Source organism: Mobula hypostoma, chromosome 17 (assembly GCF_963921235.1).
Source record: "Mobula hypostoma chromosome 17, sMobHyp1.1, whole genome shotgun sequence".
Classification (NCBI taxonomy): domain Eukaryota; kingdom Metazoa; phylum Chordata; class Chondrichthyes; order Myliobatiformes; family Myliobatidae; genus Mobula; species Mobula hypostoma.
Window position 1 is genome coordinate 53,447,533 of NC_086113.1, and position 72,089 is coordinate 53,519,621.

The following is a 72,089-nucleotide window of genomic DNA, read 5'->3' on the forward strand; positions in this document are numbered from 1 at the left end:
CTAATATGTCTCAGCCTGTTATAAATTTTTTAAAAAACTAAAAACCTACAAAATTATTTTTATTTTATTGAGATACGGCATGGAATAGGCCCTCCTGGCCCTTAGAGTCACACTGCCTAGCAATCCCCTGATTTAATCTGAGCCTAATCACAGGACAATTTATGATGTCTAAATAACCTACCAACTAGTACATCTTTGGACAGTGAGAGGAAACCAGAGCACCCAGAGGAAACCCACACAGTCACATGGAGAAGGTATGAACTCCTTACAAATGGTGATGGGAATTGAACCTGGGTCACCTGTACTGTAAAGCATTGTGCTAACCATTACACTACCGTTTGAAATCAGCTGTGGCTCATGCATTTGTCTCTATGGTAAACAAACTTGTCACCCTGAGAAAGACCACTTTTTTTCTTCCATTCTTATGCACGTTACTTTCACCTGGAAGTTCTCAAAAGCCATTGCAAATTTATGCCTATCAGTTTCGACTATCTATACCAGCGAATGTGCTGAAAAAACTTCTTGTTTTCCAATCCACATTGACTTCGAATCTCAGGTTTCTAAATATTCTTTATAGCAGACATCAGCATTTTCCCTACTCTGAAAGTTATGCTTATCTGTCTGTTTTTCCTTGTTTTCTCTCTGCATCACCCATTCTCCATGCAGCTTTCACTTAGCTGGATTTGGTAATCATTCTCCATTTCTGGTTATGCAAGTTGTTGACCCTTTAGGCAGGGAGGGCCTGGTCAGGGAGAATGGAGAAGAAATAGTTGCAAGTGGATTTGTCTGAAAACTGTTATGGGAGGCAACGCTGAGGGAGTGGCAATAAATAAATTGAAGAAACTTAGCAAAGGCAGAAAGGTAAAGAATTTGAAGGCAATGGAAATACAGAAACTTCTCTGGTTGAGTGATATGATATGGAGGCAGCTGGAGGTACAAAAACAGAAGTTATCATTGGACGTAGGCTTAGAGAGGAATGGTTGAGTATTTTAAATGGATGGCATGGAAGGAGATGAGAAACTTGAAGAAAAGTACTTTCACCTTAGCAAATGCTAATTGACAAAGTAGGGCTCAACAGGGGGATATGAATCAAATGGGTCACAGTCATTGATGATGCTAATGTGAGAAGCCATGCTGCACCTTGCGTTACCCAGGGCATTTCCAACAACATTTTGCAAACTAATTTTAGTTCATTCTGGCAATTGTGCATGATGCCTTTCCTCATTATCAGCATAACAGCCAGATTTAACAGGGTTTGAATTTTGTTGTCTATGTACATAATAAACTTTAGTTCCCAGCAGGCAATGAGGGCTGTTCACCCCAGAACCAGAAATGTTCATGAGCTGGTCACACACGCGCCTGTTGAACAGTGTTGAGAATAAAATGTGCTGGTGTTTACCCAAGCCAGGTTTGTCATTATTTAAGAACAAACATAATATGAACCCAGTGGACATCACAATTAACTGAAATCTCAGCCACAACTGCAGCTTCATTTTCACCTAACTCAGGAGAGAGCATTGCCTGACCAACTTTCTGGGTAGCGAACTTGGTTCCAAAAATCATAGGCTAATAATATTGTTGCCAACCTTGACAGATGGTTGGCTGTATTCACTGAGGTGCCTTTCTTAGAACCAACGATGGACAACAGTGGTTTGTGATCAGTAAGGGGGGGGGGGGTGAAGCATCTGTTATAAAGCATCTTGTGGAATTTCTTCACAGTAAAGGTGATTTCTAAGGTCCTTTCTGCTGCAGTCAGTGATCTGGCTGTGTGCATGACACCTTTTTCAGAACCATCAGGGAAGACATGAGGATATGACAATGCCCACTCTGTAGTTGGGTGCATTTCTCATGGTGACGATTGTCAGCCCTACGTTGAAATGAGTCAAGTGAAGGTTGGATGACAGAATATTCTTCACCTGATCAAAAGCTTCTTGACATTGCTTGGACCATTTTCATGTGGCACCCATGTTGAGCAGAACATTCAGTGGTTACTGATGCCTGTGTATTGCTGCAAGAAATACTGAATAATGAGTAATCATACTAAAAAGTGCTGACATCTGTTGGTGAAGGCATTTTGAAAATAGTGGTGATGTTTTTGGAACCCGAGTGATGACGGTGCTCATCTACCATGACTCCCAGACTGAAGGGCTCAAGAAACTACACTTATCTGCCTGACATCATAATCCAAAGTCTTGTAGTTTGTTCAAAACCTGGTCCAGGTGTTGGCTGACTTGTGCCCATCACAACGTTGTCCTTGAGGTAAGCAGCAACACCATCAATGCAACTCAGCATGGTGCCTATAACATGCTGAAAAATTGAAGGAGCTGCCTTCACACTGAAAGACAGATGGAGGAAGGAAAACAACCCCTTGTGTTGTAATGGTGAGAAGCTCCTGTGAACTTTCCACCACTTTCTTCCTGGAGGTAGGCTTCAGCAGAGTCCAACTTTGCAAAATAACGGCCACTGTTCAATTTTACAAAAAGATCTGCTGGTACTGGTGATGGGCACAGGTGTGTCTCCAGAGTCACACTGAGACTAGTTGAGAAGTCTGCACACAATCGCACCGTATTGGTTTTCCTGGTAATGACCATAGGAGCTGCCCAACGTGAGTAGTTCACAGCTTTGGTCACACCTGCTTGTTGCAGGTGTTCAAGCTCTTGCTCCAGGATTGGCAACACTGCGTATAGATCATAGAATAGTACAGCACAGTACAGGCCCTTCGGCCCACAATGTTGTGCTGACCCTTAACCCCTGCCTCTCATATAACCCCCCCCCCCCACCAGTATGGTACGGGTCTTTTGGGACAGAAGACTGGCTTTGCGTCTGGAAAGAGATGGAGTTTTGCTTGCAGTTTGTATGGCATCGACTGGCATGATTTGAACAGCCAATGTCTTCATACAGACCTCATCCAGAGGGATGCTTCAGAGATCAAGCTTGTCTGTTCAGTCAGTTCCAAGGATATTCAGATCTGGCTGGCCTGTTAGGTAACACACACCATTGACTTGATTACCGTTCAGCTTCACCAGGCAGTGCAGTTTGCTAATCAGCTGGAGGGTTCTACCCGATGTACTGACGAGATGATTTGACTGGCGAGGTCCCAAATTCCCACTACGTGTGATTGGAAATAATGGTGATGTCCAACGCTGTGTCAAGTTGTAGCTTGACCACTGATCGCTGATAAATACGTTGACGAACCATCTCCTGGGAGTGAAGTCCGCTTTGAACGTGACAATAAAATTCCTTGGGTATTTTTATTGGCTTTTGAAACTTCTTGACCTTGTGTTCCACTGGCTTTGAAAACCGGGAAGGACGGCAAAAGCCTTCGTGACCATTGTGATGGAATTTGCTGTAAATGTGTTTATTGTATTGGCAGTTTCTTGCATAATGCCACGCACCACAGTTCCAACAAGCTGTATTCGGCCACTTGGTGACCTGCTGAGTCTTGACATCTGGACCATTGGACACCGCATTGAGCTTGGTCAATTCGACCGGCTTGGAATAATCTTTCAGGCTGATCAAACACTGACGTTCTTGAGTGACAACTTGCAGAGTCATACCAGGGTCTTACTCCAGTCTCGCCAGAAGCTGTTGCAAATATCTGCATCGCCGGGTGTCTGATGCCCGCCAACAGAAAACAGACATTTGAACTGTGATTCAGTCAGGTTATCCAGCTTAAACTTTCCACATTCGCCATAGACGGTACCGGCATAGGTTAAAAAAAAGTCATCGGCGTCTCATTTAACCAGCTTTAGGCTATAGCAGTGAACACTGAAGGAAGATGAATGCTATTCAAAAATGTTTGTTAGCTGTCCGAGAGTTTCATCAAACGATAGGTTTGATCACAGTTCTCGGGCAGAATGAAGTTGAAACAGCGCTCATGTTCAGCGCACCCAATTTTCGGAGCAAAGTGCGTGTTTTCCGGGAGTCACCTTTCCTGACGAAGTCAAACCAGAATACATCTTCACTCTTGAACCATGATTCAAACATAACTCCCGAAGCGGCATCAATCTGAAAGATGGAAATGGACGCAACAACTAAGTCACACGAGTTCTGTTCAGCGCTTGACACCGACATCGATGAACTCACTGACAATTATCCTGCTGGTTAAAGTTTCAATTCACTTCAGCAGCACACCTCAAACTGGGCTCAACTTGGCGCCAATTTTGCTCGCCTATAACTACTGATGAGACCCGAATCCAGACAATAGAGCAAGCTGGAATTCAAAATAACCCTTCATTCGATTAAAAAAAAACACTACACCAGCCTCAAAACTCACACTCCCAGTACAACTGTTCAAATGTTTACCCCAGAGCAATTGAGTCCTCGGTTGGGACAACAACCAGTCAGTGTAGGTCAGCCTGGGATTGGATTTAGCTGGTTGTTTCGGCTCGCCACCGCAGTTTGCTTCTGGTAGACATTTTACCAGATTCTTTAGAGCCATCCCAGGACATGCTCAAGAATTGGGCTGGCCCAGGACACAAGCCAGTGCTTTACCAGATTTGCCTTTGGAAGCAAGAAAAGGGAGGGTCCAAAGGAGTTTCATGAGAATGTATGAGGAGAGTTTGATGGCTCTGGGCCTATTCTTACTGGAGTTTATAAGAATAAAGGGGAGATCTAATTGAAATCTATCAAATATTGAAAGGTCTAGATAGAATGGATGTGGAAAGGATGTGGAAAGGATGTTTCCTATAGTGGGTGGGGGGCGGGGGGAGATCTAGGACCAGAGGGCACACAGTCTCAGAGTAAAAGGATGAGCCTTTGGCACATTGAAGAGGGGAGTTTCTTTAGCCAGAGGGTGGCGGATCTGTGGAATTCATTGCTGCAGATGGCTAGTGTAATATCAAAAACATCCTTCCACACCTCCAATTCGGAGTACACAATGTTGCAGTACAAAGGAATCTTGGTGCCTATGTTTAATGTCACTGTTGTAACTATAATTACAGTTATAATTATATGGTTTTTGTCAGTTTTTCAGTCTTGGTCTGTCTTGTGTTTCTGTGATATCATACTAGAGGAACATCGTATCATTTCTTAATGCATGCATTACTAAATGACAATAAAAGAGGACTGCGTGTCCTCATAATCTAATCTAATCTAATAATCTAAATGCGAAGCTGTGACATGCAGGTGCAGCAGGTAATTAGGAAAGCAATTCCATTCATGTCTTTGGGTTCAAGCATATAGTTTAAATGTCAGTGCCATCCTATAGCTTTCCAAGTTTGTACAGCATTGCAGTCTTTCATTAGTGCTTTCTTCTGAATGCATGCAAGCATCCAAAACAATGCAGGGATATCTGGAGTTACTTCCCTTCTTCTTTCCAGTCAACGTTCATCCATCAACATTATGGATCCTTTCAACATCAGGCACTATGGCATTTGTTTACTTGATGGAAGTTGATAACAGAATTACTAATTAGAGAGGTTCCTAGAGCCAAATCTGGTTGTTCCTGCGGTGGCCCCAATCAACCCCTTAATAAACAGGAAATCATTTAAGTAGAGATTAGAAAGTTTTTTTTTTACTTCCAGATGTGTGCTCACCCAAATGTGTATGATTTTCTATTGAAGAGTCTTAGATTTTACCGAAGTTTCTCTTAAATAAAAAGAGAATTTGCTGGAAACGTTCAATAGGCTATACTATGGAGAATGAGAACAAGAGCAATATTACAGATCGAAGTCTTTTCATTAACTACTTTCTCAAGTTGGGAAGAATTAAGGGTGATCTTATTAAAGAATCTAAGGAGAAATAACAGGGTAAATATTGAGTTGATCCCATCAGTAGGAGAGTCTTGAACAGAGTTACAAGGAAAGTGGTTGGACATTTCAAAATGAAGGGCATATGGGTTTCTTCTTGTAGAGAGCGGCTAATCAGTGGAATTGTCAAACCCAGAAGATGTGGAGGCTCAGGGTCACTGGAGATATTTAAAATAGAGGTAGATATAATTTTGGAAGCTCAGGTAATTGAAGGCTATGAAAGACTAACATAGATGGGGAGTTGAGGCCTGGGACAGATCAGCCATCATCCTATCAAATGCTTCTTTTTTGTTTAGTGAAGTTGTTTAGCTGATCTTGTTAGAGATTGGCAGATGTGATGTGGGCATTGTTGAGTCATGACTGAAAGAAGATCATAGTTGGGAGTTTAACATCCAAGGATACACACTGTATTGAAAAGACAGGCAGGTAGGCAGAGGGGGTGAGGTGGTCCTGTTAATAAAAAATGAAATCAAATCCTTAGAAAGAGGTGACATAAAATTGGAAGGTGTAGAGTTAAGAAAGTAACTCATGACCTTTCAAGAGTCTCTAGATTCTTAAGTAGTTCTGGAGGAATGGAAAATTGCAAATGTCAATCCACTCTTCAGGCAGGACAGGAAGCAGAAGAAAGTATATCATATACTAGTTAGCCTAACTTCAGCAGTTGGGAAGATGTTGGAGTCAAGGTTTCGGGGCACTTGGGGACACACAATGTCAGCATGGTTTCCGTCAGGGGAAACCTTATCTGACAAATCTTTTGGAATTATTTGAGGAGATAATAGGGAGGGTAGACAAAGGAGAGTCAGTGGATGTTGTTTATTTGGATTTTCAGAAAGCTTTTGACAAAGTGCTGCACATGAGGCTGCTTAACAAGATAAGAACCCATGGTATTACAGGAAAGATACTAGCATGGATAGAACATTGGCTGACTGGCAGGAGGCAAAGAGTAGGAATAAAGGGGGCTTTTTTTCTGATTGGCTGCCTATGACTAGTAGCACTCTGCAGGGATTGGTGTTGGAACCGCTTCTTTTCACGTAATATGTCAATGATTTAGACGAAGGAATTGATGGCTTTGTGGCCAGGTTTGTGGACAATACAAAGATAAGTAGAGGGAAAAGCAGTGTTGAGGAAGCAGCGTACCTGCAGAATGGTAGCATTCATTTCGAGAGGGTACAAAAGGAAGGATGGAATACTGAGGCTTTATAAGCCAATGGTCAGACTGCAATTGAAATATTGTGTGCAGATTTGTGCTCCTTATTTAAGAAAATATGTTCTGGCATTGGAGAGGGTCCAGAGGAATATGAGGAATGTTTGATGGCTCTGAGCCTGTACTCACTGGAATTCAGAAGAATGAGAGGTGGCCTTGTTGAAACCTATTGAATATTGAAAGGCATTGATAGAGTGTATGTGGAAAGAATGTTTCCTATAATGGGGAAGTCTGGGACCAGAAGGCACAGCCTCAAAATTGAGGGACATCCATTTAGAACAGACTTGAGGAAAAATGTCTCTAGGTAGAGGGTGGTGAATCTGGAATTCATTGCTATAGATGGCTATGCTGGCCAAGTCATTGGGTATATTTAAGGTAGAGGTTGTTAGGTTCTTGGATTATCAGGGTGTCAAAGGTTACAGGCAGAAGGAAAGAGAATGGGTTGAGCGGGATAATAAATCAACCATGATGGAATGGTTGAATAGCCCAATCCTGCTCCTACTTTGTATCTTATGGTCTAAAGAGTGTGAAGATAAGAATCAACTGATTGTGGTCAGAACTGGAAAAGTAACAAGGGATTGGCTTGAATCCTTTGGTACTAAATTCTTTGAAGAATACTATGTCAGGTCTTTCCAAAGCTATTAGAGGCAATGGAGATAATGGGCACAATGATGCAATAGTGGAGTTCCAAAAGTGTGTAAGCATTGACAATGTGGTTTTTCTTACAACAGTTCCCATTGCTGACTTCTGCACTCATTCAGCAGTCTATAGTGTATTTCTTCCAATTTTTCAAAGGGAAAGGGATAAAAATGATAATTAGAACAACTATTTTCAAAGTTTTATTGAAAATAAATATTTGGAGTTTTGAACATTTTGCTCAATTTGCTCAATTTTCACAACTATTTATGTTTTTTGAGAAATTGTACATGATCCGCACATCCAAAAGCATATTTCTACTGTGTGGAATTTCTCTTGCTAGGATAAAATTGTAGGCTTTTTCTTCCATTTTACTTTTAAAATCCATGTAAATATTCCAATCTTAGACCTTGGATGATTCCAGTTTCAATCTTTCTTCAGTTATTGACATCTTTGATTCTACTTTCTTCCTTTCTTTCATTTCCTTTTTCTCTACTTCTCTCCTTTAGTGACTCTCATATACTTATTCATCACTTTGGCTTGGTAACAAATATTTCAGATAATCATTCAGTAGGAACAGTTCAGTAGGAAGGCCATGAATATTGTGATATAAAATATTTTAAAAATGGTTAAAATAAACTTTATGTATGCTTCTATGTTGATGATATCAGTACATAGAAAGTCATCTGGTATTGTTATTCAGTGGAATTCACTGGAATTATCCATTATTGATATTATTGTCAGTAATTCTACTGGACAGAAAAAATAGTTATTAACAAATATGATAGAAAGAAGTTATGAACTTCATTGTAGTTTCTTCTTCAAATTACTTCTCCCCTCAAACTTTGACACTTAGTAAACAATTTTAAAATCTTAACAATCATTGAAGAACATTACATTGAGAATCAACCATCAAAATGACCCAAGGCTGCTGCTTCACTAACCAACATTAACCTACTAATTTCACTCTCAACTCAATAGTATATGTTCAAGTGTATTCAATCCTTGACCCACTGTTTTCTTTGCTAAGTTATACACACAGAGAACACATCATCATTTATACCATTGTTCATCAATGGTGCCATTTAATAATATTGTGTATACCATTCATGTCCTAGGATGACATATCACTCCTACATTCTGAGATTAAGTGTTCACTTATGCAATTAGTAACATCCTCCACTCATAAACCTCCTTGGTTACTCTCACTAACTAGACTTCATCCATCAATGAGCATTCCTTTGCCAATGGAAAACAACCCAATGGTATACACTGCTGCAACACCTCGTGTATAAAAGAGGCCAAGTATTAAATTTCTGCACGTGGTTATTTCCAACCACTGAAGTCATCATGCCACGCCCATCCAATACACGACACAATGACGTAATCCCTTAATTCTCGCGAGAATTAAATATTGGTGGGGTCTTCAACCCAACAGAGTGACAAGTTGTAACTTTTGGGGATACTTGTTTATTATGCATTATTTATTTTTGGAATAGGTGTTAGCAAATAGTTGTGATTTATTTTAATATATGCAAACCATACTTTATTCCTATTGGTCAATTCAACGATATGCAAATTGTTCAATACGTCACTTCCAGGTGGAATGGAACGCCATTTTGTGAAGAACGTTGCGGTTGTGCAGTCAAATTGTTATTAAAAAAATTTTGGTTTTTTTTACTAAACCTTTATCTGCGTGGCAGAGGAAAGTTCGACGCCATCGGAAGGTTAGTTGGGTGAGGGAAATTGGCGCGCAATAATTTGAGTGAGACGAGCGGGATGAGTGCTTCCATGCACAGCTCTGCCTAGTGGTGAGGGGGCTGAAGTAGCGGCTCAGCATCGCTTCCACTCAACCTCAGTGCACCACCCCTCCCTCCGTTCCCTCCCCCCTCCTCCTCTGCAAAGGCGCTCTCCCTATCCATTTTACACCTTCGTTGACAGCATTCAACAGTCCGGGAATCACCTGCTTTGGGAGAGGTGGTAGTTTTTGCATGGAGGCAACAAGCATCGGCCAACAGGTTGACAGCGCCTGTTGTTACCTGTGCGCGTGCGACTGCAGGGCGCACCTGGGGCGCGCGACCCCCCCCCCACCAGCAATCTCGGCTCGTTACCAGCTTCCATAGACAACACCATAAGGAGACCAATAATAATAATAAATACCTCTTGCAAACTAAACTACCGGCGTGAACTCGCGGTACCAGTAGGATCCAGCAGTTTGGCTCCTGCGAGGTAATACGCGCTTGAAAACTCATTATAAAGTCCCTACCAGTCTCTGGGTGTTCAAGGTGGGTTTTTTTTGGGAAGATTGGGCAAAAGCAAAAATCAGCACATTTAATTAAATGTGGGAAAATGGATGAGAAATAGAAATGTATATTTTAATTACATTGGACTTAGGTGCTCCATTTATTGCAAACAATACGGCTTTTTTTTTGCAACAGTACAGAAGATTTTATAGCAGTCACTTATCCCAGATAACTAGGCAGTGCATACTTTTGAACAAGCAGTGAGTTAGAAAATGTTTACGTATTGTAAACATACAATTGAAGCACATTGCAGGGCGAAGTTGAACAAAATTGGTTGCAAATGTCAGATGCTTATTTTTTTAATGAAATAAACATTAACTCTTACACTAACCCAACCTTGGTGTTTATGGTACTCATGTAAAATTATGCCTTGTTTGTTTAGTTTGCCATAATTTCTAAAACCTTCAAATATATTTGAATTTAAAAAAAAATATTCTAGTCTTGGAAGAAAAAGCTAGACATGAGAACCTCCCGGCAAATGGAGGAGTTGGCTTTGCTACTGGTCCAGACTAGCCACGTGACAGTCACCGTGGTGACAGCAGATTATTAGATTGAGTGGTGTGATTGGAAACTACATTTGTCATTGGTCAGTTGGATGCAACAATTTTTATTGTTTGTTGCAATCATGTGATCACAATGAAGTGCTTCCATTGATATCTTTTCCCTGGGATGCAAAGTTTGTCATGGCAATTGTGTGAAATAGAAACTGACTGTTCACCTCCAGTAATAAAACTTCCAAAAGTATGGCACTGCAGATGCTGCAAACCTGCAAAAAAAGTAAATGCTGGAAATACTTGAGAGTTTGGGCAGTGTTAAGTAGAAAGAGAACAATAGCACATATTTCAGCTGTGAAGTACAAGTTGGAGCTGTGAAACATGAACACCACAATTAAAATCTTGGAAATGTCCAGTATCCGTAGGGAGAGAAAAATGAGAGTATGTTTGTTATACATAACAACATTGACATTTCTGCCTCACCTTTCTTGAAATCCTATTGACTTTCAACTTCATGCCCTTATCCAAGTCCATTTGGACCATCTCATGTTACACTTTCTGGGTAATAAAATATTTACTGAATTTATTTTTGGCCAGATTCGTGACTGTTATTAGTTCCCTGACTCTCGCATAAGTGAAGACATACCTCATCAGCCCCATTGATACAGTTACAGCACAGAATCATCCATTCCTGTTGACTAAAGGAATTTGCGTTACTCCCACTTTTCAACTTTTTGTCTTTAGCAGCTCATGCTTTGGTTTTTCAAGTTCTCATCCAGGTACTCAGAGGGTTCCTGTTTCTGTTAACTTCAGCGATCATTCAGTAAGATAATTACTCAAATTTATATCCATTTAAATCTGTGGTCCCCTTGTATTGATCACTTTGCCAAGGGAAATGATCCTTATTATTTACCCAGGCTTACACACCAATTAAATTTTTTGTTTTGGTGACAGTAATTGCAGCCTAAAAAGAACATTTCTTCATAATTGTTCTTTCTCTAGACCTGCTTAGATCCACGTAAATCTCATGTATAATCCCTATAGTGGTCTTGTAGTCTTCTATAATGTGAGGGACAGTAGAGTGGTGCAGTTCATAGAGCTGCTGCAGCCCAACTCCAGGGACCCCAGTTTGATCTTGACCCCCTGTGCTGTATGTAGAGTTCCTACATTTTCACTGTGACTACTTGAAATTTTTCTGGAGCTCTTGTTTCCTCACACATCCCAAGGGCAGGCAGGTTGATCATGGTAATTTGTAGAATTTGGGAGGAGTTGATGGAAATGGGGGTGGGAGTTGGGGGGGGTAGGAAATGAGATTGCTTTAGGAGCTGCCTTGGACTCTGGGTGGAAATGTTGCAAACAGATATAAATATTATTATAACTATAGCCACTAATGTTTCTTGCAGTTTGGCATCATCACAGTATTCTTCTTGTACACTGTACCTTGGCCAATAAAGAAAAGCATCTCATATACTTAGATCACCTTACCAACCTGCATTGTCACTTTCGGGAATGTACAGACATGCATTCCAAGATCTCTCTTTTTAAATATGTCTTTAATATTCAACCATTTGAGTTTTTTTTGCTTTTTTGGTCTTCACAAATGCATTCATTCTTACTTCTTTTCAATGAATTCTATTTGACACTTCTGCATTCACTTAACCAGTCTGTTGACATTTTCATGTAGTGTAGAACTTTCTTCCTCCTACGGCCACTTGACTATTTCTTGGTATCATCAACAAACTACTTAATAGTTATTTACTTTACATATTAAAATGCATAAAATCCTCAGTGCATACAACCTTGCAGTCACTAAAATTTCCATCTATCATTGGCCTTTGCTTTCTGCCACAGAGCCAACTTTAAACAAATTTGCCTCCCCCCCCCCCTTTTCTCTACAAGCTTTTGCTCTCTAGGTGAAGCAGTCTTGTTGGACTTTGTCAAATGCTAAAAGACACAAATACTATATCAGATGTTTTGCTCTAATTACTCCCCATCCTCTCCTCAAGAAGTCCATTTAAGTTGGTCACACATTGCTTTTCCTGTGCCTGTGCTGATTTATGTGAGCCCTTATTATTTTTTGACTACTTTACCTGCCACCTATATCAACTGACTAGTCTGTTGTTAGTTCACCTTATACTTAAAGAACAGTACACAATCACCAATCTCTCACAGCCATGTCATATTGCTTTTAACCAAGGAGAAAATTGTTGTTAATGTCTATATTGTTTCTTCCTTTTAAGAACCGAGGATGCATTTTATCTAATCCTGGCAGTTTATCCACTTTAAAAGAAACCATATATCGTGATAGGATTCTTCTTTTTACGTTTATAATTTCTAACACTACAATCTGAATCTCAACACCCCTCATCTTTGAAAACTTGAAGTGTCTTTCAAATCCACATCACGCTTTTAGTTTGGTCTCTAACAGAGCCCACTTTCCTTTCTAAATGCCTTTACCTTCACATTTATCAAATAGCTTGGGGTTATCCTTAATGTTATGTGCCATTGTTTTGTTTTATTAGCAATTCCCATTGGCTTTCTGAATACCTTTAAATTTCATGTCTGCATCTTCTATATACTACCTTGAGTTTTGAACCCTTGGTGTCTCTTTGAAATGCACTGTTTTCTGTTTTGCCTGTTCCACAGTTAACAGTTTTCTTGAATTGGCAGCTATCTCTTTTAATGATCTTGTTCAGAACTTTCACTTCATTTGTACATATTAGTTCCTCCTTTTATCCAGTTCAGTAGTTTTCAAACATACTTTAACTTGGTTACCATGCAGTGCCGATCATTTGCAATTATTTATTATTCATGTGACTTCAAAATAGTATCAACTATCAAAAGGAGTATAGTTCATTATAGTGGAAAAATCAGTGTTTAAAACAATTAAGTTCAAAGTAAATGTTAGTATCATATTACACGTATGTCACCACATACAACCCTGAGATTCTGTTTCCTGAGGGCATACTCGGCCTATCTACAGTGGCATGCAAAAATTTGGGCAGCCCTGCTCAAATTTCTGTTACTGTGAATAGCTAAGTGTGTAAAAGATGACCTGATTTCCAAAAGGCATAAAGTTAAAGATGACACATTTCTTTAATATTTTAAGCAAGATTACTTTTTTATTTCCATCTTTTACAGTTTCAAAGTAACAAAAAAAGGAAAATGGCCTGAAGCAAAAGTTTGGGCACCCTGCATGGTCAGTACTTAGTAACACCCCCTTTGGCAAGTATCACAGGTTGTAAACGCTTTCTGTAGCCAGCTAAGAGTCTTTCAATTCTTGTTTGGGGGATTTTCGCCCATTCTTGCTTGCAAAAGGCTTCTAATTCTGAGAGATTCTTGGGCCGTCTTGCATGCACTGCTCTTTTGAGGTCTATCCACAGATTTTTAATGATGTTTAGGTCGGGGGACTGTGAGGGCCATGGCAAAACCTTCAGCTTGCGCCTCTTGCGGTAGTCCATTGTGGATTTTGAGGTGTGTTTAGGATCATTATCCTGTTGTAGAAGCCATTCCTTTTTCCATCTTCAGCTGCTTCTTCTTTCTCTTTCTTTTTTCTACAGACAGTGTGATGTTTGCTTCCAGAATTTGCTGGTATTTAATTGAATTCCTTCTTCCCTCTACCAGTGAAATGTTCCCCATGCCCACTGGCTGCAACACAAGCCCAAAGCATGATCGATCCACCCCTATGCTTAACAGTTGGAGAGGTGTTCTTTTCCTGAAATTCTGCACCCTTTTTTCTCCAAACATACCTTTGCTCATTGCCGCCAAAAAGTTCTATTTTAACTTCATCAATCCACAGGACTTGTTTCCAAAGTGCATCAGGCTTATTTAGATGTTCCTTTGCAAACATCTGACGCTGAATTTTGTGGTGAGGATGCAGGAAAGATTTTCTTCTGATGACTCTTCTATGAATGTCATATTTGTGCAGGTGTTGCTGCACAGTAGAACAGTGCACCTCCACGCCAGAGTCTGCTAAATCTTCCTGAAGTTCTTTTGCAGTCAAACGGGAGTTTTGATTTGCCTTTCTAGCAATCCTACAAGCCATTCTCTGGGAAAGTTTTCTTGGTCTTCCAGACCTTAACTTGACCTCCACCGTTCCTGTTAACTGCCATTTCTTAATTACATTACGAGCTGAGGAAACGGCTACCTGAAAATGCTTTGCTATCTTCTTATAGCCTTCTCCTGCTTTGTGGGCATCATTTATTTTGATTTTCAGAGTGCTAGGCAGCTGCTTAGAGGAGCCCATGGCTGCTGATTGTTGGGACAAGGTTTCTTCTTCTATTTCCGGCAGTTTAGAGGCATTACTGCCCTCCGCAGGATGTACAATTAATTATAATTCTGCTTGCAAATACTGTATATGCTCATTAAATAGCAATGCCGCAGATTGTTTTCCTTCTCAAATTTTGTCATGTGGTTTCCAAATAATTGCATTGCCTCAAATTACATTAATTTCATTTGAATCATTTGTAAAAGTAAAAGCTCCTTGCTTGAGAATATTCATTATCGCATGCTTGACATTTAAAATAGTTGTTTTCCAAGTCTATCTGCTATTTCCAAGTTTTCCTTTTCTTGAATCAAAACCTGTAGTTGTTTATTGAGATCTTGAAATTCTTCCTCAGTTGATTCCATGTTTTCATTTTATAATCCGAATGCAGGTAATTCACTTTGCAACAAATTCCTTTTTCCTTTTGTAACTTTGGAATAAGTTCCTCCATTTTTAATCTGTTTTCCATGTCACTGAATTTTTGACAACAAGCATCTTTTTCAGAAACCGTCTCCTTTAAATGCAGTACCGTTTCGTCCAATCTCCTTCCAACTCAGTTGTTCTTATTGAGTACTTCTGTTTGTTGATGGAGTTCTGCATATTTACCCTGGGTTTCAACCATGTTTCTTGTAACATAAAATCTGAGGTTTTTCCTTAAATTCTGGTACATATTTCGTAAATTCTTGACCATTTGCGATGACTCCTTTCATTCCCTTGTTATATATATATATATATATATATATACACACACACACACACACACACATACAGCCATTAATTTCCCGCCTGTCCTGCCTGTGAACTGTTTGATCCTCCATTCAGTGTACTTTTGACTGTTTCCCACCTAACCCCTGTAATACCAAGATATTTTTCTGCAGACTTGACTATAATTTTAATTTTTTCGGTTCTTTTGTCTGTTTCCGCTGAACAGTTAATTGCATCTACCATAAACAGTACGAAATCCTTCTTACTCATAATTAGTGTCCTTATTTATCATATTACAACCCTCACAGTTCACCGGTTTATTATTCCCTGTATTTGTTTGCTTGATAGCCTTTTTTCCAGCAACTGCTTTCACTGCCTCTACATAACTGATCCCTTGAGCTACTTTTACATATTGTATCTCTGCTTCTTTCTAGCTAATAACGCACCCTCGATAAGCTGCACTGTGTTCCTCACCACAATTGCAGCATTTCAGCCTAGCTCCCACCTCATATTTTCCATATTCATGTTCTGCAGCGCATCTTCCACATCTTTGTTTCCCTCTGCAGACTGCCGCAATTGTGCCCGAATTTCTGACATTTAAAGCATCTTAAAGGTGGTGATATGTATATTCTGACCTCATAACACATATAACCTAAATAAACTTTAGTCAGCGATCTCTCTTCATGAAAGTTGATCATAACCGATAAACTATCACACTTTTTCCCATTTCTTGTAACTTTCAAACATTTGGCCTCAATAATTTTTGCTTCTTTTATGTTCTGTTTAATCTCATCCATAGTAACTTTCGTTGGTATACCCGAAATAACTCCTGTAGTCCACTTTCTATTGTTGGGTATTGAGCATTGTACATTTTTGCTGTCTATTTTATTTAATCTTATCACTTTGCCTTGTTGAGCACTGTCCTGATAAATCACTAATAGCAATCCATTTTGTAAAATCTTTGCTTTTTTGACTTCACCTGCAAGTTTGTTGATTATCTTCATCAAATGAATCAGGTTCCATTCACCAAAAGTCTTCACTCAGTGTTATAATTGCTTTAATCTCATCTTCTTTCTGTTGTTTTGCTATCCTATTTTGTTTGTCCCCTGACTCCTTAGAGTTTGACATCTCATACCTCAGTTTCCTTTCCTCACTCTCTTCATACCATTCCTCTATCTCAAACTCACTTTCACTATCTATCAACCTGTTCATCCTACAGGATATTTTCTTCATCAATTCAGCAATTGCAGCCTCCGTGCTCTGTTCCAACTCCACCAGCCAACTCAAATTTCCAACTCCACATTCTCAGCCCCAGTTCCAACTCAACCAGCACTTCACTTTGGCCATTCCCACAATGACCCTATTCTACTCATCACCATGAATTCTGGGACAAGGTTTGAGAAGTCAGGGTATTTATAAAGCTTTGAAATTTGCATCACCTGGCCTTTCCTAACGATGATTGTGAACAAGCCATAGCCCTAACAAGCTAATTAAGGTTTGAGACCTTGGTAAAAGTTATCTGAGAGCTCAAATCTCTTGGGGTGCCCAAACTTTTGCATGGTGCTCCTTTCCATTTTTTCACTCTAAAATTGTACAAGGCAAAAATAATACACTAATGTTGCTTAAAATGTTGAAAAGAATGTTTCATCTTTAACTTCATGCCTTTTGGAGATCAGTTCATCTTCTACTCACTTAACTATTCACAGTAACAGAAATTTTGACCAGGGGTGCCCAAACTTTTGCATGCCACTGTTTGGAATATTAACTATAAACAGGATAAATGAAAGATCAAGTAAAACATAGAAGACAACAAACTGTGCAAATGCAATTATGAATAAATAGTAATAAATAATGAGAGCATGAAATAACATGATAAAGAGTCCTTAAAGTGAGATTATTTGTTCAACAGATGAGTGTAGTTATCCTCTTCTGTTCAAGAGCTTGATGGTTGAAGAGTAGTGACTGTTCTTGAACCTGGTGGTGTTCTGGAAACTATTAGTCATCCAGCAAATAAGGAATTAATGACTGCTAGTAACATAACCAAGCAATCAGATCTTGCCGTAATGCACGAAGTGAATGGTGCAGATAAGCTGTACTCGTGCCATGTAGCCACTTGGTCAATATTCAAAAAAGGTGAGGTAGCAGTACCAGTTAATCTAAGTATTAACACCTTGGCCATGTTGTCCCATCTTTGATTGGCTCTTGTACAGTTGTGTTTAATATGTTCTCTTTTAATCACCTCAGACTTTTCTTGTCACTTGGTATTGTTTTAGATCTTCCTTAGTCATGTTTTGTTTTTGCACCCTTCTGATATCCTCCCTATAGCACCTCCACTTTTTTAGTGATTCATGTTTCTTTAACCAAGTTCGTTTTGTTTGACCCTTTCTTTAAGGTCTGATGTCCATTCCTCTTGATAGCTTCCATGGTGTCACAGACGAGGAGTTCTCTGATCATTTGCTTTGTTATTCACCAGAACATCTATCCAAACTTGTTTTCGTCTGTGTTTGTGGATGTGGAGGAGATAGCTTTCGGCGAGTAATGTAATCAGCCATATTTTCCAATTCTGTATGTCTACTCTGTTGTCCTGTTTGTTATAATCGTACTCCTGAACCATTTTTTATTTGGTCTTCATTAAAGCTCCTATTCTCTTTTCTTTTGTTCATGATTTGACGTGGTCTCCAACTGCCTTTCATTATTGACAAGAGTGCAAACCTGAACAGGATTCCTGGTGGTTTCGCCTTCAATCAACAGGCCTGAACAGAGTACATTTAGTGAGATTTGGTCACACTTACTTTTCAAAGCAATTTGCTACTTCTGGCTCACCCATAAAAGCAAAGATAACCCACAGCTTTTTTTCTCTTGGATTTTACCGCAATTTATCATCACCGGCCTCTCAGGTCACTGGACTGAATCCATTTACCTTTATTGTGTTCTCTCTTTCTCATTAAGTCAGGCCTTCCAATGCATCTAGGTTTTAATTCATCATCCTGGCACATATCCTTTTGATTATTTTGTTTTCTTCTGTGCTCATGAACTTGTTTTCACCAAGCAGCAGATCACTCAATTTGCTGATGCAGGGTTTCAACTTGAAATGTGAACAATTCACCCACCTTACCTGCAGATGCTGCTCAACCTGCTGAGTTCCTTCAACACATTGTCACTGAACTTGCTTTCCTGGTTACTGTGCTCCCTGATGCTGAAAAATCTCTCTTCCCAAATTGCTATCTCTTCAAAAATCCCACTGTGAGCCCCTTGAAACTGTCAGCCATGTGTGGTTTTTCTTTTTCCCTCCCTTCAGTGCTTTCCAAATCGTTGCTCATTTTTTCTGTAGTCCTATATTTTGAATCTACTGCATCATATTTCATTTTCCCTTACTGAAATGGTTCTAATCACAGCTGAGTATTTATGTGAGCAAGCATCGTTTCTGATGCTTTCTCCAAAGGTGCTGTCTGACCTGCTGAACTTTGTCTTTGCAAATTACAAATCGAACTACTGACTTTGGCATGTTTTCATTATGTGATCCAATGGCTACACATTGCAAGGACCCATATGTGAGGAGGATGCTAAGAGGATGCAGAGTGACTTGGATAGGTTGGGTGAGTGGGCAAATTCATGGCAGATGCAATTTAATGTGGATAAATGTGAAGTTATCCACTTTGGTGGCAAAAATAGGAAAACAGATTATTATCTGAATGGTGGCCAATTAGGAAAAGGGGAGGTGCAACGAGACCTGGGTGTCATTATACACCAGTCATTGAAAGTGGGCATGCAGGTACAGCAGGCGGTGAAAAAGGTGAATGGTATGCTGGCATTTATAACGAGAGGATTCGAGTACAGGAGCAGGGAGGTACTACTGCAGTTGTACAAGGCCTTGGTGAGACCACACCTGGAGTATTGTGTGCAGTTTTGGTCCCCTAATCTGAGGAAAGACATCCTTGCCATAGAGGGAGTACAAAGAAGGTTCACCAGATTGATTCCTGGGATGGCAGGACTTTCATATGAAGAAAGACTGGATGAACTGGGCTTGTACTCGTTGGAATTTAGAAGATTGAGGGGGGATCTGATTGAAACGTATAAAATCCTAAAGGGATTGGACAGGCTAGATGCAGGAAGACTGTTCCCGATGTTGGGGAAGTCCAGAACGAGGGGTCACAGTTTGAGGATAAAGGGGAAGCCTTTTAGGACCGAGATGAGGAAAAACTTCTTCACACAGAGAGTGGTGAATCTGTGGAATTCTCTGCCACAGGAAACAGTTGAGGCCAGTTCATTGGCTATATTTAAGAGGGAGTTAGATATGGTCCTTGTGGCTACGGGGATTAGGGGGTATGGAGGGAAGGCTGGGGCAGGGTTCTGAGTTGGATGATCAGCCATGATCATAATAAATGGCGGTGCAGGCTCGAAGGGCTGAATGGCCTACTCCTGCACCTATTTTCTATGTTTCTATGTTTCTCTATTGGTTATAATGTGCCTTATGTGTCTTTGGGGTATACGCATAGAGGTTGCAGCAAATGGAAGGAATGCAGTTCAGAGGAAACCTGTTGTATATTGCTGGTGAAAGAACTGCTTGTGATGAATGTATAAGTAATACAGAAATTTAGGAGATTTTGATAGTTAGAGATTAATGACACAAAGCATGTTCTGTCATTGTGCCAAAGCAAAAGCACATAATTGGTAATTAGTTTATTATCGCATATACAGAGATACAGTGAAAAGCTTTTGTTTGCATATCACCCATGCAGATTCCATCGGTATTTTCAAAGGAAAACAAACAGAATGCAGGATATAGTGTTACATTTATAGAGAAAGTGTTCTGTGGGTAGACAATAAAGTTCAAGGGGAATGACAGGGGAGATCAAGGGCTCCTCAATGTATAAAAGTCCATTCAAGAGTGATACAACAGCGGAGTAGGAGCTGTCCTTGAGTCTGGAAGTATATATTCTCAAGCTTTTGTATCATCTGCCTGATTGGGGGCGTTGTGGGGGATGAAGAGAAAATGACAGGGCTGTGGTGGAATCTTTGCTTATATTGGCTACTTTCCCAAGGTAGCAGGAAGTATAAACCGAATCATTGAAGGGAAGCTGTTTTTTGTAACGGACTAATTGTGTTCTCAACTCTATTTCTTAAGCTCTTGTGCAGAGCAGTTGTCATATTACACCATGCTGCATCTGTTTAAAAAAAAAAGAGAGAAAATGGGGACATGCTAAATTTTCTTAGCCTGAAAGAGGGTGGAGCATTTTCCCAGGAAAGGAAAACTGCTGGAATCAATGGAATGGATGTTTCTTGAGATCTTGCACCCACCGGGGTACGGATAGTGAATTTGGATTGTGCATATTGGTGAGAGTTGGGGTTAATGTATTGTTGGAGAAATAGTACAGGAAGACATTAGATTGAGAACTTTTGAGGCAGGTGGGACGAATTATTGGAAAGAGAAAATGGGAAAACAGCAGCATCAAAATTGTTATTCAGAAATGAGAATCAACTGGTAATTAGTTACCTTGGGTAGCTTTGAACTGTGTATTGCAATATATTTTGCCTGGTGAGAGGCTGGGTTGGGTTACTCCAGATAGTTGAATAACTTCACACCCATCTTTGTGAAGAATGTTGTTGCTGTGATCAGAAATATTTCTGGTACATATTGTTTTTGGTACTCTGTGATTTGATATAATTGCAAATGAAAATATTTGTCATTAGCAAAATGCAGGGGTTAGATTCCTGAAGGTTGGTACTAAATGTATTATTGTGGTAATTGATTTTCTTTTGTTTGTTCATTCAGAAACAGTAAAGATGTATCAGCTTCCTGTAACCAACTTGGAAACAATTAGAAAATCCAGGAAAAAGGTGAAGATGATCTTGTCTGATATGGGCCTACAATACTGTAAAGAATTGCTGGAGGTATGTGGTAGGGTGTACTTGTAAAAACAAGAAGTCTCATGCCTGTAAAGTTTACAATATAGAAATAAACTAGTAATAATTTAAAATATTTGAATTCAAGTAACTATTCTGAACATATTTTCTCATTTAAAAAAATAACAGGGTTAAGTGAAAGCTTTAATAAACAGGTAATGCAGTGACTAGTAATGGAGTTGATCACCATTTTCTATTTTACTTTGCACTTCAATAAAGAGAAAACAGGCATTAGTTGAGTGGAGTTTATTATATTAGTTTAACTGATGCCCACTTTTTAATCTCAATTTATTCAATTCTCTCAATTTATATCCTCAACTTCTTGTCTCCTCTAAGTGATTAGTAATTGTGTTGATCATCATGTCCCATCCAAGGTTGTAGTCATTATTCCTGGGAAAAAATCTCAAATGGAAGTGTCAACAACCGTGGGACCTGAATAGATGAAGTAATGCATGTGTTTCTGTTTGTGTAAAATCTGACCTCCAAATCCTGTGCAGAAGTAGAATTAGATTTGACTGCAAGAATTGTGATAGAAATAATTTCAGAGCTATTAATGAGTGCCAAACTGTTGCGCTCGCTGATCTGAATATCAAGAGTGTTGATCGGCAAACCTTTTTTCTTAACTAGGTGGCCATTTTGCTGCTGTGTTGCGAATGAAATTGCTTTTCTAGGATTACTTTTTGTTCTTGATATTGAAGTATGCACACTGAAAACTTGCAAGTGATCAAGTGCCAATATTGATTTAATACAGAGAAGGGTCTGGTCTTCCCTACTTGGTAAAATGTATGAGCTTCAACTTAACTGCGATGTTATGTTTCCTGTGCATAGATATTGATATGATTATGGTGGATTGCTAGTCTTCTCAATTTGTGAATAGGTATTTTAGCTTGTGTGTTCAGAGACCTTTTTTTGAGTTATCAACTTAACCTACCGATCTGTTCTACTGTAGTTTGAAGAAGATTCTCTATATAATGTTCATAACCTCTTAATACTTAAATACATTCTTTGTAAATGCCATTGTTAAAATTGAAATGCTTTTATTTTCAGGAATTTAAAAGTTATAATCCAGGGGATTACTATGTGAAAAACACATCATGGACTGACTTTTCAATATGGCACCCAAGTAAAAAGTCAAAGGTAACATTGTGTAAATTGCAGGCTTGCATGCAACCTGTACATTTGATATATTGTCCGTTCAGTACAAATAGGGCGTAAAGTAATTTATTTTATTGATGAAGGTTTCTTAATCTTGCAGTCAGCAAAATTATTTCTTTTGGTTGATACTTCTGTAAATAGTTCTTATGATGGAATAATTGTAGGATGTGCTGCTGTTTAAAATTTACTTTGTGTAATTTAAATCTCTATGGAAGTGGAACTATACTACTACTGTATAGTTTCTTCTTGCATTTGACCTCCCCAAATACTTCATCATACTTGTCACAAATAAACTCCATCTTCCATTTCTTTGCCCATACTTCCATCTGATTTGTATCCTATATCATAGAAACATAGAAAACCTACAGCACAATACAGGCCCTTTGGCCCACAAAGCTGTGATGAACATGTCCTTACCTTAGAAATTACTAGACTTACTCATAGCCGTCTATTTTTCTAAGCTCCATTCCATGCACTCACCACTCTCTGTGTAAAAAAAACTTACCCCAACATCTCGTCTGTACCTACTTCCAAGCACCTTAAAACTGTGCCCTCTCATGCTAGCCATCTCAGCCCTGGGAAAAAGCCTCTGACTATCCACACGATCAATGCCTCTCATTATCTTGTACACCTCTATCAGGCCACCTGTCATCCTTCGTAGCTCCAAGGAGAAAAGGCCGAGTTCACTCAACCTATTCTCATAAGGCATGCTCCCCAATCCAAGCAAGATCCTTGTAAATCTCCTCTGCACCCTTTCTATGGCTTGACACGTGGAATTATGATGTTGTAGCAATTAGTGAAACTGGCTACAGGAGGGGCAGGACTGGCAGCTTAATATTCCAGGGTTCCGATGTTTCAGATGTGATCGAGGCAGAGGAATGAAAGGTGGGGGAGTAGCATTGCTTGTTAGGGAAAATATTACAGCAGTGCTCAGGCAGGACAGATTAGAGGGCTTGTCTACTGAGTCCTTATGGGTGGAGCTGAGAAACAGGAAAGGTATGGCCACATTAGTAGGATTGTATTACAGACCACCCAATAGTCAACGAGACTTGGAAGAGCAAATCTGCAGAGAGGTAGCAGGCAACTGCAGGAAACATAAAGTTGTGGTGGTAGGGGATTTTAATTTTCCATACATTGATTGGGACTCCCATACTGTTAGGGGTCTAGATGGTTTAGAGTTTGTAAAATGTGTTCAGGAAAGTTTTCTAAATCAGTATATAGAGGGACCAACTAAAGGGGATGCAATATTGGATCTCCTGTTAGGAAACGAGTTAGGACAAGTGACAGAAGTCTGTGTAGGGGAGCACTTTGGTTCCAGTGATCATAACACCATTAGTTTCAATTTGATCATGGACAAGGATAGATCTGGTCCTAGGGTTGAGGTTCTGAACTGGAAGAAGGCCAAATTTGAAGAAATGAGAAAGGATCTAAAAAGCATGGATTGGGACAGATTGTTCTCTGGCAAAGATGTGATTGGTAGGTGGGAAGCCTTCAAAGGTGAAATTTTGAGAGTGCAGAGTTTGTATGTTCCTGTCAGGATTAAAGGCAAATTGAATAGGAATAATGAACCTTGGTTCTCAAGGGATATTGCAACTCTGATAAAGAAGAAGAGGGAGTTGTATGAAATGTATAGGAAACAGGGGGCAAATCAGGTGCTTGAGGAGTATAAGAAGTGCAAGAAAATACTTTAAGAAATCAGGAGGGCAAAAAGAAGACATGAGGTTGCCTTGGCAGTCAAAGTGAAGGATAATCCAAAGAGCTTTTACAAGTATATTAAGAGCAAAAGGATTGTAAGGGATAAAATTGGTCCTCTTGAAGATCAGAGTGGTCGGCTTTGTGCGGAACCAAAGGAAATGGGGGAGATCTTAAATAGGTTTTTTGCGTCTGTATTTACTAAGGAAGCTGGCATGAAATCTATGGAATTGAGGGAATCAAGTAGTGAGACCATGGAAACTGTACAGATTGAAAAGGAGGAGATGCTTGCTGTCTTGAGGAAAATTAAAGTGTATAAATCCCCGGGACCTGACAGAGTGTTCCCTCGGACCTTGAAGGAGGCTAGTGTTGAAATTGCGGAGGCCCTGGCAGAAATATTTAAAATGTCACTGTCTACGGGTGAAGTGCCGGAGGATTGGAGAGTGGCTCATGTTGTTCCGTTGTTTAAAAAAGGATCGAAAAGTAATCCGGGAAATTATAGGCCGGTGAGTTTAACGTCAGTAGTAGGTAAGTTATTGGAGGGAGTACTAAGAGACAGAATCTACAAGCATTTGGATAGACAGGGGCTTATTAGGGAGAGTCAACATGGCTTTGTGCGTGGTAGGTCATGTTTGACCAATCTGTTGGAGTTTTTCGAGGAGGTTACCAGGAAAGTGGATGAAGAGAAGGCAGTGGATATTGTCTACATGGACTTCAGTAAGGCCTTTGACAAGGTCCCGCATGGGAGGTTAGTTAGGAAAATTCAGTCGCTAGGTATACATGGAGAGGTGGTAAATTGGATTAGACAGTGGCTCGCTGGAAGAAGCCAGAGAGTGGTGGTAGAGAATTGCTTCTCTGAGTGGAGGCCTGTGACTAGTGGTGTGCCACAGGGATCAGTGCTGGGTCCATTGTTATTTGTCATCTGTATCAATGATCTGGATGATATTGTGGTAAATTGGATCAGCAAGTTTGCTGATGATACAAAGATTGGAGGTGTAGTAGACAGTGAGGAAGGTTTTCAGAGCCTGCAGAGGGACTTAGACCAGCTGGAAAAATGGGCTGAAAAATGGCAGATGGAGTTTAATACTGACAAGTGTGAGGTATTGCATGTTGGAAGGACAAACCAGCGTAGAACATACAGGGTTAATGGTAAGGCACTGAGGAGTGCAGTGGAACAGAGGGATCTGGGAATACAGATACAAAATTCCCTAAAAGTGTCGTCACAGGTAGATAGGGTCGTAAAGAGAGCTTTTGGTACATTGGCCTTTATTAATCAAAGTATTGAGTATAAGAGCTGGAATGTTATGATGAGGTTGTATAAGGCATTGGTGAGGCCGAATCTGGAGTATTGTGTTCAGTTTTGATCACCAAATTAGAGGACGGATATAAACAAGGTTGAAAGAGTGCAGAGAAGGTTTACAAGGATGTTGCCGGGACTTGAGAAACTCAGTTACAGAGAAAGGTTGAATAGGTTAGGACTTTATTCCCTGGAGCGTAGAAGAATGAGGGGAGATTTGATGGAGGTATATAAAATTATGATGGGTATAGATAGAGTGAATGCAAGCAGGCTTTTTCCACTGAGGCAAAGGGAGAAAAAAAACCAGAGGACATGGGTTAAGGGTGAGGGGGGAAAAGTTTAAAGGGAACATTGGGGGGGGGCTTCTTCACACAGAGAGTGGTGGGAGTATGGAATGAGCTGCCAGACGAGGTGGTAAATGCGGGTTCTTTTTTAACATTTAAGAATAAATTGGACAGATACATGGTTGGGAGGTGTATGGAGGGATATGGTCCATCTGCAGGTCAGTGGGACTAGGCAGAAAATGGTTCGGCACAGCCAAGAAGGGCCAAAGGGCCTGTTTCTGTGCTGTAGTTTCTATGGTTTCTATGGCTTCCACATCCTTCCTGCAGTAATGCAACCAGAACTGAGCACAGTACTCTATAAGTGGGGTCTGACCACTTATATAGCTGCAACATTACTGCTCAGTTCTTAAACTCAATCCCACGATTGATGAAGGCCAATGCACTGTATGCCTTCTTAACCACAGAGTCAACCTGCGCAGCTGCTTTGAGTGTCCTATGGACACGGATCCCAAGATCCCTCTGATCCTCCACACTGCCAAGAGTCTGACTATCAACATGATTAATGCCTTTCACCAACCTATATACCTCTATCAGGTCACCTCTCATCCTCTGCCTCTCCAAGGAGAAAAAGCCTCTTCTGCACCCTTTCTATAGTTTCCACATCCTTCCTGGAGTGAGGTGACCAGAACTGAGCACAGTACTCCAAATGGGGTCTGACCAGGATCCTATATAGCTGTAACATTATCTCTTGGCTCTTAAACGCAATCCCACGGTTGATGAAGGCCAATGCACCATACGCCTTCTTTGAGTGCCCTATGGACTCGGACCCCAAGATCCCTCTGATCCTCCACACTGCCGAGAGTCTTACCATTAGTACTATATCCTGTCATCATATTTGACCTACCAAAATGAACCATCTCACACTTATCTGGGTTGAACTCCATCTGCCACTTCTCAGCCCAGTTTTGCATCTTATCAATGTCTCGCTATAACCTCTAACAGCCTTCCACACTATCCACAACACCCCCAACCTTTGTGTCATCAGCAAATTTACTAACCCATCCCTCCACTTCCTCATCTAGGTCATTTATAAAAATCATGAAGAGTAGGGGTCCCAGAACAGATCCCTGAGGCACACCATTGGTCACCGACCTCCATGCAGAATGTGACCTGTCTACAACCACTCTTTGCCTTCTGTGGGCAAGCCAGTTCTGGATCCACAGGACAATGTCCCCATGGATCCCATGCCACCTTACTTTCTCAATAAGCCTTGCATGGGGTACCTTATCAAATGCCTTGCTGAAATCCATATACACTACATCTACTGCTCTACCTTCATCAATTTGTTTAGTCACATCCTCAAAAAATTCAATCAGGCTCGTAAGGCACGACCTACCTTTGACAAAGCCATGCTAACTTCCTAATCATATTATGCCTCTCCAAATGTTCATAAATCCTGCCTCTCAGGATCTTCTCTATCTCTTACCAACCACTGAAGTAAGACTCACTGGTCTATAATTTCCTGGGCTATCTGTACTCCCTTTCTTGAATAAGGGAACAGCATCTGCAACCCTCCAGTCCTCCGGAACCTCTCTCGTCCCCATTGATGATGCAAAGATCATTGCAGAGGCTCAGCAATCTCCTCCCTCGCCTCCCACAGGAGCCTGGGTACATCTCATCTGGTCCCAGTGACATCTCCAACTTGATGGTTTCCAAAAGCTCCAGCACATCATCTTTCTTAATATCTACATGCTCAAGCTTTTCAGTCCACTGTAAGTCATCCCTACAATCGCCAAGATCCTTTTCCGTAGTGAATACTGAAGCAAAGTATTCATTAAATGCCTCTGCTATTTCTTCCAGTTCCATACACACTTTTCCATTGTTATACTTGATTGGTCCTATTCTCTCACGTCTTATCCTCTTGCTCTTAGCATTGTTGTAGAATGCTTTGGGGTTTTCCTTAATCCTGTCTGCCAAGGCCTTCTCATGGCCCCTTCTGGCTCTCCTAATTTCTTTCTTAAGCTCCTTCCTGCTAGCCTTATAATCTTCTAGATCTCTATCATTACCTAGTACTTTTGAACCTTTCTTAAGCTCTTCTTCTTGACTAGATTTACAACAGCCTTTGTACACCACAGTTCCTGTACCCTACCATCCTTTCCCTGTCTCATTGGAACGTACCTATGCAGAATTCCACGCTAATATCCTTTGAACATTTGCCACATTTCTTCGTATGTTTCACTGAGAACATGCGTTTCCAATTTATGTTTCCAAGTTCCTGCCTGATAGCCTCATATTTCCCCTTACTCCAATTAAATGTTTTCCTAACTTGTCTGTTCCTATCCCTCTCCAATGCTATGGTAAAGGAGATAGAATTGTGATCACTATCTCCAAAATGCTCTCCCCTGAGAGATCTGACACCTGACCAGGTTCTAATACCAGCCTCTCCTCTTGTAGGCTTATCTACATACTGTGTCAAGAAACCTTCCTGAGCACACCTAACAAACTCTACCCCATCTAAACCCCTTGTTCTAGGGAGATGCCAATCGATATTTGGGAAATTAAAATCTCCCACCACAACATCCCTGTTATTATTACACCTTTCCAGAATCTGTCTCTCTATCTGCTCCTTGATATCCTTGTTACTATTGGGTGCTGTATAAAAAAAACACCTAGTAGAGTTATTGACCCCTTCCTGTTACTAACTTCCATCCACATAGACTCCATAGACAATCCCTCCATGACTTCCTCCTTTTCTGCAGCCATGACACTGATCAACAGTGTCACGCCCCCACCTCTTTTGCCTCCCTCCCTGTCCTTTCTGAAACATCTAAAGCCTGGTACTTGAAGTAACCATTCCTGCCCCTGAGCCATCCAAGTCTCTGTAATGACCACAACATCATAGGTCCAAGTACTAATCCACTCTCAAAGCTCATCAACTTGGTTCATTTCCTTTGACAACCTTTTTCACTATGCACACCTCCAGCAGTTTTCATCTTATCTGAAAACTTGCTAATCATACTACCAACACTTCCATTAGTCACAGAGTTCCAGTCAAAATAATGCCCTTCTTTTTGACTGTTCGACTTCTTTGCACAAGCCATTTTTGTATCCAACTAATTAATTCACTGTAGATACCATTTGAATTAATCTTCTGAGCCAGCCTACCATCTTCTCAACATCCCCTGCCCAAGCCTCATCAATCATTTACGTCATCACCTCAAAAAGCTCAAATCTTATTTTTGAGACAGGATCTCAGGACCCCAACCTGGGATCCACGGATACTTTGCTTAATGGTATTGGTCCATGGCATAAAAAAGGTTGGGAACCCCTGACTAGCGCATTACCATATTCACTATCTGTAATAAGTCCATGCTTTTCCAAATGCGAGTAAATGCCAATTGAAAGAATCTTCAGTCGTTTCCCCACCAGTGATGGAAGACTCACCAGTCTATAATTTCTTGGACCATGACCCTTATTAAACAAAGTGATAATGGCAGTTCTCCAATCTTCTGGGACCTTGCCAGAGTTCTGAAAAGGCTTGAGCAATCTCCTCCTTTAAATCTCAGTATGCTGGAATTGGGGTCTGGGAACATCCACTTTAATGATTTTCAGGATACCCATCTTCCTCACTATTGACATGTCATCGTAGAATATCTGTGCACCCCTTCCTGCTGTCACCATTATTCATGTCTTTCTCCCAGGTGAATGCTGATGTATTCTTTAAGAATGTCACCCACTTCCTCTGGCTGCATGCATAAATTTCTTCCATTGTTCTTGAGTAGATGTACTCCTTACCCCTTGTCCCTAAAATATACATAAAACGTATTGAGATTCTCCTTAAACCTACTTGCCAAGGAGTTTTCATAGCTGCTTTTAAACTTACTTGTTTAGGTTCTTTTCTGCTAATTTTCAGCCTACAAAATCATACAATTTTAATGGGGGTACTGTGTGTGATTTTGAACAGATTTTTCTGACTGCAATATTGTCTTCTTGAGGGAAATTAAGTATAGGTGATAAACACAGAGCTTGCTGGTGGTCCCCACGCCCCTTGCAGAGTTGTTTTTTTAAAAATATGTATACATGCTTATGATCATAAATTCAGTAATAAAACTTTTGAATTGACTTTATGTACTCTTCCTGCTTCTGTTTGCAAGCTAGAAATCTGAGAAATAGGGCTACCCTCCCATAATCTGGAATTCTTAGTTTTAATGATGTTATAGAAATACATTACCGGAGGTAAAATCTGCTGAATGAGATCCATAGCACTTCTGTTTAACTAGTGTGCCAGTCAATATTTACTCCTAAAATACCATATACAGTGCCTTGAAAATGTATTCAGCCCCCAACCCTTTGCTCACATAAATGGGTATTAGGGATTTTGATCAACTTAACTGAGAATTTTAATTTGTGAATCGCATGTTATTTTTTTCATAGTAGAGCCCCCCCCCCCCCAAAAAAATGGGGAAAATTGTAAAACATGAAAAACTGAAAATTCGAAAACTGAAATGTCAGCAATTTAAAAGTATTCATTCCCCTTCGCTCAGTACTTAGTTAAACCACCTCTTGCCAGTAGTCTTTTTTGGATGTCTCTTTTAGAATTGAACAACGTGACAGAGCAAGATTTGTCCATTCCTCCTTGCAAAATTGCTGAAGCTATGCCAGGTTAATTGGGGAGTGGCAGTGGACAGCAGTCATGAGATCTTGCCAGTGATGTTTGATCGGGTTAAGGTCAGGACTTTGACTGAGCCACTCAAGGACATCAATTTTTCTCATTTGAAGCCACTCCATGGTTGCTCTGGCAGTGTTCTTTGTGTCTTTGTTTTGCTGAAAGACAAATTTCCTCCCCAGTTTAAGCTTTCTGGGAGATACTAGCAGATTTTTATCCAGGATCTCTCTGTATTGAACAGCATCCATCTTCCCATCAATTCTGACCAAATTTCCAATCTCTGATGCTGAAAAGCAGCCCCAATGCATAATGCTACCTCCATCATACTTTACAGTAGGAATGGTGTTACATGGCTGATGTACAGTATTAGATTTACAGTAATATGCCACCTTTAAAAAAAACCATATCCTTAGACCATAAAAACTCTACAAAACATCATGTAGAAGATGCTGTAAAGATGTGGAAGTATGTTTTGTGCTGGATAATCTAAATGGAATTTTTTGGCCTCGATGCTAAGTGGTACATGTGGTGTAAATCTAAAACTGCACATCAGCCAGACAACACCATAAAGTATAGTGCAGGTAGCATCATGCTAAGGGAATGTTTTTCAGCAGCAGGGATTCAAAGTCTGGTCAGGATTGATGGGAAGTTTGAATGCTGCTAAACTTATGGAGATCCTGGATTAAAAACCTGTTGGCCTCTGTCAAGAAAGCTTAGACCGGAGAGGAAGTTTGTCTTTCAGCAGGACAATGACCCAAAGCACACTGCCAGAGCAACCATGGAGTGGCTTCAAATAAAGAAAATTGATGTCCTTGAATGGCTCAGTCAGGGTCCCGACCCTAACCCAATCAAACATCTCTGGCAAGATCTCAAGATTGCTGTCTACCACTGCTGCCAAACTAACCTGGCACAGCTTCAACAAACTTGCAAGAAGGAATGGGCAAATCTTGCTACATCACATTGTACAAAACCAATAGAGATGTATACAAAAAGACACTGGCGGTAATGGTTATGAAAGGTGGTTCAAATTTGTATTGAGCAAAGGAGAATTAATTATTTTTGAACTGCTGACATTTCAGATTTTGAATTTTTAGCTTTTCATGCTTTGCAATTTTCCCTGTTTATGTTTTTTGGGCTCTTCTGTGGGGGTGGGGGAGTGGGGGAGAAAAAGCATATTTAGTTAAATTGAAGGCCCTGTAAAAGTAAACTGCCAGTTCCACTATCAGACCCATTTGCAAGTGAGTTTGTTGCATTTTTAATCTAATAATTCCACTGATAAAGTATCCTTGATGTATAAAATGTTGTGATTTCATGAAATGCTCTGTAAATGTTTTGTTGCCGTTTGATAATGTATGCTTTTTGATTGTAGGCCTATCGAGCAAAACCATATTGCTGTACCCTTTGCGACTTCTCAACAAAATTTAATTCTGCTTACAAGATTCACATGCGATGTTACCATGAGGATGAAATGGATATGGAAACATTGGTCAGCTGTCCTAACTGCACATACATCGCTCATCCTAAACATATAAAGAAGCATACCAAAATATTCCATATTGATACTCAGAAAGTGTCCAACTTTGCTAACCATGGCAACACAGATCAAGGGAGACAGATACAACCCAAAGTTTATCAAGGCAAAATGTCGAATCTAGTCCAGCCAGTTTATTTTTGCAAAATATGTTCTTATAAAGATGTATCCTTGTATGCCATTAAGAAACATGTCCTTTTATCCCATTTTGGCAGTTTAGTAAATACCTATATTGGTCAGGTAGAGGACCAGGTAGAGCTTTCAGTATACAAGTATTTTTGTAAAGGATGCCAAATGAAAATGGTCACCTATGATGCCTTACTGTATCATGTTCTGGACAAACATAAGGAAGTAGAAGGTCCAGTGAAAGCCACAATTGGACATATAACAGAGCTAAGACCCAGGCCAATCATTGCTCCTAAACCTGAAATAAGCAAGACTTCTCTGCCAGTGCCTCTCAATATCAATTCAGTAGTGTCATCATGTAGTATCAAACTAGCTGGACAAATGCTTTCTTGTGTGAAGACTGCTGTTTCTGCACCCAACATTAGACCAATTGGTCCTGTGCCCTCATGTGTGACAACCGCTGTTTCAGCAACAAATTTTAAACCAGCTCTTCCAGTAATTTCCAATGTGCGGTCACCTATAACAGCACCTGTACAACAGCCGCTTAATGTATTAGCACTTCCACAGAATTTTAGTCCAGTGACTTTGGGATCATTGAGACCAGCAATGAATGCTTTTCCTTTACAAAGCAATCTGATACCTGTTACAGTAGCTACAGCTGGTCCTGGAGGAGCTCAAAAGCTAGGCCAGGTCAGCCTTGTGCCCGCTACTTTTCAAGTGGCCCAGAATAATCTTGCGATCAGGGCAGTGGGTTCAGTCCTTCCTCGGGCATTTTTAATGCCACAAGGATTGTCTATAGATCAGACAGTAAGACCCAGTGTTCCAACTAGTTCACAGGCAGCTAAGCATTTAATTCAGAACAACAAACATATTAACGGCATTCCTGCATACACATTAACTCCAGTTCAATTTTCTTTGCCTGTTGCTTCAAGTGCCATAGCAAACAGCAAACCTGGGGTGCTTTCTACAACACAAGCACCACTTAATATGACCCACACAAATATATCTCAGCAACCACTAAAAGAGCCCTCTATAATAACTGTTGCAACAGTGGATCAGAAACCAGCTCCATCAGTACCTGCAATTACTTTAAATTTGGCACCACCGAGTACCAAAGCTCAACAGTGGAAGAGTTGCTCCACATGTAATGCATTGCTGCCACTGAGTGCTTATGATAATCATGTTGCAACTGCGCACAAACTTGAAGAGCCCAGTGAGAAACCTGAAGAACCTTGTGACAAACCTGAGAAGATTGTAGCATGTGCTTCTTACCTGCAGAGAGTATATGCTCAAAAATGTAAATGTCTTCTCTGTAGACGCCATGTTTATAAAAATGTACTGATTTCCCATTTGCTGATGCATGGCCTAACTTGTTTGTTCTGCTCCTTGTCATTCCATGACCTGTCACAGTTTTCAGAACATGTGAAGGCCTCACATGCTGGACTGAGGTTTGAATGTGCTGAAAATGTTGAAGACGGAGTTTCAACTACCAACCAAGTAAATAGTGACAACTTTAGCTTAACTGTTAAGTTGCCAGAAGATAAAATGGGACCTAATGATATTCACTTGACAGTTATTCCAAGCAAAATGTCTTCTCCTTATGCACCATTGGTAATTGAGGTATGCAGACAAAAGAGGGAGGAAAATGAAATCATCATAAAAGAGTCACGAAGCTCACAGTGTCCTATTTGTTGGAAACAAATTTTCAATTTAAAATATGAAAAGCATTTGCAAGAAAGGCACCATGTAACATCTATGGTTCATCCACTGCTGAAAAAACCATCGTTTAAGTGTATTCACTGTTTCGGTGTGTACACATGTGGCATGGGACATTCAACAATCTCTCTTCATCTCATGTGTTGCAGAGGCCTTAATACACAGCAAAGTAATGTTTTGCCAAACCACATGCAGTCAAAGCGTGCATTTTCAGAAAGTGGCAAGAAATCAGTAAGTGAACTGGTGGCAAATGGTGACGGAAAAACTTTGGCATTGCCATCTCCAAAACGATTAAAGACTGATTTAGTAACAACTGATTGCAGAGTTTCACGTGAAACACTGAATGACATAGCAAACACTTCTCACTCCTTACCTTCACCAGATCCATCGACAGTCTTGGCACTTGTTCCAAAAGGATTGGAGAATCGTTCCTATGAAGAAAGAAAGCGGTTTCTTCTTGACTACTTTCACAAGCAACCTTATCCTACCAATAAAGAAATTGAGACGTTATCTTCAATCTTGTGGTTGCGCAAGAATGATGTTGCGTTCATCTTTGGCATGAAACAAAAGTTGTGCTTGAAAGCAATGAAGTACAAACCAGTTGTACTTTTGGGATTCAACATGTCAGAAATGAAGAAAGTAAAGCACAGTTTAACGCTGGGTCAGATTTGATCTGAGGAATAACACTGGTTTGTACAAAAACAATGTTGAATCAAAGTGTCCACTTTGGTCATGTGCTACAAATACAGGGAGCCATCCATCCTCAAAGGAAGGAAAAAGAGTTAATGTCCTATTCATTTTACTTTAGGGGGTGCCTTCCTTTTGGTTAGAAGTTTAAGGTCAAAATGGATCCAAGTGGAAGTTTTTAACTTGAATCCTGCTTAAAGCCAAAAATGTTGTAATGTTTATTTAAAGCAACTTTGTATGGTTGTCCTGTGGTTTGATTGGAAATGTAAACTTTGATAAAGACAGGAAGGGATTTATTGGTGTTAAGTACAGATACATGGCTTTGCTGTCAATGTTACAGGATTGAGTTAATGTGTAACACTGGCTTTTGCTTGGCCCAATTTATCAACATTTATATGCAAGGTTTTCAGATTGAAGTGCTGTAAGTGGGAGGGTGAGAAGTCCATTTAATTTGGTCGGAAGTTGCTTCTAGCATTGCCTTTGCCTCTTTGCATAAACCCCAGATTGCCCATTTTTTAATTCTAATGGTCATGAAGGCTTTAGAACTCAACATCTTGCCTTGCTTTATCTGCTTTTCACTAACATGTTTTTACAATTTATTTCCACAAATGATTAAATAGACATTTCCCATACTCCAGTAACACTGGACAACATTTTTTCAAAAGTGTTGCTTCCTCGGAATTTTTGTTTGTTTATGATAGACCACTTGAAGCTGAACACATATAATTTTAGACTACTTGTGTTACATAGGAATTTGGAGAAACAGGAGATAAACTTTTATTGAATGTAATGCATTTAATTGCATAATAGTGCTGATGCTTTGCAATAGTTCAACTAAGCTAAATATGTTCGGTAATGATTTTCATTTATACTCATTGTCTGAGGTTTTTCGCTTAAGTATCCACAATAACTAGCCAGCATTGATGGAATCAAGTTGCCCAGATACCATTTCTCTATAACCACAATGTCCTAGTGAAAGCTTTCACCATGGTTGTCACTGACAGTACCAAGATTTTCAGGGAAGAAGTCTAAATGGGAACGCAGGAAGTGAATCTCTAGTGACAGGTTGCTCTTCATGGTTTTGTATCCTTAAAGTATGTTGACAACCAGATGCACGTAGTTTGGTGCTCTGTAGTTACCAACAAAACTTTCAACAACAGCTTTAAATGCCTTCCATGTGATTTTCTCTGGACCCACTAGAAGTTCTTTGAATTGCCTGTCATTAATGACCTGTTTGATTTGTGGGCCAACAAACATGCCTTCTTTACACTTGACATTAGTTATTCCAGCAAACATCTGTCTCAAATATCAAAGTCCTTCATGGAAATTTGTAGCCTTTCTAAAGTTTGCCCAGGCATGCCTGGACAAGATAGAAAACTTCTCAGCTTACATTGTGGCAACATTTTAATTGACTTGAATCATGAATTTAAATAACAAACGTAGGCAATTTTCTAAAAAAAAATATGGTGTGTGATAAGGGAAATTTCTTGTTTATTTTCATGGTCAGCAGCCCAAAATCCATAAAGATTCATCCAAAAGTATATTCAGGAAGCAAAATCTTTGTTGTCTAGTGTAATTAATCATAATTTGTTCCTTTCATGTTGATTTGCAATCAGATGTATTTTCATAAACCATGGAGACTAAATAATTCAATACGAACTGTACATGGTAGGTAGTCGTCAGTAGTTTATAATTTTAGATGTGCTGTAATTGCACATGAGCAATTTTTCACTTAAGTTCCAGAATAGTATATTTAAAAAGCCTGTTACATGACTAAAGTTTTTTCATTGAATTTGTACTGTAAAGTATTAGCTATTTTCTCCCTTCACTTGTCACTTCTGTGACATAGAACACTAATACTATTAAATAGCCATTGAATGCTGTCTGGTCAGAAGACTGCACAGCTTGGAACAGTTTAAAATTTCTAGGTAGCTTATATTTAATGTTCAAGTATGGTTTTGCATTTAGATTGTATGCCTAAATCTAAATCCAATTTTTAGTGCTATTGGAAATAGCAGCATTTATTAGTATTTTGCTGGTGTGTTTTGGTTTGAACTGAACATCATTACTGATCAGTTTTTAAAAAAATGTTTTTGAGTTGACATTTGCTACAATAAGCTGATTTAATTGTTGGGAAAGCACCACTGAAGAGGATGGAAAAAATTAACAAATAACCCATTACTATTGTAAGACAACTCTCCTCCCCCCCCCCCCCCCGCATATCACCTGATGTCCTGATGTAAATGTGGGTGCCAAGGTAGAGTATTACAGCTTGGAGCATCGGAGTTTAATCCTGGCGTCCTTCTGTAAGGAGTTTGTACATCCTCCCCATGGAGTGCATGGGTTTTCACTGGGTGCTCCAATTACCACCCACACTCCAAAGACATACCCATTAATAGGCTAATTTGGCATTGTAAATTGTCCTGTGATTTAGTGCAGAGTTAAATCGGGGGTTGCTGGGCAGCGTGGCTCGAAGCGCCGGAAGTGCCTGTTTTCCATAGAGATTTCAATTGTTTCAGGGAAATCATAAAAGAGCCACCTGAGTATGGAATAATGCATAATTACCGTATTATGCAACTGATAAATATAAGTAAAGGTATGTATTAAAACCTGAAAATATGCTATCAGTAGTTCTTTTTGAAAATGTTTAGAATTGAGAATATGACCACAATCATGTTTGATTACTTGAATCAAGATACATGATACAGACAAGAATTTAAAATGGTTAAGGACAATCTATTGCTTTTCATTTACTTCTACTGCTAACTCTTGAATTGTCATGTTCCAGCTGGTGTGTAACCACCTCTCCTTTTGTTCTATTAGCCTAAGGACCAAATGTCACCGCAATTAAAATGGCATCATCCAAGATGTGAATTTTTGCCCATTGTTTGCAAGTAATAAAGGTGGGAGGAATCAGTAGTATATACTACAAGTGGGCACCAGAGTTGTTCTAGGCCGAGTTACTGAAAGGAGGAAAAGGAAGTGAATAATGTGGCAATAGATGCAAATTTTAAAAACTGCAGATGCAGAAAATCTGAAATTTTTCTTCCCACAACTGACAAAAGCTGTGCATTCTGATGCTGCAAAAACTTAACATATCTAATCAATATCAGTCCAGAAGTGAACCAGCAAAGGCTAGCTCGTGCACCCTAATTTAGTTATTCATTTATTTAGAGGTTAAGCACGGAATAGGCCCTTAAAGCTACGTTATCACAGGATGATTTGCAATGACCTACCAACCTGTACGTCTTTGGACTGTGGAAGGAAACTGGAGCTCCCGGAGGAATCCCATGTTGTCACAGAGAGAACATACAAGCTCCTTACAGGCAGTGGCAGGAATTGAATCCAGGTCACTGGTACTGAAAACATGCTAACCACTATGCTACCGTGTTTGCGACTCCTGTGTTGTGTTGACAATTTGTGTGCAGTTTGTTAGTGATGTAATTAATTGTATATAGTAATGCAAAGTACTTTTTTTTAAAAAAAAGCATTCTCAGTACTTGTGCAGTGATTTATTTTGAAAATTGGCCCTTTTCGCCCAGGGTGGAAATTCTTTTTATGAAATACATTATTAAGGTTTTAATAACCTGAAGTGTTGAAGCTGTTTTTTTAATATTCATTGTGAGTAGTTGAAATAAAAAAAAAGAAATACATCTTTGCAGTTTTTTGGTAGCATTTGCTCAGTATTCCCATTTTATACAGGTATGTAACATGATATATTTGTCATATCAACAGAAATATTAAATCATTTATTTGATTTCTGTATCTTCATGAGAATCCGGATCAGGTTTATTGACACTGACACGTCGTGAAATTTTTTGTTTTGCGGCGGAACAGTGTAATACATTAATTGTACTGAGATAATGTTAAATGCATTGATTTAATTTTTAATATTTATTGTATCAAGAGAGCAAAAATTGAGGCAGTGTTTATGGGTTGGTTCATTATCTGTTCAGAAAACTGATGGAGAAGAAGGCATTTCTAAAATGTTGAGTGCGTGTCTTCAGGCTCCTGTACCTCCTGCCTGATGGTAGTAATGAAAAGAGAACACATCTTGGGTTGTGAGGGTCCTTAAGAATGGATGCCACCTCTTTGATGCATCAACTATTGAAGATATTCTCGATGGTGGGGAGGCAGGTGATTATGATGGAGCAGGCTATGCTGAAAACTCTGCAGCTTTTTCCAATCCTCTGCTTCTCCATAGCAGACGATGATGCAACCAGTTAGATTGCTGTCCATGGTACACTAGAAATTGGCTAGAATCTTTAGTGACATACGAAATTTCCTCAAACTGCTAATGAAATATAGCTTCTAACTTGCTTTTGTTGTAATTGTACCAATATGTTGGACCCAGGATAAATCTTAAGAGGTGTTGACACCAAAGAACTTGAAACTACTCACCCTTTCAACTGCTGACCCCTTGAGGACTGGTTTGTTCCCTAGACTTAACCTTCTTAAAATCCACAATCAATTCCTTGGTCTTACTGATGATACTACAACGCCACTCAACCAGTGATCTCACTCCTGTACACCTTGTCACCATCTGAGACTCTGATGACAACAGTTATGTCATCTGCAAATTTATAGATGTAAAGAGAATACAATCACAGGTTAAGCATACATCCTTGAGATGCACCGGAGTTGATTATCAGTGAGGGGATGTTATTTCTGATCCGCATCGACTGTGGTCGCCCAATGAGAGTCAAGAATCCAGTTGCAGTGGGAGGTACAGAGGCCCAGGGTTTTGACACTTGTTGGTTAGTACTGAGGGGACACTGAGCTGTAATCAATAACAGCCGCCTGGTGTAAGTATTGCAATTTGTCCAGGTGGTCCAAGGCCAAGTGGAGAGCCAGTAAGATTGCGTTTACTGTGGATCCAGGTCCTAGCTTAGGCAGAAGTTAATTCTACCCATGATTAACCACTCAGCACTTCATCACAGTTGATGTGAGTGCAACTGGGTAATGGTCATTGAGGCAGCTCACCCTGCTTTTCTTGACCACTGGTATGATTAATGCCTTTTTGAAGCTGGTAGCTGCTTTCGGCCGCAGCAGTGAGAGATTGAAGAACAGTCCCATCAGTGGTTGGCACAGATTTTCAGTGCCCTACCAGCTACACAATCGGGGCCAGACACATTGTAGGGGTTCAGCCACTTGAAAGACTTTTATCAACCTGTGAAATCACAGGGTCACCATATGCTGCAGGGATTCACATGGGTTTTACTCTCTTTCAAAGCATGCATAAAATGCATTGAGATCATCTGGAAGTGGAGCATCACAGCCCTTTGTGTTAGGTTTTGCTTTGTAGGAAGTAATGACCTGCACACTGACAGTGCTGACTGCATTTGATACTGTCTCTAACTTCACTCGGAATTGCATTTTCACCCTTTAAATAACCTTATGTAGGTTATACCTGAACTTCTGTAGAGTTCTGGATTACTGACCTTGAACACCACAGACTGAGCCTTCAGCAGACAGCAAATCTTATGGTTCCTCCACAGCTCCTGGTTTGGGTGTGTCTGGTCATCCACACAGGTCATCATAAACTTGGTGCCCAACTATGACATTCATTTAGATCCAAATGAATCCTTGAATATTGTTCAGTCCACCCATTCAAAGCAGTCCTGTAAATGCTCCCATGCTGCCTTTGACCATACCTTTGTGATCCTCACCATTGGAGCTGTAGTTCTAGGTCTGTGCCTGTATGCTAAGAGTAGAAGTACAGCAAGATGTTGGAACTTTCCAAAGTGCAAGCATGGGATGGCACAGTAAGCATTTTTGATGGTTCTAGAACAGTGGTCAAATGTCTTGGTCTGCTGATTCCAGTAGTGACAGTTGTTTGGAGACTTCCTCAAGCAAGCCTGGTTGAAGTCACTCGCAATAATCATGAAGGCATCAGAGTGTACTGTCTTGTGTCTGCTAATCATGGTTCTCAGCTTCCTCAATGCCTGCCTGACATTGGACAGGTGACATGTAGACCGCAGTCAAGATGATGGCAGAAAAATCCCTTAGCAGATAAGATGGACAACACTTAACCTCTAGATGCTTCAGGTAGGGGGGGGAGCAGGACTGAGATAGAACTATCAAATCTGTACATCTTGATAAATTAACCTAGTACAGATTTGTTAATGCATTTTACTTGACCCCTTGTGAGCAGGTAAGACCTACAGAATTCCATTCATTTACAAGACGACCTGTATGTAATACAGTTAACTTACGAGGGGTGATTGATAAGTTTGTGGCTAAGGCAGAAGGAGTCAATTTTAGAAAACCTAGCACATTTATTTTTCAGCATAGTCCCCTCCTACATTTACACACTTAGTCCAACGGTCGTGGAACATACGGACCCCTTCTTTGTAGAAGTTGGTGTCTTGGACCTCCAGTAAGTGGTCCACAGCAGGGGTGATTGATAAGTTCGTGGCCCAAGGTAGGTGATAAGTTACTAACTTCAAACTTCCTGCATAATCCAAGAGTTGAACTACACGTGCATATAACGAGAGTTGTATAACTCATCTCTTACCTTAGGCCACGATTTTATCAATCACCCCTCCAGTGGACCACTTTCTGGAGGTCCAAGACGCCAACTTCTACAAAGAAGGGATCCGTATGCTCCATGAATGCTGGACTAAGTGTGTAAATGTAGGAAAAATAAATGTGCTAGGTTTTCAGAAATTGACTCCTTCTACCTTAGGCCACGAACTTATCAATCACCCCTCGTACAATAAATTGTAGAAATGCTGTAGTCATGTAGCACGGATACTAGCTATTTGGCTCACTCTGTCCATGCCAATATCAATTACCCTTCTATTTGTAATGCCATTAACCCTAACCACTTGGTCTATAGTCCTCTCTGCCTTGAATATTTAAATGCACGTCTAGATACATAAATGTTGATCGGCCTTATTTCTAGCAGTGATGATATAGCCTACAGAGGAGAGGTTAATGTCCTGACACAGTGGTGCCAAGATAACCTCTCCCTCAGTGTCCAAAAAACAAAAGGGCTGATCATAGATTACAGGAGGAACGGAGACAGGCTTGCCCTGAACAACAGCAATGGGACTGTAGTTGAGAGGGTCAGTAATTTTAAGTTTCTCTCTATACACATCACCAAAGATCTCACCTGGACTGAACACACTAGCTGTGTGGCAAAAAAAAAAGCACAGCAGCGTCTCTTCCACCTTGGACAACAGAAGAAGTTCAGCATGAGCCCCCAAATCCTCAAGACCTACAGGGGCACCATTGAGCATTCTGACTGGCTGTATCATCTCATGTTACGGGAACTACACCAATCTTAATCGCTGGGCACTGCAGAGAGTGGTACAGACAGCCCAGCACTTCTGTGGATGTGAACTTCCCTCTATTGAGGACACTTGCAGCAGCAGGTGCATAAAGTAGGCCTGGAAGATCATAAGGGACATCAGTCACCCCAACCACAAAGTGTTTCAGCTGCTTCCGTGTGGTAAATGGTACCACAGCATTAAAGCCAGGAATAACAGACTATGGGACAGCTTCTTTCTAAAGCCATTAGACTTATAAATTCACGTCTGTATATTGTGACAGAGTCATAACGCAAAGATTTTTTACTTCCTCACGTTGTGGGAAGGATGTAAGATTTAAATAAATTCAATTCAATTAAATGATGAGTCTCTGTTTTTATCACACCTGAAGGCAATGTATTCCAAATTCCAAACACCTAATGAGTGGAAGAAAATATTTCTTACATCTCTTCTAAACTTTCTGCAGTTTACCATGAACTTGTAACCCCAGTTATAGGTGTTATGTTTTGTAACTTCAAAACAATGTTGTAAAACATGTTTTGTTTTACAACATTGAAGCACAGTGAATTTAGTTTGGCTTTTTTGACACTGATCAACAGAAATAGACTCTTTCTTGTCAAAGTGAAAACAGATCTTTACAAAGTGATTAAAATTCATTACAATTATAAAACAACATAATTGATTGCATAATTACTCTCTCAAGTCAGTAATTAGTAGATGCAACTTTGGCTGCAATTACAGACTTGAGTGCATGGATAGGTCTCTCTCAGCTTTGCACATCTGGAAACTGCTATTTTTCCTCATTCTTCTTTACAAAACTGCTCAAACTCTGTCAGGTTGCATGGGGATCATGAGTGAACAGCACTTTTCAAGTCCAGCCACAAATTCTTGATTGGATTGAGGTCTGGACTCTGACTTGGCCACTCTGTGACTTTGTTGTTTTTAAGCCATTCCCGTGTAGCTTTGGCTTTATGCTTGAGGTCATTGTCTTGCTAGAAAATAAATTGTTCCTTAAGTCACAGTTCTCTTGCAGACTGCATCAAGTTTTCCTCCAAGATTTTCCTGTATTTTACTACGTTCATTTTACCCTCTACCTTCACAAGCCTTCCAGCACCTGCTGCAGTGAAGTATCTCCACAGCATGATGCAGCCACCACCATGCTTCACAGTAGGGATGGTGTGTTTTTGATGATGTGCAGTGTTTGGCTTAACTCAAACATAGTATTTAGTCTGCTGGCCAAAAAGGTCAATTTTGGTTTCATCAGACCATAGAACCTTATTCAGAGTCTCCCACGTGCCTTCTGGTAAATGCTAGCTGAAATTTGATGCGTTCTTTTTCAACATTGGCTTTCTCTTTGCCACCCTCCCGTAAAGCTGTGACTGATGAAGCATGCGCAGTCTCTCCCATCTCAGCCAGAGTTTTCATAGGTCACTTGGTGGCCTCCTTCACTAGTCCCCTTCTTGCACAGTCACTCAGTTTATGAGGACAGCCTACTCCAGGCAGATTTACAGCTGTGCCATATATGTATTTTTTCCCCCATTTCTTTATGATTGCCTTCAGTGATTTGGAAATTTTCTTGTATCCATCTCTTAACTTGTGCTTTTCAGTAACCTATCGTTAGGTTGCTTGTCATGTTCTTTTTGTCTTCATGGTGTAGTTTTTGGACCAGCAGTTGAACCTTCCAAATACTTTTTACTACAATCAATTGAAATACCTTGATTGCACACAGGTGATCTCTGTTTAACTAATTATGTGACTTCTAATACCAATTGGCTGCACCAGTGATGATTTGATGCATCATATTAAAGAGGAGTGAATACTTATGCAATCAATTATTTTGTGTTTCATATTTGTAGTAAATTTAGATCACTTTGCAGTGATCTGTTTTCACTTTGACATGGAAGAGTCTGTTTTTGTTGATCAGAGTCAAAAAAGCCAAATTAAATCCACTGTGCTTCAGGTGAATTCTGAGGAACAGGGTCAACCAGCATTTGGACACATAAGGGATGATTAGGAGTAATCATAGTTTGTGTATGGAAATTCATGCTTGACAAACTTTTGGGTTTTTTGGAAGAAGTAACCAAAAAGGCCGGCTGGTGGTGCAGTGACATCAGCGCTGGGCTCCGGAGTGAAGGTTCTCGAGTTCGAACCCAGTCGGGCCTCTCCCGGGCATGCCTACCATCCATGCTGGGTTGAGTGTCGATCTCGCAACTCGACCTTGTAAAAATAAACTGCTCTGTGAGAAGGACATGGGGAACCATCTCACTGAATCTTTTCTACTTGAAAACTACTTGAAAAAGTGGTCGCCGAGGCTCTGATAGAGTATGGCACACAAAAAAAAAAACAAAAAGATGACAGAGATAGGGAAGTGGATGTTTTCTATCAGACGTTAGCAAAGCCTTCCAGAAGGTCTTCATGGTTAGGCTGGTCAGGAGAATTAGGTCCCATGGATCCAGGGAGAACAAGTTGTGGTGGATTCAAATTTGGCTTGGAGCAAGGACGCAGTGGGTGGTGGTTCACAAGATCACAAGACAAAGGAGCAGAAGTAGGCCACTCAGCCCATCGAGTCTGCTCCACCACTCCACCATGAGCTAAACTATTCTCCCATCTAGTTCCAATTTCTGGCTTTTTCCCCATATCCCTTGATACCCTGACTAATTAGATACCTATCAATCTCCTTCTTAAACACCCTCAATGAGCGGCCCTCCACAGCTGTATGTGGCAACAAATTCCATAAATCCACGATCCTCTGGCTAAAAAAATTTCTCCTCATCTCTGTTTTAAATGGGTACCCTCTAATTCTAAGACTGTGGCCTCTTGTCCTGGACTCGCCCACCAAGGGAAATAGCCTTTCCACATCTACTCTATCCAACCCTTTCAACATTCAAAATGTTTCTATGAGATCCCCTCTTATTCTTCTATACTCCAATGAATACAGTCCAAGAGCTGACAAACGCCCCTCATATGTTAGCCCCTGCATTCCAGAAATCATCCTCGTAAATCTTCTCTGAACTCTTTCCAACATCAGAACATCCCTCTAAGACAGGGGGCCCAAAACTGCACACAGTATTCCAAATGAGGTCTCACCACTGCCCCATAGAGCCTCATCAACACCTCTTTACTCTTATACATTATTCCTTTGAAATGAATGCCAACATAGCATTCACTTTCCTTACTGCCAATCCAACCTGGTGGTTAACCTTTAGGGTATCCTGCACGAGGACCCCCAAGTCCCTTTTTTGAATTTTCTCCCCATCTGAATAATAATCTGCCTGATTATTCCTTCTTCCAAAATGTACAACCGTACATTTCTCAACATTGCATCTCATCTGCCATTTCTTTGCCCACTCTCCTAAACTGACCAAGTCTCTCTGTAACTTTTCTGTTTCTTCAACACTGCTTGCTCCTCCACTTATCTTGGTGTCATCCGCAAATTTAGCCACAAAACCATTTAATCCATAATCTAAATCATCGATATACATCGTAAAAAGAAGCGGACCCAACACCGACCCCTGCGGAACACCACTAGTACCGGCAACCAATCAGAATAGGATCCCTTTATTCCCACCCTTTGCTTTCTGCCTATCAGCCAATGCTCCACCCATTCCATTATCTTTCCTGTAATTCCATTGGCTCTCATCTTATTAAGCATCCTCTCATGCGGCACCTTATCGAAGGCCTTTTGAAAATCCAAATACACAACATCCACAGCCTCTCCCTTATCAATCTTATTTGAGATTACCACAAAAAACTCCAATAGGTTGGTGAGGCAGGATCTTCCTTTCATGAAACCATGCTGGTTTGGGCCTATCTTGTCATGCACCTTGAGGAATTTCATAACCTTGTCCTTGAGGATCGACTCCAATAACTTTCCAACTACCGCTGTCAGACTAATAGGTCTGTAATTTTCCTTTTGCTGCCCCCCTCCTTTCTTAAACAGTGGAACTACATTTGCGACCTTCCAAACCTCCGGAACCATGCCAGAGTCTATTAATTCCTGGAAGATCATTTCCAATGCCTCCACAATCTCCAAAGCCACCTCCTACAGAACCCATCGGTGCACCTCATCTGGTCCGAGAGATGAGGTGCATTTAGTCCATTTAGCTTCCCAAGCACTTTCTCTCTAGTAATCTTGACTGTACCTAATTCTATTCCCTGAGACCTCAGGCTATCAGGTATGTTGCTAATGTCTTCCACTGTGAAGACTGAAACAAAATACTCATTTAGTTCCTTTGCCATCTCTTTGTTACCCATTATAATTTCTCCAGCATCATTTTCAATCAGTCCTATATCTACCCCTGTCACTCTTTTACTCTTCATATATTTAGAAAAACTCTTAGTATCCTTTTTTATGTTAATTGCCAACGTCCTTTCATAATTTGTCTTTTTTTCCTAATGACTTTCTCAGTTTCCTTCTGTAAGTTTTTAAAAGTCGTACAGTCCTCAGTTTTCCCACTAATTTTTGCTTTCTTTTACGCCGTCTCTTTTGCTTTTATTTTAGCCTTAACCTCTCTCGTTAGCCACATTTGTGCCATTTTTCCATTCATGATTTTCTTTTTTCTTGGAATATATTTTTCCTGCACTTCCCTTATTTCTTGTAGGAATTTCATCCAATTCTGCTCTACTATTCCTCCATCTAACTTACTTTTCCAATCTACTTGGGCTAGTTCCTCTCTCATACTACTGTAATTTCCTTTGTTCCACTGAAATATCGATACACCTGATACCAGCCTCTCCTTTTCAAATTTGAAACTGAACTCAATCATGTTATGATCACTACTTCCAAGGGGTTCCATTACCTCCAGCTCCCTAATTGCCTCAGGTTCGTTACACAGCACCCAATCCAAAACAGCCGATCCCCCGGTGGGCTTATGGACAAGCTGCTCCAAAAAGCCATTCCGTAGGCATTCTACAAACTCCCTCTCCTGAGATCCAGTACCTTCCTGACTTTCCCAATCCACTTTCATATTAAAATCCCCCATAATTATCTTGACATTTTCCTTCTGACACGCTTTTTCTATTTCCAGCTGAAACTTGTAGTCCACATCCCGGCTGCTGTTTGAAGGCCTGTATATAACTGCTAGTAGTGTCTTTTTATCCTTGCCATTTCTTAACTCGACCCATAAGGATTCTACCTCTTCTGATCCTATGTCCCTTCTTTCTAGTGATTTGATATCATTGCTTACCATCAGGTCCACGCCACCCCCTTTACCTACCTTCCTATCTTTCCTATACACTGTGTATTCTTGGACATTCAGCTCCCAATCACATCCATCATTTAGCCATGACTTGGTGATGGCCACAATGTCATATCTTTTAACCTGTAGCTGTACAAGGTCATCCACTTTATTTCTAATGCTGCGTGAATTTCAGTACAGTACATTTAGATCAGTATCTGTTACTGATTTTGCTATGTTTCCATTCCACAGCAAATCTATTCACCTGCCTTTCCTTCTTGACATCTTTGCTGCAGATACTTTGACTTATTTCTATTTTCCTCTTCCTCAACCCTAACACCCTGGTTTCCTTCCCCCTGCCAACTTAGTTTAAATCCTCCCTAACAGCTATATTAAACAATCCCGCTAGGATATTAGTACCCTTTGAGTTCAGGTGTAACCCATCGTTTTTGTATAAGTCATACCTCCTCCAAAATAGATCCCAATGATTCAAGAATTTGAAGCTCTGCCTCCTGCACCAGTTACTTAGCCACACATTCATCTGCTTAATTCTGCTATTCTTACCTTCATTGGCGCGTGGCACAGGCAGTAATCCTGAGATTATTACTCTACAGGTCCGGCTTTTCAATTTTCTTCCTAGCTCCCAGTAATCTTCCTTCAGGACTTCCTCTCTTTTTCTGTCTATGTCAACATGTACCAAGACTTCTGGCTGCTCACCCTCTCTCCTCAGAATACTCTGGACCTGATCTGATTGAAACGTATAAGATCCTAAAGGGATTGGACAGGCTAGATGCAGGAAGATTGTTCCCGATGTTGGGGAAGTCCAGAACGAGGGGTCACAGTTTGAGGATAGAGGGGAAGCCTTTTAGGACCGAGATTAGGAAAAACTTCTTCACACAGAGAGTGGTGAATCTGTGGAATTCTCTGCCACAGCAAACTGTTGAGGCCAGTTCATTGGCTATGTTTAAGAGGGAGTTAGATATGGCCCTTGTGGCTACAGGGGTCAGGGGGTATGGAGGGAAGGCTGGGGCGGGGTTCTGAGTTGGATGATCAGCCATGATCATAATAAATGGCAGTGCAGGCTCGAAGGGCCGAATGGCCTACTCCTGCACCTATTTTCTATGTTTCTATGTTTCTATACCCTGGCACCAGGGAGGCAACAGACCATCCAGGTATCCTTGTCCGGCTCGCAGAATCTCTTGTCTGTTTCCCTCACTATGGAGTCCCCTATAACTACTGCATTTCTCCTTGCTGTCTTGATCACGGCATTGGGCAGAGTGCCAGAGTCCCGTTCGCTGTGGTCTTCCTTTGTCAGGTCTTTTTCAGTATTTTTCTTGATGTTATATAAATTACATGAATACAAATACAAAATTCATAAGGATACAAGTAAATAATATGAATTACATTACATTTAAATCACAGTAATATGATCACAGTATCCCATATTCCAAGTCAATCATGTATAAAAGAAATTGAATTGTGAAATGAAATAGAATAAAATAATTATATTTTATTTAAAAAAAATCTACCCCCACTACCAAAATGAGCTGGTTGGTTAAAAAAAAAGAAAAAAGAATACCACCTTACCATATGATATTATAATAATAATGGCTCATATCCATACTTTAAAACAGTTCAAAGATTGTGAAAATAATTCAGAAAGAGTCCCCATAACATTAGAAAATCATGTTTAGAATCAGAAATCGAACAACGAATCTTCTCCGGATTAAGGCGCAACATAATGTCAGATAGCCATTGAACATGAGTGGGCGGGACAGCCTCCTTATACTTGAGCAAGATCGCCCTCCTGGCCATAAGAGACATAGAGGCCAATACCCGGAAATGAGATAGCTTCAATTTTGTAACACTATTGTGACAAAAGAAGCAGTTATCAGAAGATTGATGCCGATGACAATGCAAGGTGCTAATAAGAGAGAGACGAGAGAGATTAGCGAAAGGAGACACGGTTCCGAGTTTTGTCAGAGACCGGTGGCTTTGAACCCTGAACTGTTTGAAGTTTGCTGGACAGGCGATACCCCAGCAGGGGGATAAAAAGGGACAGGTTCGCTAAGGCAACAGACACACGACTCCACGAGGTAACGAGACCCTGAAAGCGGTGTGCCCCCACAAGTTAGTGAGAGTTTTGAGGTCTGATCGCGGGACCAGCCATAGACGCACAGGGTATGGGTACGGGTAAGGTACGGGTCGGCGGGAACCTGGTGTGTGTGTCCGCCCTTGCCTGGGTGCCGGGTTCACCGCAGAAGAACGATCGTATCTGAAACGGAGGGGTCACAGTCGGTGACCTCAGAAGACATTACAAAGGGCTCGCCCGAAAGCTGACTGCGAGGAATATCGAAGGTCTGGAATCCGTTTTGAATATTCATTCGCTTTCGCTCTCTCTCTCTCCCCAACGGCACGCCGGCGATTACTGCGAACTGAATTGAACTGAACTCTGTGTCACTTGATGACTGATCATTTTACCCCTGGACTGCGATAGAGCTTGATTGATCCTATTATCATAGTTCCGTGTACATGTGTGTTTATTCATTGCTAACCTGTTGCATTTATATCCTTACTATTGGAGTATTGTGTTGCTTATTTCTTTAATAAAACTTTCTTAGTTCCAGTAATCCAGACTCCAACTAAGTGGTCCATTTCTGCTGGTTTGGCAACCCAGTTACGGGGTACGTAACACTATCCTCAACAATACCAAACAAGGCAGTCAAAGGATTGTGCTTAAAGCTGACATTGAAAAGTGCAGAAAAAGTTTGAAATACATCTATCCAGAATTTTTCAAGGCTTGGACATGTCCAAAACATATGAGTTAGTGTGGCCACTCCATTAGTACATCTATCATGGTAAGGGGAAATATCTACATAGAAACAGGAAAGCTTGTCTTTAGACATATGAACTCTATGTACCACTTTGAATTGTAATAAAGAATGACAAGCACATAATGATGAAGAATTAATCAGTTTTAAAATAATCTTCCAGCTCTCATCAGATATGAAAATCTGTAAATCCTTTTCCCAATCTCCTTTAATTTTATTTAAATAGGCCTTTTTCAGTCCCAACAGTAGACCATAAATGTAAGATATTGGACTGTTATCAAAGGGTTTCAGATTAAAAATTGTATCTATTGTATTATATTCTTACCTGGAAGGAAATGTAAGTAATTAAGATCTTAAAAAATCTCTAATCTGTAAGTATCAAAAAAAGTGAGTGTTGGAAAGGTTAAATTTCAGTGAAAGTTGCACAAAAGAAGAGAGATTCCCTCCATCAAACAAATCCTGAAATTGTTTAATACCCAATCTATCCCATTCTTTAAAAGATAAGTCAATTAAAGATGGTTTAAAAAAACAATTAGAAAATACGGGACTTGAGAGGGAGAATCTCAATAAACCAAAATGTTTTCTGAACTATAACCAAATCCTCAATGTATGTTTAACCACCACATTGTCAATTAGTTCATTTAAAGATAAAGGAAGCGAGGATCCAAGTAAAGAAATAATGGAAAATTTTATAACAGAGTTGACTTCCAGACAAACCCATGAAGGGCAATTCTCATGGTTAATGTAATATATCCAGAGCCTAATATTACATATATTAACTGCCCAATAATATAAGCTAAAATTGGGTAAGGCAAATCCTCCGTTCTGCTTGGTTTTTTGAAGATGAGCTTTATTTATATGAGGTTTTTTATTCTTCCATATTTAGGAAGAAAGAATTGAATTCAAAGAGTCGAAAAAAGATTTACGAATAAAAACAGGCACAGCTTGAAAAAGGCATATAAATTTAGGTAAGATATTCATTTTAATAGAATTGATTCGGCCAATCAGTGATAAAGAGAGAGGCAACCAATTAGAAAGTGTTTTTTAACATAATTCAATAAACTTAAAAAATTTTCCTTAAATAAATTTTTACAATTCTTAGTAATTGTTACTCCTAAATACGTAAACTGTTTGTTTAAAATTTTAAAAGGGAGGTTAATATCAGTTGGTATTAAATTGTTTAAAGGAAACAGTTCACTCCTCTGTAGATTTAATTTATATCCTGAGAACTGACTAAAATTAGTCAGTAAACAGAACACAAGTGGTAAGGAGGTTGTAACATTAGATATAAAAAGCAATAAGTCATCAGTATAGAGCAACTCTTTATGAATAGTACCTCTCCTTAAAATACCAGTAATCTCTTTAGACTCTTGAAAAGCAATTGCTAAGGGTTCTAATGCCAAATCAAAAAGCAGAGGGCTCAAAGGGCAACCTTGTCTACTTCCATGTTGGAGTTTAAAGGGTTTAGATTTCTGAAAATTAGTAAGAACCCGAGCAGAGGGAGATAAATAAAGTAATTTAATCCAATGAATAAAATTAGGTCCAAAATTAAATTTTTCTAAGGATGTAAATAGAAAGTTCCATTGAACTCTGTCAAAAGCCTTCTCCACATCCAAAGATATCACACATTCCGATATTTCCTTAGCTGGAGAGTACATAACATTTAACAAACACTGTATATTAAAATGGGAATGCCAATTTTTAATAAATCCTGTCTGATCATCTGAAACGAAAGAAGATATAATATTTTCAAGTCTGCAAGCCAACACTTTAGATAAAATTTTAGTATCAAAATTGAGTAAAGAGATAGGTCTATACGAAGAACATTCAGTAGGATTTCTTATTCTTTTTGAGAATGAGTGAAATGGAAGCTTCGTAAAAAGACTGCGGTAGTTTTTCTACCTTAAAGGAATCTGTAAGGGTAGAACATAAGTGTGGGATAAGCAAGGAGGAAAAAGTCTTTTAAAATTCTCCAGAGAATCCATCAGGGATTTCCCAGAATGCAATTCTCAAATAGCCTGAGCAATTTCCTCCTGGGAAATGGGTTGATCCAATTGCCTACGATCATCTAGTGAAAGATTAGGAATATTTAATTGATCTAAAAATTATTCATTGCAGTATTACCATTAACAGAGTCAAAACTATACAATTCAGAATTAAATTCCCTAAAAGTGTCATTAATTTCAAAGTGGTCAGTTATCATGTCCCCATTAATTTTACGTATTTCTTTAATTTGCCTCTTGGCTGTAAATGGCTTCAATTGATTAGCTAGTAGTTTACCAGTTTTATCTTTCTGAATATAAAAATTGACTTCTATCTTTTAAAAGTTGGCTCTCAATTGAATACGTTAAAAGAAGATCATATTTAGTTTTACTTTCAATATGTCTCTTATATGTTTCAGGATCAGGTACCAAAGCAGTCCAGTTGTTTTAACTGTTTGGCTAGTTCATTTCTCTCTTTGTTAGCTTTTTTAATAATGTTTGCAGTATAAGAAATAATTTGACCCCGGATGTATGCTTTAAAAGTATCCCATATAATAAGACTAGATGTCTCTTCCAACGTATTTTCTTCAAAAAGAGTAATTTGATTCTCCATAAATTTTAAAAAGTCCTCATCGGATAACAGAGTTAAATTAAATCACCAAAGTCTACTCATAGGGATAGGACCAGGAAGATTTAAAGATAAAAGTACAGGAGAGTGGTCAGAAATAGCAATCTCTTTATATTCAATTGATTGAACTAATGGAATCATTTGACTATCAATAAAAAAATAATCAATCCTGGTATAAGAACGATGAACCTAAGAGAAAAAAGAATACTCCCTGTCTGTCGGATGAAGAAAATACCAAGCATCAACTATACCACATTTAGTTAGAAAGGATTGGATGAACCAAGCTGATTTATTAAGTGTGGCTGGTTTAATAGATGAGTGATCTAATACTGGATCTAACCAGCAGTTAAAATCTCCTCCCATTACAAGGGAGTAAGTACACAAATCTGGTAAAAATGAAAATAGATGTTCAAAAAATCCTGGGTCATCTACATTGGGGCATCTATATTAGCAAAATCAATCTATTTACTGTCTAAACTCTCTGATACAATAACAAATCGACCATTATGGTCCGTAACAACTTTATACTGAACAAAGGGAACTGTATTATCTACAAAAGTCTAAACTCCACGTGATTTTGCATTAAGCAAAGAATGGAACTGCATACCCTTCCACCAAGTAAAAAAACGTAAGTTATCACAGCTGCGTCTGTGCGTTTCTTGTAAGAAAATAATGGGTGCTTTTAATTTTTTAATCTAAGCAAACACTTTGTTCCTTAAAATGGGGTGATTCAGCCCTTTCACATTCAAACTAAATAAGTTAATATTTCGAACCATTTTAAATACCAATCAACATGTAATTAGAAGATCTGGCCATAAGTTATTAAAACTAGGAAGCAAACTGTAAGGTAAGGTATTTAAACAAACAAACATATATTCAACCCAGCACAGCTCCCAGAGAGAAATAGGCCCTACCCACTCCCCCACCCAAAGCAAGAAAGCTGACCAATAGACAGTCAGCGAGCTAAGAACTAAGTTCCCTCCCCAAAAAATCCTGTTGACAGAAAAAACTCCAGTCCTACAAGGTCATTATGTCCCTACCAAGACACAACATAAAAAGAAAAATAACTCAGTATTCGAAAATATGACAGAATAAACATCTTAACAGCATTAATACGACCAATCAAAGTTAAATAAAGTGGAGACTATTTAAATGAAAGTTGTGTAATGTGATCAATTAAGGGTAGGAAATTAGTCTTAAATAAATCCTTATGTTTACAGGTAATTTTAATCCCAAGATATGAAAAATGATTATTAACCAATTTAAACGGGAGGTTCTGATATAAGGGAACTTGCTTATTAACCGGGAAAAGTTCACTCTTACTGAGATTTAACTTATAACCTGAAAAAAGACTAAATTGTGCTAATAAATCTAAAGCTGCAGGAATAGATTTTTGAAGATTAGAAATATATAAAAGTAAGTCATCAGCATAAAGTGATACTTTAAGTGATGTTTATTCTGCCAAAATTTTTATATGTATTTCAGGCATTACCAATTTTTGTTCCAAAATCCTTTTTTGACAAAGTTGACTCTAAAATTTCTTCAAACAACAGGAATTCTGCAGATATTGGAAATTCAAGCAACACACATCAAAGTTGCTGGTGAACGCAGCAGATCTGGCAGCATCTCTAGGAAGAGGTGCAGTCGACGTTTCAGGCCGAGACCCTTCGTCAGGACTAACTGAAGGAAGAGTGAGTAAGAGATTTGAAAGTTGGAGGGGGAGGGGGAGATCCAAAATGATAGGAGAAGACAGGAGGGGGAGGGATGGAGCCAAGAGCTGGACAGGTGATTGGCAAAAGGGATATGAGAGGATCATGGGACAGGAGGTCCGGGAAGAAAGACAAGGGGAAGGGGAACCCAGAGGATGGTCAAGGGGGATATTCAGAGGGACAGAGGGAGAAAAAGGAGAGTGAGAGAAAGAATGTGTGTGTAAAAGTAAGTAACAGATGGGGTATGAGGGGGAGGTGGGGCATTAGCAGAAGTTAGAGAAGTCGATGTTCATGCCATCAGGTTGGAGGAAATGTCTATCCACGGCCTCCTCTACTGTAAAGATGAAGCCACACTCAGGTTGGAGGAACAACACCTTATATTCCGTCTGGGTAGCCTCCAACCTGATGGCATGAACATCGACTTCTCTAACTTCCGCTAATGCCCCACCTCCCCCTCGTATCCCATCTGTTACTTACTTTTATACACACATTCTTTCTCTCACTCTCCTTTTTCTCCCTCTGTCCCTCTGAATATCCCCCTTGCCCATCCTCTGGGTTCCCCCCCCCCGCTTATCTTTCTTCCCGGACCTCCTGTCCCATGATCCTCTCGTATCCCTTTTGCCAATCAACTGTCCAGCTCTTGGCTCCATCCCTCCCCCTCCTGTCTTCTCCTACCATTTTGGATCTCCCTCCCCCCTCCAACTTTCAAATCTCTTACTCACTCTTCCTTCAGTTAGTCCTGATGAGGGGTCTCGGCCTGAAACGTCGACTGTACCTCTTCCTAGAGATGCTGCCTGGCCTGCTGCGTTCACCAGCAACTTTGATGTGTGTTTCTAAAATTTCTTCATTTATTTGGCAAAATAAAAACCCGAGACTGGGTAGAATACATCTACAGAAAGCTAAGACAGGTGGAGGTTTGGCATTACCCAATTTTAGATTCTATTATTGGGCAATTAATATTCGACACATGAAATTTTGGTTACTTGACCAAGATACACTATCCATTCCTCAATGGGTAGCATTGGAATTACAATCTGCTCAAGGTTATGCACTTGGATCCATTTTAGGTTCTTCTCTTCCTTTCGATTTGAAACGCCACAAACAGGTTTGTGACCCGATAATTAAATATACTTTATGTATTTGGTTTCAATTCCGAAAATTTTTTGATCTCAATCAATTTGGGCTTGCGATTCCTATTTTAGGCAACATATTCTTTCCCCCCTCTACTACGGACCGTGCCTTTCAAATTTGGAAGACTAATGGTATATCATGGTTTTTGGATTTATTTTTAGATGGCTCCCTTATGTCTTTTGAACAATTATCTAATAAATATAACTTACCAAGAATACGTTTTTTTAGATATCTCCAAGTTAGAAATAAGTACCATACCTTTCTGACGTTACCCCCTACATATATTTTAAATACTATAATTAACCTTAACCCATGCCAGAAAGGTGTAACGGCTATTATTTATAATACTATCATGAAACTTAGGAAAGCTCCATTCGATAAGATTAGGTCAGATTGGGAAAAGGAACTGGGCTTTACTATCTTGGCGGATGACTGGGCCCATATTTTACAACTAATCAATACTTCCTCTATCTGTTCCAAACATTCCCTAATTCAATTTAAAGTTGTTCATAGAGCACATATGTCTAAAGATAAATTAGCTCGTTTTTACTCTCATATTAACCCTCTTTGTGACAGATGTCATGGGGAGATAGCTTCCTTAACTCATATGTTTTGGTCCTGTCCTACTTTGGAAACTTTTTGGAAAGACATTTTTAATATTATCTCAAAGGTATTGAATACAGATATTTCTCCCCATCCTATTACTGCTATCTTTGGATTACCTAAAATTTCCAGTAATCTTTCCCCTTCAGCCCGTAGAATGATTGCATTTCTTACTTTAATGGCGAAAAGATATATTTTACAACATTGGAAGGAGATTAATGCCCCTACTATGTTCTTTTGGTTTTCTCAAATGATACTATGTTTAAATTTGGAGAAACTCAGAAGTAATCTTTATGATACTTCAGTTAAATTTGAACAGACCTGGAGATCTTTTATTCAACATTTTCATTTAATGTAATTTTTTTTTCTCTTTGCCCATATTTACATTCCTTTCTTGCTTTTTAACTGTTTTTAATGGAGGTCGGGTTTGAGGATGTGATTGTTCTAAGTTGTTTAAGTCTACTTGATACCTAGTTAGCCCATTGCTTTGCTTTGCTTTTTAGATTAGTTGCACGGTGGGTTTTTTTGGGGGGGTTTTTTGGGTTTTTTCTTCTCTTTATTGATATGTATGGAAATTTAATATACTATTATATTACCTTGTTATTTTATATCTAAACTGCACTGTTTGTACTAATTTTTTTGTGTATTCATATCTCTTGTAAATTTATATCGCAACAGTGTATTAGTTTTTACATGGCTTACCTTTTGTGTACTAATTCAATAAAAAGATTTAAAAAGAAAGAAAGAAAATATGAAAGGATCAGTTTAAACAAATTCAAAGAAAGCTGTATTAAAATAAAGCCTCAAAAAGGGATAAAATAAAAAATTATCAAAAAATATAACAAAAGACAATATATGAACAGCCAAACCATAAGCTTAATGAAACCTTATTTCAAATTCATATCAACAGAAGAAAAAAATTGATCAAATAAGAAATATAACAGTTTTAGACTTCATCCTTCAGAAACTCTTTTGCTTCTTCGACTGACTTGATTCTTTTTTGCAATCCATTCTTCAAAACAATACTCAGACGGGCGGGGAACCGAAGGGACGGTTTATATCCTTTATTGTAAAATTCCGACATAACTTCTTTATACTTCATGCGATCAGCCATAACTTCAGGCGAATGGTCTTCCACAAATCTGACCTTGTCATTTTGAAAATTGATCATTCCTTGTCGATGGGTATGGCGATTCCTCTGTCGGGTCAACCTCTCCAACAGCATCTAAAATGATATATCAATTGCTGAGAGGGACTGTCACAGAGGTGCTGTCTACTATCTCTCTATAGGTATTATCGGTCACCTCCTCACTTTCCCTAATTAGCTAAGGTCATCAAGTTGCAGCTCCAGATCCCTAACACGGTCCTTAAGGAGCCTCATCTCAATGCACCTGGTGCAGATGTAATCCTTGGGGAGACTGGGAGTCTCCCAGAGTCCCCACATCTGGCACTCCAAGCACAACACTAATCCTAGATGCATACCTCTAATGCTACTGCTTTTACTGTTACATACCCTGTAACTGGGTTGTCGAACCAGCAGAAATGGAACACTTGTTGGAGTCTGTGATTAATAGAAACTAATAAAGTTTTATTAACAAAAATAAGTAATACAGTACACTAACCGCAAGGATATAAATGTAACAGGTTAGCAATGATAGTATACACATATACACAGAAATAGGGTAATAGGAATCAACCAAGCTCTATCGCAGTCTAGGGGTAAAATGATCAGTCTTATGGTGAAGCAGAGTTCTGTTCAGTCTAGTGTAGTTCGAAGTAATCGCTGTTGTTGGAGAGAGAGAGAGAGAGAGTGAGAGATACAGCTGAGGTTTTAGGCAAGCCTTTCGATGTCTTCTGATCCCGCTGTGGTCACCGACTGTGACCCCTCCATTCCGGATGCGACCGTTCTTCCTTGGTGAACCCGGCACCCAGGCAAGGGCGGACACACAACAGGTCCTCTCCGGTCGTACCTTTACACCCTGTGAGCCTCTGACCGATTCCCGTGAATCGGTCCTCCAAACTCCCACCAACTTGTGGGGCAAAATGTTCTTTCCAGGGTCTCGTGGCGTGTGTCTTGTGCCTTAGCAAACCCGCTATTTTTATCCCCCTGATGGGGTATCACCTGTCCATCAAACTTCATATTTCCTATTGTCTCAGCAGGATTGTTAATGAACAGTTCAGGTTCAAAGCAAATTATCTGTGGCAGACGCCAACATACTGAATTATGTGTCTCTCTCTCTCATTATCTCTCTCTTCTCTCTTATTAGCATTTTGAATGGCTCTCCGTTGTCTCTCGTTATCTCTCTCATTAACAGCATCTGTTCTGCAGCCCTGCTTGGCTTCACACATGACACCCCCACCCTTAAAAGAATTTTTACCGGGGGTAAAAATTACGGGCATGAATGCACATTATAAAATACACACTAATATACAGCTATTCGGCTAATACAGAGAACTTTAAATTTTAACACCTGGACAGACAATCAGCAATCACTTTGTCAGTTCCTTTTACATGTTTTATCTTTATATCAAATTCCTGTAATACCAGGCTCCAACTTAACAAGCGTTTGTTTTTATCCTTCATTGTGGTCAAAAACACTAATGGATTGTGATCAGTGTAAACTATCAGTGGTTTCTATGCCGGACAAATATAAACCTCAAAATGTTGTAATGCCAAAATGATTGCCAGTAATTCCTTTTCCACAGTGGAATAATTTCTCTGATGGACATTAAACTTCTTAGAAAAATAAGCAACTGGGTGTTCAATTTCCTCTTTGTCTGTCTGCAGCAGCACCGCCCCTGCCGTTTCGTTGCTAGCATCGGTTGCTAGGGAGAAGGGTTTTGAAAAGTCAGGCGCATTCAATACAGGATGGTGACACAGTATCACCTTCAGACTCTTGAAGGCTTGTTGACAAAGGTCGTTCCACACAAACTTCTCATTCTTCGGCAAGAGCTTAGTAAGAGGGAGGGTAATATCCACAAAGTTTTTGCAAAACTTCTGATAGTAACCCACCATCCCCAAAAACCTTCTCAGGGCCCTCTTGTCCACCGGGATGGGAACTTCAGAGATAGCCTGCACTTTAACCTGCATCAGTGCCAGCTGCCCCTGTCCTACTACATACCCCAGATATGTGACCTCAGCGTGGCCGAACTCACTTTTCGCGAGGTTCACTGTCAGGTTGGCCTCAGACAGCCGTTTAAACAGTTCCTATACTGCCACAATGTGCTCCTCCCACGTGTCACTCCAGACCACCAAATCGTCAATATACGCTTCTGCGTTCTTTAACCCTTTTATCACTGAATTAATCATCCTTTGGAAGGTCCCTGGGGTGTTCTTCATGCCAAAAGGTAAAACATTATACTCGTATAACCCGGATGGAATGACAAATGCTGAGATTTCTCTAGCCCGGTCGGTTAAAGGAACACACCAGTACCCTTTCAGTGTGATGTACTTAGCCCTCCCCACTTCATCGATGCAATCGTCTACCCTTGGGATGGGGTAAGTATCAGTTTTGTGATGGTGTTCACCTTTCTGTAATCTGTACAGAATCATATGCTCCCATTGGGTTTCAGGATAACCACACAGGGAGAGGCCCATTCTGATTTGGATGGCCTAATAATACCTGTGGCTAGCATGTGTTCAATTTCTTTCTCCACTCGCTTGCCCTTCTCCAAGTTCATCCTATAGGGGTGTTGCTTAATAGGCTGATCTGACGTAACAACAACATCATGTACCGTCCCCTTGCATTGCTTCGGGACATCCGGACATACATCTGCATGCCGGTTAATTAGCTTTATCAGCGGCTCGCTCTGTTCAGGGGTTAAGTGAAAGACCTTATCAGCAAAGTTGGCCAAAACAATAGAGTTCTCCAATCTGGTTGGCACCATGTTTATCTTTTCAAGACGTGTTTTCCCCTTATCATTTGGCGCCACATCCTCACTCATTTTTTGTGATAGCACCGACTGGATCTGCTTTCTCATCATGGTAAGCTTTTGGCATATTAATATGCACTAATTGTGTGGGCTTACGTCTGTCCGGCGTTTCAATAACATAATTCAAAGAGTCTATCTTTTTAATCACTTTGTATGGACTGTGGAATCTCGCCTGGAGAAGGTTGGTTACCACTGGAAATAGAACTAAGACCCTATCGCCCACCTGAAACACTTGCTCTTGGGCTCATCTATCATACCACTGTTTCATTTTTGTTAGGGAGTCTCGTAGATTTTCTTTGGCAAGGTCACAGATCCTTTTAAGCCTCTCACGAAATTTTAAAACATAATCAATCACATTGACTTGTATTGTCGGGCTGGACCATTGCTCTTTCAGTAAGGTCAGAGGTCCTCTGGGCCTATGACCGAAGATGAGCTCAAATGGGCTGAACCCCAATGACTCCTGAACCGTGTCCCTTATGGCAAATAACAAGAGAGGCAAGGCATCATCTCAGTCTCTAGCGTTCTCTTGACAATAAGTGTTAATCATGGTCTTTAACGTTGCGTGGAATCTCTCCAACGCCCCTTGGGACTCTGGGTGGTACGCGGAGGCCAAAATCTGCTTTGCTCCCATCTCATCCAACATCCGTCGGAATGTGTGAGATGTGAAGACACTCTCCTGATCTGACTGAATTTCCCTTGGCAACCCCACCGTAGTGAAAAATTTCATAAGCGCCTTTACCACTGCGGGAGCCTTGACGCTTGCCAGGGGCACAGCCTCCGGAAACCTGGTGGCGGCGTACATCATAGTCATCACATACTCTCGCCCACTCACAGTTCTGGGCAGGGGACCGACAAAATCCACAATTATTCGGGAGAAAGGTTCCCCGAAAGCGGGTATCAGTTGAAGGGGTGCTTTAGGCAGGACCTGGTTCGGCTTATCTACCACCTGACAGGTGTGACACCGTCTACAATACTCAATAATATCCTTCCTCATATTCGGCCAGTACAACTCTTTCATAATTCTATCGACTGTTTTCCTCACCCCAAAATGTCCACTGAGGAGTATCCTGTGGGCCAGGTTAAAAATCTCGTCCCTATAAATTTTCAGCACTACCATCTGGTGTACAACTCCCCACTCCTCATCTGCGGGCACGGTACTTGGTCTCCACTTCCTCATCAGTACTCCCTCCTTCATATAATGGCCCACTGGTTCCTTTTTTATTTCTGCTTCAGAGAGAGCTGTCTCCATGAAAACCATCAGCTCCTCGTCTCGTTCCTGTGCCTGTATAAATTCCTTCCTCGCTAATGATAAGTCTACTTCAACTCCCTCACTTCCTTCCGCTCCACTATGCTCCTTCTTCTCACTTTCTGACCCCTCCTGGTACAAGGCTGGTAAAAGCGTCTCAGCTAAATCCGCATTTGCTTCGGCAGCCTCTCTCGACATGCATGAGTTACTGCGCAAGCGGGATAAACCTGTGAATCCATGGGCGGGTCCTCAGTCCTGGCAGGCTTGCTTGTCAGCTTTACTGCTGGGTACACATCTCCACCTGCAAGGTCATTACCGAGTAAGACCTCCACGTCTTCCATCGGTAATTCGGACCTCACCCCTATCGTGACAAGTCCGGAGACCAAGTTACTTTTCAGGTATATCTGGTGCAAAGGTACTGCTTCAGTCCCCTTCCCAATGCCTTTTATCACACTGACCTCCCCAGTCTCGGTCTCTGCACTAAAGTCTAACACCCCCCTTAAGATCAATGACTGACAAGCCCCACTGTCTCTCCAGATCCGTACTGGAGCTGGGGTTGACCCCTCCTTCACCGACACCAATCCGGCTGAAGTAAATTTCTCGCGCCCTTCCTGAACTCTATCAGACCTCTTCTCCCATAGCGGTTTGTTTGCCGGCTCAATACAGCCAGTCGGAATTGTCGTTTTTCCTTTCCCTGTCTCCTTCTTTGGGGCAAAACGCCTGGACGCAATGTGACCGTTTTCCCACAATTATAGCGTACGACCCCAGGAGACTTCCTACCCAACTGCTTCCCGTCTCCCTTATCCTTCTCACTAGTCCCCGGCTTACTTTTTGGCTTTTCCGGCGAACTCTCTCCGCCCTCTCGACTACCCTTCTGGTAGCTCTTACTCGGGGTAAACTTTGCTTTGTGTATTAACGCATACTCATCCGCTAACTTAGCAGTCACGGCTAAGGTTTCTGCCTCTTTCTCATCTAGATAGGGCCTCATACCTTCAGGGACACAACCTTCAAACTGCTCAATCAGTATTAGCTGTAGCAGTTTGTCATAATCCCCATTGACCCCTTTTGAGGCGCACCAACGCTCACAATACATCTGCATCTCACGGGCAATCTCTAAATATGTGCGGCCTCACTGCTTCCTCGCATTGCCGAACCTTTGCCAGTATGCCTCCGGGACCAACTCATAAATCCTGAGTATGGCCTCTTTCACCACATCATACCTCTGTGCATCTTCTGCTGACAACGCTGAGTAAGCTTGCTGAGCCTTCCCCTTAAGCACGCTCTGGAGTAGAACAGCCCACTTATCCCTCGGCCAGTCCTGACTTGCAGTGACTTTTTCAAAATTTAGAAAGTACTAACCAACATCAACCTCCTCATATGGGGGAACCAACCTATCCTCCTGGGTCGCCCTGAACCCTCCACCTTGGTCCGACATTTGGCCCCCCTCTCACGTTATCTTTAACTTCTCCAGATCAAACTCCCTTTCCTTCTCTCTTTCCTCCCTTTCTAGCTGCTTCTCTCCCTCTTCCCGTTCTAGCTGCTTTACTCGGAACTCATGCTCGAGCCTTAATCTTTCCATCTGCATCTGCACTGCCTCCCCACCAGGTTTGCTCATAGACACCGTGGGGAAACACATCTTTAGATACATAATACTCAATGATGGCTCTGTGCATCTCCGCTCTCCTCATTGTCTGCTTCCCCTTCAAAAGATTCAACCGTTTTGCAACAGTCGCCAATTCTGCTTTCTTGGCATCCTCTAATGCCTCCAAGGTTGACGTCTTTAGAAATTCCTCAATCTCCATTTCTGCTGTTTGCCCTTTTTTTCATTCGGGAATTTAACCCAATCAATTTAACCAGTCCCAATTTTTGCGTTCAAAATCCCGGGACGAGATCCCCACTTATGTTATGTACCCCATAACTGGGTTGTCAAACCAGCAGAAATGGAACACTCATTGGAGTCTGTGATTAATAGAAACTAATAAAGTTTTATTAACAAAAATAAGTAATACAGTACACTAACCGCAAGGATATAAATGTAACAGGTTAGCAATGATATACACATATACACAGAAATAGGGTAATAGGAATCAACCAAGCTCTATCGCAGTCTAGGGGTAAAATGATCAGTCTTAAGGTGAAGCAGAGTTCTGTTCAGTCTAGTGTAGTTCGAAGTAATCGCTGTTGTTGGAGAGAAAGAGAGAGAGAGAGAGAGAGAGATACAGTTGAGGTTTTAGGCAAACCTTTCGATGCCTTCTGATCCCGCTGTGGTCACCGACTGTGACCCTCCGTTCCAAATGCGACCGTTCTTCCGTGGAGAACCTGGCACCCAGGCAAGGGCAGACACACAACAGGTCCCCACCGGTCGTACCTTTACACCCTATGAGCCTCTGACCGATTCCTGCAAATTGGTCCTCCAAACTTCCACCAACTTGTGGGGCACAATGCTCTTTCCAGGGTCTCGTAGCGTGTGTCTTGTGCCTTAGCAAACCCGCTATTTTTATCCCCCTGATGGGGTATCACCTGTCCATCAAACTTCACACTTCCTATTGTCTCAGCAGGACTGTTAATGAACAGTTCAGGTTCGAAGCAAACTGTCTGTGGCAGACGCCAACATACTGAGTTATGTGTGTCTCTCTCTCTTCTCTTTTATTAGCATTTTGAATGGCTCTCAGTTGTCTCTCGTTATCTCTCTCATTAACAGCATCTGTTCTGCAGCTCTGCTTGGCTTCACACATGACATTACTAAATAAATAAACCTGTAACTTACCCCTTTACTATGAGATTCAACGGTTGCAGGAAGCCTCTTCCCGTTTTTGGCTAAGCCCGTTGAGCCAAAGCCTTATCACTCTGCACCCTCTCACTCTACTGCCCGCCGGATATGGCGGTGTTCTTTTTAAGCCTTCCATGCTCTGAGGTCACGCGCCTGCGCAGACGTGGCCTTACCTCACTGGGAGCAAGCTCATCCTCAGCCTCTGCTCGTTGAAGGCTGTTTGGTAGAAGGCAGGCCGGTGATTACTGGTGTGCTGCAGGGATCAGTGTTGGCACTCTTGATATTTATAGAAATTATTTGTATGTGAAAGCACAAGGCTTGATTGATAAGTTTGCAGGCAACACAAAATTAGGTTTTGTTAATAGATTACAGGTCATTGTAGATTACAGGGGGATCTTGCTTGGTTAGGGTGGAAAAGTGACATGAGGATTTCCATACAGGCAAGTGTGAGGTGATGCAATTTGAAAGTCAAATCACTGTAGGACTTGTACCAGAATTGTTAGAGCACTAGGGAGTATAATGAAAAAGATGGACCTCAGAGTACATAGAATATAGAAAAACTGCAGCACAATACAGGCCCTTCGGCTCACAAAGTTGTGCCGAACATGTCCCTACCTTAGAAATTACTAGGCTTACCTATAGCCCTCTATTTTACTAAGCTCCATATATCTATCTAAATGTCTCTTAAAAGACCCTATCATATCTGCCTCCACCACCGTACCTACTCTGTACCTACTCCCCAGCACCTAAACCTCTGTCCTCTTGTGGCAATCATCTCAGCCCTGGGAAAAAGCCTCTGACTATCCACATGATCAATGCCTCTCATCATCTTATACACCTCGATCAGGTCACTTCTCATCCTCTGTTGCTCCAAGGAGAAAAGACTGAGTTCACTCAACCTATTCTCATAAGGCATGCTCCCCAATCCAGGCAACATCCTTGTAAATCTCCTCTGAACCCTTTCTATGGTTTCCACATCCTTCCTGTAGTGAGGCGACCAGAACTGAGCACAGTACTCCAAGTGTGGTCTGACCAGGGTCCTATATAGCTGCAACATTACCTCTTGGCGCCTAAATTCAATTCCACGATTGATGAAGGTCAACACACCGTATGCCTTCTTAACCACAGAGTCAACCTGCGCAGCTGCTTTGAGTGTCCTATGGACATGGACCCCAAGATCCCTCTGATCCTCCACACTGCCAAGAGTCTTACCATTAATACTATACTCTGCCATTATAGTTGACCTACCAAAATCAACCACTTCAACCTTAGCAACACACATCAAAGTTGCTGGTGAACGCAGCAGGCCAAACAGCATCTCTAGGAAGACGTACAGTCGACGTTTCAGGCCGAGACCCTTCATCAGGACCAACTGAAGAAAGAGCTGTAAGAGATCTTCCTAGAGATGCTGCCTGGTCTGCTGCGTTCACCAGCAACTTTGATGCGTGTTGCTTGAATTATCAGCATCTGCAGAATTCCTCGTGTTTGCTCTTCAACCTTATCTGTGTTGAACTCCATCTGCCACTTCTCAGCCCAGTTTTGCATCTTATCAATGTCCCACTGTAACCTTTGACAGCCCTCCACACTATCCACAACACTCCCAACCTTTCTGCCATCAGCAGACTTACTAACCCATCCCTCTACTTCCTCATCCAGGTCATTTATAAAAATCATGAAGAGTAGGGGTCCCAGAACAGATCCCTGAGGCACACCATTGGTCACCAACCTCCATGCAGAATGTGACCTGTCTACAACCACTCTTTGCCTTCTGTGGGCAAGCTAGTTCCGGATCCACAGGACAATGTCCCCATGGATCCCATGCCACCTTATTTTCTCAATAAGCCTTGCATGGGGTACCTTATCAAATGCCTTGCTGAAATCCATATACACTACATCTACTGCTCTACCTTCATCAATGTGTTTAGTCACATCCTCAAAAAATTCAATCAGGCTCGTAAGGCACGACCTACCTTTGACAAAGCCATGCTAACTATTCCTAATCATATTATGCCTCTCCAAATGTTCATAAATCCTGCCTCTCAGGATCTTCTCCATCAACTTACCAACCACTGAGGTAAGACACATTGGTCTATAATTTCCTGGGTATCTCTCCTTCCTTCTCGAATAAAGAAACAACATTTGCAACCCTCCAATCCTCCAGAACCTCTCCCGTCCCCATTGATGATGCAAAGGTCATCGCCAGAGGCTCAGCAATCTCCTCCCTCACCTCCCATAGCAGCCTGGGGTACATCTCATCCGGTCCCAGCGACTTAACCAACTTGATGCTTTCTAAATGCTCCAGCACATCCTCTTTTTTAATATCTACATGCTCAAGCTTTCCCATACACACCTTTTCACTGTCACACTTGATTGGTCCTATCCTCTCAAATCTTATCCTCTTGCTCTACACGTACTTGTAGAATGCCTTGGGGTTTTCCTTAATCCTGCCCGCCAAGGCCTTCTCATGGCCCCTTCTGGCTCTCCTAATTTCCTTCTTAACCTCCTTCCTATTAGCCTTATAATCTTCTAGATCTCGAACATTCCCTAGCTCTCTGAACCGTTTGTAAGCTTTTCTTTTCTTCTTGACTAGATTTATTACAGCCTTTGTACACCACAGTTCTTGTACCCCACCATAACTTCCCTGTCTCATTGGAACGTACCTATACAGAACTCCACACAAATATCTATTGAATATTTGCCACATTTCTTCCGTACTTTTCCCTGAGAACATCTGTTTGCAATTTAAGTCTCAAATTTCCTGCCTGATAGCCTCATAATTCCCCTTACTCCAATTAAATGCTTTTCTAACTTGTCTGTTCTTATCTCTCTCCAATGCTATTGTAAAGGAGACAGAATGATGATCACTATCTCCAAAATGCTCTCCCACTGAGCGACCTGACACCTGACCAGGTTCATTTCCCAATATCAGATCAAGTACAGCCTCTCCTCTTGTAGGCTTATCTACATATTGTCAAGAAACTTTCCTGAACACACCTAACAAACTCCACCCCATCTAAACTCCTCGCTCTAGGGAGATGCCAATCAATATTTGGGAAATTAAAATCTCCCATCACAACAACTCTTATTATTACACCTTTCCAGGATCTGTTTCCTTATCTGCTCCTCGATATCCCTGTTACTATTGGGCGGCATATAAAAAACACCCAGTAAAGTTATTGACCCCTTCCTGTTCCTAACCTCCACCCACAGAGACTTCGTAGACAATCCCTCCATGGCATCCACCTTTTCTGCAGTCGTGACACTATCTCTGATCAACAGTGCCACACCCCCACCTCTTTTGCCTCCCTCCCTGTCCTTTCTGAAACATCTGAAACCCGGCACTTGAAGTAACCATTCCTGTCCCTGTGCCATCCAAGTCTCTGAAATGGCCACCACATCATATCTCCAAGTAGTGATCCACACTCTAAGCTCATCTGCTTTGTTTACAACACTCCTTGCGTTCAAATAGACACATCTGAAACCTTCGGTCTGAACATGTCCCTTCTCTTTCGCCTGCCTATCCTCCCTCTCAACTGTCTACAAGCTTTCTCTATTTGTGAGCCTACCTCCTCTTCCCCAGTCTCTTCAGTTCAGTTCCCAACCCCCAACAATTCTAGTACAAGTCTATAGTTTGTTGAAATTGGTGTCATAAGCTGGTGAAAAAAGTTTTTAGCGTGCTGTCCTTCATTGGGGTACAAACAATGTGCTGGAGGAGCTCAGCAGGTCAGGTGGCATCAAAGGATGGGAATAAACAGTCAGTGGTTTGGGCTGAGACTCTTCATCAGCCCTTCGTTGCCTGTTCATTCCCATCCATGGATGCTGCCTGATCTGCAAAGCTCCCCCGGCACATCGTGTGTATTGCTGTAGACCTCCAGCATCCTGTGTCTGGGATTTAGCATAAGAGTTGAGACATCATGTTGCAGTTGTATGAGTCATTGCGAGGCCACACTTGGAGTACTCCATACAGTTTATCCCCCCCTGTCGTAGGAAAGATATGTTTACACTGGAAAGAGCGCAGGAAACATTTGTGGATGTTGCCAGGACTAGAGAGTTTGAGTTATGGGGAGAGGTCGGCCAGGCTAGATCTTTGCTCCAGGATATGGTAACTATCTTTTCCCCAGTAAAGTGGTGTCCAAGACTAGGGGAATAGATTTGGGATGAGAGGGAAATATTTAGAAGAGACCCAAGGGGCAAGTTTTCAAGCAGAGGGTAATGATTATGTGGGACAAGCTGCCAGAGATGTGGTTGAGACAGGAATACTCAATAAGCACTTGGATAGGTACACATAAGGGTTGGGCGTGGAGAGTTATTGGCTGAAAACAGAAGTTTGGGATCAGCTGAATGGGCACTATTGTCGTCATAGACTCATTGGGCCAAAAGATCTGTGTCTGTTCTGTACTGCTCTATAGCTCAATGATTCTAAAAGTGAAATCAAATATCACTCGAAAAGTCATTACAATGCTGTGCTAGTTCAAAAAGCACCATGGGGGGGGGGGTGCAAATACTGAGCTGTTGTTTGAGTCCATCCTTTACATATAAGGCTAACGGTAGAAGTTGCAGCAAGGTAAAGCATGAAAAGATCTTTGAAGAGTATAGCCTCCCTTTGAACAGCAGGGGGTTGGAGCCATTTGGCAGCCGGAGACAATGATGTAATTGAAGGATGCAAGGCACACACACCAAGTGACAATTACCTTGCTAGCTTCAAAGTATCATTGGTGCAACACACTAAATACTGGAGAAACTCAGCAGGCCAGGCAGCATCTATGGAAAAGAGTAAACAGTTGATGTTTTGGGCCGAGACCCTTCAGAAAAAGATAAGTGAGAGCAAGGAGAAGGGGAGGAAGAAGTACAAGGTAGTAGGTGATGGGTGAAACCGGGAGAGGGAAAGAGCTGGGAAGCTGATAGGTGATAGAGATAGAGAAGGGGAAATCTGATAGGAGAGGGTAGAAGAGCATGGAAGAAAGGGAAAGGGGAGGAGAACCAGAGGGAGGTGATGGGCAGGTAAGGAGATGAGGTAAGAGAGGAAAACCGGAATGGGAAAGGCGAAGAGGGTAGGAGCAATTACTGTACCGGAAGTTTGAGAAATTGATGTTCATGCCATCAGGTTGGAGGTTACCCAGACAGAATATAAGTTGGTGCTCCTCCAACCTGAGTGTGGCCTCTTTGTGGCAATAGAGAAGGCCGTGGACTGACACGTCAGAATGAGAATGGGAAGTAGAATTAAATTGGGTGGCTAATGGGCAATCCCGCTTTCTCTGGTGGACGGAGAATAGGTGCTTGGTGAAGCAGTCTCCCAATCTACGTCACGTCTCACTGATATACAGGAGGCCACACCAGGAGCACTGGATACAATAGATGACCCCAACAGACTCGCAGGTGAAGTATTGTCTCACATAGAAGGACTATCTGGGGCCCTGAATCGTAGTGAGGGAGGAGGTGCAGGGAGAGGTATGGCACTTGTTCCATTTGCAAAGATAAGTACCACGTGAGATGAATGAATAAGGGAGTTTTGTAGGGAGTGATCCCTGCGGGAAGTGCATGGGGGAAAGGAAAGATGTGCTTGATGGTGGAATCCTATCGGAAATGGTGGAAGTTATGGAGAATTATGTGCTGGACACTGAGGCTAGTGGAGGTGAGGACAAGAGGAACCCTATCCCTGGTGGGGTGGTGGAAAGATAGGGTGAGAGCAGACATGTGCAAATTGGAAGAGATGTGGTTGAGGTCAGTGTTGATGGTGGAGGAAGGAAAGCCCCTTTCTTTGAAGGAGGTGGACATCTTATTTGTTCTGGAATGGAAAAACCTCATCCTGAGAGCAGATGTGGTGAACTCAGAGGAACTGAGAGAAGGGAATGGCTGCAATTGATAGTTTTTAGTTTCTATTGACTTTTAACACCTATATTATGAATGGCAACTGATCTTGCAAGTGAGGTGGCATGGCAGTTAGCACAATGCTATACAATACAGGCGACTCAGGTTCAATTCCCGCCATTACCTGTTACGAGTTTGCAAGCTCTTCCCCCGGATGTCCTCCTACTGTCCAAAGTCGTGTCCTTTGGTAGGTTAATTGGTCATTGTAAATTGTACCATGATTAGGCCGGGATTAAATTGGGGAATTGCTGGGTGGTGTGGCTCGAAGGCCCTATTCTGCAATTGATCTCAATAAGTAATTAACTTACAGACAGAAGCTGCATTCAGATTTGCGCCTTTTATAATCCTATGATGTAAATTAATCCTTGAGTAAATTAAATATGCCTGATGTATATATATATACTGCTGTTCTGTAAATTTACACAAGGTGCCACAAGATGTAGTGGGAAGACATCCAAGTTACCTGATGAAGAGAGATACAAATTTGTCAGGTCACTTGGCAGACCTTCTGTACCACTGTTTTTTTTACATCCACCCAAGATGAAATACTACCTCCATACAGCAGCAGAGGAAAGATATGCTTGGATGGTAAATCCTCAGTTTTTATTAGATGGTTGATATGCAAGAACAGAGAAGTCTTGCTGAAAGTATATGGGATCACTGTACAATTTTAAGCTTCTTACCTGAAAAGGGACATCTTACTTCAAGTTCATGTCTAATTTTGGGGAATGGGGTAAGGTGAAATTCTGTTATTTGCTGATAATACAATGTAAACCCATTTATTGAAAGATATTCTCAAAGGGCTGGATGAGACAGATGTTAGAGAAAGTTTACCCTGATTTTGTTGGCAGGTGTGTGTAGCAATCTAGTATTGGAGTGCTAGGAGCAGATATAGAGATGAACAAGTTTTTCCTGAGGCATGGAACAATGAGAAAAATATGCATGGTAGGAATCTTTGAAATTCTATAGCTCATGGATGGAGAAGCGCAGTCTTTGAACATACATACCCAACTAGTCAAAATTCTATTCATCAACAGATAATGGGAATACAACTGGAAGCAAAGTTGAGGTAGAAGATCAGTCATCAATACATATCAGGACTGAAGGGTCAGCTGCTCTCAAACTCCCTGCAAACTTTATTTCCTTTGTATATTCTAATCTAATCTAGTATTTATTCATTTCCCTAAACACTTTGCAGTCAACTGATTGCATTTTAAATTATTATGTTGCATAACTAAACCTAGATTGAACAAGTACAGGCAGGCATGAAGATTTGCCCTCAGAAGAGAATTTGCAGATTTATGACAATAACGAAACAACTCAGAGCTCAGTTAATGCAGATAATCTAAACAATGTTTCAGGTGTGCAAACGTATACTTTAAGGTGTCTGAACAATCATTTTCCAAAACCCTTGGAAAATATGGCAGAAAACAATACAGAAATGTGGTATAATAATTTAACAACAGATATCAGATTCCAGGAAAACAGTCAGTTGCTGGACAGGGCATAGGGACACTCCAGCAGAGCTCAGTCCGTCCTGGATGCAGAGAACTGAAGCCTTGATCAGGCCACATCAAACACTGATGGTTTAACTTCCAGTTTAAGATGGCGCTGCTGAAGGGGAGCGATAACTTACTGACATTTGCCAAAACAAGGAATACAACTAAATACTTCATTAATAATATTTTCTGTTAAAAACTAACTATGGTGAGGCGAGGTTCAAAGTGTGAAGGTGTAAGGCAAAGTTGGGGCAAGTGGAGCGGAGCAAAGGAGAGGTAGTTTTGAGGACCAGCCACCCAAACTGGGAGCAAGGTTTGATTGTTTGAAGTGCCAGGTTGATTTGGAAAGGTTGGGTTCAGGCTGAACTGTGATGGCAGCAGGATCCAGGCGCAGCGTATTGATGTGACAGGGCTGGGGTCCGAGAGCATAGAACCACCCAACTTAAATGCCGGGCCACATAGAACATAACAAATAGGAGCAGGAGCAGGCCATCTGGCCCATCGAGCCTGCTCCACCATTCGATAAGATCATGGCTGAACTGTCCGTAAACTCAGCTCCATCCACCTGCCTTTTCCCCATAACCTTTACACCACACGCTGTCGCAGCAGTGCTGCCAGGATAATCAAGGACACGACCCACCCAGCCAAAACACTTGTCATCCCTCTTCCCTCCGGGAGAAGGCTTAGGAGCTTGAAGAGTCATACGGCCAGCTTTGGGAACAGCTTCTTTCCAACTGTGATAAGACTGCTGAACGGATCCTGACCCGGATCTGGGCCGTACCCTCCAAATGTCCGGACCTGCCTCTTGGTTTTTTTTTGCACTACCTTACTTTCCTTTTTCTATTTATGATTTATAGAAACATAGAAACATAGAAACATAGAAACATAGAAAATAGATGCAGGAGTAGGCCATTCGGCCCTTTGAGCCTGCACCGCCATTTATTATGATCATGGCTGATCATCCAACTCAGAACCCAGCCTTCCCTCCATACCCCCTGACCCCTGTAGCCACAAGGGCCATATC

At 40.9% G+C, this 72,089-nt stretch overlaps 1 protein-coding gene across 2 annotated transcripts; it reads left to right on the forward strand.

The window, feature by feature from the left end:
• Positions 1 to 233: 233 nt before the first annotated feature.
• Positions 234 to 38,125, forward strand: adnp2a (ADNP homeobox 2a). Of its 2 annotated transcripts, none has more exons than XM_063069924.1 (4): positions 234 to 254; positions 21,130 to 21,248; positions 22,308 to 22,397; positions 31,724 to 38,125. In XM_063069924.1, exons 2-4 carry the CDS (start codon positions 21,141 to 21,143, stop codon positions 34,397 to 34,399), a joined length of 2,874 nt encoding a protein of 957 aa, XP_062925994.1. In that variant the 5' UTR covers positions 234 to 254; positions 21,130 to 21,140; the 3' UTR covers positions 34,400 to 38,125. The 2 variants fall into 2 exon arrangements, with proteins under 2 accessions (XP_062925994.1, XP_062925993.1); XM_063069923.1 differs by lacking the exon at positions 234 to 254 and adding an exon at positions 9,198 to 9,317.
• The last annotated feature ends 33,964 nt before the right edge of the window (positions 38,126 to 72,089 follow it).

Excerpts from the sequence above, each read along its gene's own strand:
- adnp2a (XM_063069924.1), top strand. The coding sequence starts at position 21,141 with ATGTATCAGCTTCCTGTAACCAACTTGGAAACAATTAGAAAATCCAGG. Across the intron at positions 21,249-22,307 it reads ACTGTAAAGAATTGCTGGAG|GAATTTAAAAGTTATAATCC; the intron begins GTATGTGGTAGG and ends TTTTATTTTCAG. Across the intron at positions 22,398-31,723 it reads ACCCAAGTAAAAAGTCAAAG|GCCTATCGAGCAAAACCATA; the intron begins GTAACATTGTGT and ends TTTTGATTGTAG.